The following is a 72089-nucleotide window of genomic DNA, read 5'->3' as shown; positions in this document are numbered from 1 at the left end:
CTATGTTTTCTCAAACAATATTAAACATGATATATGGTTTGGTATTCATATTGGCATGTAGCAAGGTTCAAAAGTATGGATAACCGATTTAATGCTTTTATAAGACAGGAGGGGTGCTAATGATTAAACCTATAGATCCCCTAAATCCCATGATTTAAAAAAAAAAAAAAAACTCAAAAATAGAATCGTTCTTGTCATGATTTTTTGGGTTGGTGGTTTGATCATTTTTTGTTGAACGGATCGACTGTTTGGATCAACGGGTCAACGATTTAATAGTTTTTTGCCAGGGATCAGGTTTGGGGTAAAATGAAACTGGTTCCCTAAACAATTCCCAGGTCGAACAGTTTGACCATTCAGGTCAATGGCAGTTCAAAAACCATACTAAATCCCTTTAAAATAGCATTTCTCGTGATTTTAAAAACCGATGTGCATTATATAATATGCACTGATTTGTTGTGATATATTGAACCTGGCAGTTTGGCATATAAAATAAAAATATGCATTTTATCTGCAAATTTACAGTGCAAAACCTGATATATGGTATTTCTGAATCTTATATTTGAATTATATGTATTTAGCTACCCCTACTTTGTGTAGCTCCTCCTGTTTATTACCAAAGAAAAAAAAAGAATTGTACATATTTGTATTTGTCCTCTTCCTAAATCAACTTTAAGCTATATTTTGTTATGGGCACAAGTGTACACACATTAAAATTTTTCTTAAAAAAATGGCAAGGAAAGTGTTTGGTTGGTTTCGAAAAACAAAAAAAAAAAAATTATGGGGCTCATAATAAAACTAAAAGACCACATTAGTGAAACAGATAAGAAGTAGCACAGGATATGTTTAGCAACAACAAGATGTTCCTCTATGGGTCTATTTAGATATTGGTAGACCTGATTGAGAGCAAAAGAGACATTTGGTCGTGTAAGGGTCATGTTTGAGCAGCTCCACAATATACTCACGCTGAGTGAATAAGAGACCATCACAAGGACTTCAAGACCTAGGAAAAAATGCAAGTGACCTAAGTCATGAAGAGAAAACTCACGACCCATGAGAGAGATGAGGTGGTGAACAGCTTCAAGGGTGCTACCAGTAAACAAAATATCATCTACATAGATGAACACAAATAATGAAAAGGAATTCTTGTGGTAAATAAAGAGAGAAGAGTTTGACCGAGAGCCTTGGAACCTAACAAGCATAAGAAACTAGAAGGTGTTGGAACCAAGCTCTAGGAGCTTGCTTCAGCCCATATAGGGCTTCTTCAATTTGCAAACATTATTGAGCATGGATTTGTCCAAAAAAACCCAAAGGATGCACCATGTAAGCATTAATTCTTATCAATATCACCATGCAAAAACACATTATGGATGTCCAATTGCCCTATAGGCCAGCCATGAAAAAGAACAAGTGCAAGAACACATCATATAGTAGTATGTTTCATAATAGTATTAAAAGTATGCTCGAAATCAATGTTAGGAACTTGAGAGAACCCTTTAACCACGAGATGAGATTTATGGCCCTATTCACTTTTCAGTAAGTTACTTACTCAGGTAAATGCACTTATCCGGGTAAGTGTTTCCTAGGAAAGACTTATCCAGGTAAGTGCATTTACCCATGTTCTTTTATTTCTTAGGTAAATAAGGCAATGACCATTTTAGCCATAAAAGCTCATTATTAAAAATGTTATTTTTGCCTCATTCAAGTGTTAGTGACTTTCCCCTAAGTGGAAAAGTTATTTACCCACCTAAAAGTGATACCCAGGAAAATAAACATTCCTTGGTCCCCACATATATCTAAAAAGAAAATGGATTTCTTAGTTAATGGGAATCAAAACTCCATTGATCAACTTCCCCCCCTCTCAAAATTCAAAGAAAGAATGCCCCCTCAAGGGAACTATTAGCATGTTTGTTGAACTTGAATATCCACTTGCAACCAACAATATTCATGGATGGTTATATGGTGGAGCCAAAAGCCACATGCCATACAAAGTAGAGCATCAAACTCGATGGCCATGGCATCATGCCACTCCTTTGACTTCAAGGCAGCAGAGGTGTAGGATTGGGTTCAGCTGAAGTAGCATCATGAATCAAGGCCTGAGGGAGTGGATAGCGTACGTTGAGCTTAAGATCCAACCTAGGATCTAGTGATTGTAGGATATGTCCTTGGGGAGGATCAATATGTGGGGCAGAACACATAATATCAATGATGACACTAAGCAAGAAGGTAGTTTTATAGATGTAGCGTCACAATGAGATGGGTTGATATTAGAAGAGCTGGATGGAATAAGAGAGTGCATTGGTGGTGATGGAGTTGAAGATGAAATCTGATGGTCCTATTATGGTGCTAAAGTTGTATGGGCCTATTGGGAGTCCAGTAATGGCACTGGAACTGGAGTGTAATATTGCACGTTGGCTACTATTGATGGGAACTACATGCTATAAATAAGTGTAACAGTGGTAGAGTTATGAGTAGATGGCTAAGAGGATGTAAATTGCTAAATGGTGAAAACCTGTTCATCAAACACTGCACCACAACAAATATAAGTTCACCCAGTGTTAGGTCCATGGTTAGAGTACGATATTCCTTTTCCTAAACATCCCTTTAAGTGGGCAAGAATCTTGTTAATTGCTTGCTTATGTAAAGTTTTGAATTTATACATATACTAACTCAACACCCTTATGACTTAGGATATATCAAGCCTGGTCATACAAAAGTAAAAAGGATGAATAAATAGTCTCTGATAGACACCATTTTCTAGAAGAATGTCTCCATCATCAACACTCAATGGGAGTTTCAATTAGCTTGCACCCCAACTTGCTTACCTATTGAAGAAAGTTAAGAACATACTTTTTCTAAGAAATAAAGATCCCTTCCTTTGACCTTGAAAACTCAGTTCGAAGAAAGTATTTGAGACTCTAGAGACCTTTGATCTCAAACTCACAAGCAATGAATGACTTCAACTAAACAATTCTAGAGTTATCATTTCTAGTGACAACAATAACATCAACATACACTATCAATACAGTCACTAGGACATTGACCCTTCTTATAAAAGGAGTATGCCTAGAGTTAACCCAATTTTAAAAACAACATTTCTAAATATATCAAACCAAGCTCTAAAAAACTGCTTAAATCCATAAAGGGACTTCTTTATATGGTAAACTTTACCCTTAGGGAAGCTTACTCCTGAAGGAACCATGTAGACCTCTTCTTGAAGATCTCCATTAAGAAAGGCATTCTTCACATCCATCTTGTATAAAGGCCATGAATAGCAAGCAGCAAGAGACATATAGCCACAAGTGCAAATGTCTCTTGATAATCAATCTCATATGTTTTGATATACCCTTTTCTCCACCAGCCTGACTTTGTATCTTTTAATTGAGCCATTATCCCAGTATTTAACTGTACACACCCACTTGCAACCCACTGGGCCTTTACCCTTAGGATGTAGAACATTCTCCCAACTTTAATTCTTTATGAGGGCTTCTATCTCCTAGTCCATAGCATCCTTCCACTATGGAGATTGTACTACATCTATAACATTACAAGGAATAGAAATAGTAAAAATAGCAAAAATATAGGCATAGTAAGAAGGTGATAAGGCATCAAAAGAAATATTTAAGTGATAGGATAGACAATGCACTTCATTTTTCCTTTCTGAACTATAAAGGAAAGGTCAAGATCAAATTATGAGATATCAAGCCTAGTAACAATAAGAATGGAAAGCTCAAAGTCAACAAGAGTATCAATTTCAATGTTACTTCTAAAATTAACTAGAGCAAGGTGATCAAATTATTGAGCCAATTCAGCCTTAAGAGCAACCCTCTTTCTACATTTGATGAACCACTACCCCAAGGACCTCTACTAAGGAATAGGGGTAGGAGGAGGAGAAGAATACTATCATTACAAGTAAGAAGAGATGAAGATAGACTAAGAATATCCATAGAAAAAACAACAACGAAACAAAATGGAGTCCGATCTTCACTAGCACTCTCCGCCACATATATAACATCGGCTAAAGTGGGGGCCAAAGCACTTGTACCCCTTTTGGATTGGAGAGTAACTTAGAAAAGCACACTTGATGAACTTAGAATCAAGTTTAAGGTGAAAAGGACTCGTGTTATAATCAAAACAACTACAACCAAAGACTCTAAGAAGAAAACAAAAATGGGATTAATAAGTAATAAAAGGTGATGAGGAGACTAAAGATGTAAAGTCCATGAAGGAAGTCTAGAAAAGTAGCATTTTGGTAACTTCAATCATATGTCTAATAAATTTCCCCCTTTTTTCAAGAAAGATTTGTATATTCTTTTCAAAGTACATACTCTACATTGTCAAACTTTATTATCTTGATTTTCTTCCAAAATTGTGTTTTTTTAAGTTCTAAACAATGAAGGAGTCTTTATGTCTACTCATCATCAGATATATCTAGGTGTATCAAGAGTAATCATCAATGAATAGGATAAAGTATTTATAACCACCCATACAAGGAACATAATATAGGCCCCAAACATTAGTATGTATCAAATTGAAAAAAAAACACTTTTTCTATTACTAACAAAATAGGCAGTTCTACATTGCTTTGAGATATGACAGACTTCTCCTTGAAAACTCAAATTGGACGTAGACTAACATAGGTTTCAAAATAGAAACTTAATGGACTTAAGAAACACATGACCAAGATGGAAACCCCACAATTTCAAAAGGCATAGATTTTTACTTTGACATGACTCTATCTAACATAGTAATCCTTGCTTAAGAACCTAATAAAAAAGATAAACTCTATCAACTTCATGTCCAATTCCAATCGTTCTCTCCATGCTCAAGTCTTAAAAACACAACATAAAAGATAAAAGCCAACTGAACAATTAGGGAATTTAGAAAGAGAATTGATAGATAAAATATTTTTGTGCAACCATGGAACATGAAGGAGATATCTCACGGAAAGATTATGAGCAAGCTTAACTTTAGTTAGACTAAAGATTAGAGTCTAAGACCCATCAACTACAATAATCTTACCTTTCCCTAAAGCCAATTTATAAGAGGAAAAGTGGGAAGGCCTTGTTATATGGACTGATTTAAGCCAAAAAAAGGTCAAACCTTTCTGAGTTATTTGGTGTATAATTCAAGTCTTAAATCAGTCCTAGAAGGATAAATCAAAATTTTCATAAAGAAATGATTTTCTCCTAGGATCAATATAGGATTTAATTAATCAAATTTCATGTCAGGATCAAAGTAGGGATGTTACTTTATGAATATATCACAATTGCAGCACCCTAAGTGGTGATATATACCCAAAATTCAAGTCCAAATCGAGTTGCAAACTGAAGATGGTGCAACCCAATAGTAAGAACTTGATCTAGTCTTTCTTTGTAAGTTGATGTGAATTCCAATAACTCTTGTTAAAATGCAACTGTTAATGACTTGAAAAATCCATGTTTTTTATGGAAAAACTTATAGAGAAAAGAGAAAAAAAAAACTTCTTTTTCAACCTTGGTCAAACTATGGTTTGGAGGTAGGAGAATTGATGGTAATCTCTACCTAGGTTCTCCATTCTCTATCATATATAGAGTTGGACTATTGTAGCCCTATTAAGAGTTTCCAGATCAGATTTCTAATTTAATTAGAAGTTTCTAATTAGGAAACCATGTTAATCATAAAAGTACAAAGAAAGAATCCATGCCCATCCCGATTCTCAAGCTATTTTAATTCACAACTTTAAATATTGTATGGCATGGAATCTACTAATTTTTCACATTAAACATGTGGATTGGCACATTTTGAGAAACACATGCGCCAATTTCATTAGTTGAACCTAGTAAGCCACCTACTCAATATTGGGCTTAGAATCAGCCCAACACTTAAACATAAGTGAGATCTAGGTTTCAACTATCCTATGAACCCAAATAATGGTCTAACCTAAGAAATAAGCCTATTAGGTTTTAGCCTAAAAGGACTTTTGCTCTTAACCTCCTAGCCCATAATATCTATACACTGCTTACTAGAAAAGACATCTTCCCTAAGTGTAAAATACAGTGCCACACTCTATTTAGATGGATCCCAACATTAAAATTGCAAACCATTTCATTAAATAAAGTATTTATAAGTATAAATGCATTTTGCAAATTGACTTCAAAACATGTTCAAATCCACTACTGGTAGTTTGAGGTTTCCGTCAAAGAAAGTGTAAACCAAAATATTCTCTTTGTTTGACAAAGTGGATGACCTTATCACAATGATCACACCACTCATGTGATATTCCAAATTACTCCAACATGCCCAAACATTTGACCCTTAGAGGATCTCACTGGTTGGCATATCAAAAGCAATCTAATTCAACACTAGAGGTGTAATGTAGGTCATGTTGGGTTATTTCATTTTCTTTCTTTCTTTTTTTGTTTTCACTACAAAAATAATAAAAAAAATTCAATGGTTAATAAAAATCATCTTAAACTTTTATTCCATGTGAATAATTAATTCATACAATAAAAATATAAAATTGAAAAATTACAATGAAATTGAAAAGATGCTATAATAAAATGATTAAATGATGCATGGGCCATGCCAACCTAGCCTATAGGCCAAAAACACTCGGCCCAGCCTAGCCCCAAGGGACGTTTCATACCCGGCACGACCTATCACTATAGTTAGTGGGCCATTCCAGCCCGCAAGGTGGCCTAACTCATTGTAGACCTCTATCCAACACTTAATGTAGTACTATTATCAAATTTGGGGTTAAGTGGAACTTTCCAATATTGCCCATTTGTCACCAAAGTCTAGGAAAAAAATGGAAATGGTCCATATTTGGCGTTTCAACAAACACTTACTCATTATACCTTAGGTCTAACCCTAGCAGTTAAGAGAAATTGCTCCACCAATTCAATAGTACAATAGTGTAAGCATTGGAAAAATAAACTCCCTAAGTTTATCAAATGGTTGAGAACATTATAAACTAAGCATGTCTCATAAATTTTCAATTTGAGGGGGTAAACATAGAAACATATCAAAACACATAAAATAATAATGTTCTAATATTATTCATAACTAAATGCTAAATTATATCAATTTGATTAGAGATAAGGGCATACATTGTTTAACCAGAATACCAATCATGTGCGCACTAGCTCCAAAGTCCACAATCTAGGAGCTAGGAGATAAACATGGACAATAAAGTGTAGTACTTATTTTAACAAAATCACTAGAAGGATTACTAAAACTAGTAGAGATAGAGGATCCAATAATCTCAAGCTGAATCAATAGGCTCTAAGCTTCTCCATCACATCAAAGGAATCATATGAAAGAGCTTGAACATAAGGAAATGAATAGTCAAGTCCTATAGTAGCAAGTTGAGCATTTCCTTTCTTTGTTTGTTTTCAAACTTATCAAGTTTCAAATGTAGATTCAGCTTTCCAGCACTAATCCTTAATCTGTTTTGGTTTCTTGTAGTATTTCTACACCATTTCATCAGTTTTTTCATTTATACATTATCTGTTTACACTTTTGGTATAGAGGAAATGTAAGCAGAATACTCAACAACTATATTCTACATCATGGCATCCCTCCTACTCTCTTCTCCCTACACCAAGGAGTATGTAGGAGCAACGAAAACAATATTTACACTCAATATGTGCTGCTAAGTAAAATGACACTCAACACTCAAACCTACCAAGAAATCAAACTATGTTCTTCCCAACATACTTTCGGTACTATTCACTGTCCTCAGGATTCTTCCATTCCAATAACTCTAGATGGTCCATTTCTTCCCAAAGAGATTGTAAGTAAGAGAAGTGCATGGCCATTGTCATCTCCCTTTGATGCATATTGTAGGCTTTCCTTTGAAGTCAGTATGCCCAAGCTATGTTTCTTGCCTTGGAATACATGGTAGTAACATGATCCCAAATACCTAGTAGTAGAGAGAAGCATGTAGTTGCAAGCAATATGTGGCTGCATTAAACAAACCAGCCATGACATAACAAGTGAAATATCCTATTCCCACTTATCAAACTTGGGGTCATCATATTTTGACTTCACTTCCTTGCTTGTATTAAATTCTAGCTTACCTCTTCCTCTAGTGATAAGCTTGGTTGATTAGGACTACTCTAGAAAGGTGGTTCCATTAAGTTTTATAATAGTTATCATACCATTAGAAGCATCAACATTGCTTAGGAGCACTCAAAAAATGGTATCTACTTCCTTAGGAAATTCTATCTATCTTGGAATAGATACTTGACAATCCTACAACACCCCATCAATCAACCGACACACACTATACCCAATAAAATAGGTCAACACTTAGTTCAGAGCCAATAGGAGGCCAAAACATAAGTTGATCACAATATGGGGGGAGAACAAAATCTCTCAAAAAAATAACTAGGGTTCAAAAAATATGAAACCATTTCCTATAACTCCAAAAAACCAAAATGACTTGAGGCTAAGGATAACAAGTCCCAAGCAAGAAACAATATTCGATGGGAACGAAAAAGCCCAAACATTGAACATGAATTTTCTATAAATTTTATTAAAAAATACAGGAAAATCAATGAAGCATAAAGCAGAGATTGATTTTTTTAGCCTATGGATCATTCAGAGTGTTTAGACAAAGGTCCCTTACCCTTTTAGGAGAGGTGGTATTTATAGATAAAGTAGGAGAAGTCATTTTTGCACACAAAAAGAAAGTTGCCAATCCTAATGCAACAAAGAAGCTCTCCTTAAAAATAGAAACCTTTTTCTTTGAGGTTTTTTTAATTGTTTTTAGTCTTTTGAGAGGTTTAGGGACCTCTCCTAGTCATAGATACAAGTTCCAGAAGGTTAGGATAAATGGGAGTCCAAATTGGTGGAGAAATCTCCAAAATTTTGGGGATTCAATAGTCAAATTGTTTAGTTTGCTTTAGATCAACTATGCTAAGTCAACATCTCTTGTAAAATAGTTATAACTTTGTATATTAAGTACAAATTGAGTTCCATTTATTGGGCTATAGAGTAGACTCAAAGAGCTTCCTATAAATATATAATATGTCATATAAAATTCTAGGTTGATCTAAGGTAAAAATATTCCAAATGGAGATTTTTTATTGGCTTAACCAACTAGTCTTAATTCAAAGGAACAATTTAATTTGGCTAGAATTTGGGCCGAAATGGTGCCAAAATACTCAGAATTTTAAGTACAACTCTAACAACTGGTTTGATCTAATTAATATATACTACTTTAAAAAGTACGAATAGCCTCAAGAATAATTCTATAATTTTTAGGACAAAATTTACCCCTCTATATTTAAATTTATTGATAAAAAATAAGGGCAAATAGGATAATTGGCTATTGATATTAAATGAGTTGAAAAGAGTAGTTTTAAGATATTCCATGCAGTCAATTCTCTCACATTAAATCCAACATTTAAAGTATTAATTTGCATTCACCTTCATTGAATCATATATTTAAGGCTTTTTTGTTTATTCTAATCATTAAATCCTATAATTAAATCCATACATAATAAATTAATAATTTCAATAACATAAAAACTTATACTTTTAAGATCTACCTGGAAAAAATAGTATTTTTATCTAGGTAGTGGTAAGAAATTAAACCATTTGGGTCAAATGAGCCAATCCATGTTGCCACAATTAAATAATAAAATTAAAAAATATACAAAATGCAAAAAATATAGAAATTAAAAAAAATTGGGAACATTTTTAACATCATATGTTTGAAATATTAAACAATAATAAGTATAATAAACTATGTTTTAAAAACAAACCCGAAGGTCAACCCATTTTTGCCTTTGGGTCATAGGTTACCAATTCGACTATCAAGGTCAAACGAGTCAAATCGCTCTATGTCAACGCTATATGTGTGTGTGTGTGTGTGTAAAAATATATATTTTATCAATAAATAGCATAATTATGTTATATATATATATATATTAATTACATATAATATATGTATTATTTACATTATTTTTGTTTTTTAACTCAGTTTTTAATTTTTTATTTATAAAAATATTAAAAATTGCAGTTTGGGGCCAAAAAATGGGTTTTTCACAAAAATATCAAGGCAATGCGCTTAAGGCCCTTGGGATGTATATATCCTTAAAAGTTACTCAAAAAAAAAAAAGATAACCCCAATTGGGATAATAAGTATTTAGAAAAAGATAGAACACAAAAAATAAAATAGTATGGAATTTTGTCAAAGATATTTCGGAATATTTCTAATGTTATATAGTCATCATATTAAATAAAAATTATTTTTATTTAAGACAAAAATGGAATACAAAATTTAGTAATAGTAGTTGCAATAGCAGCAGCAACAATAGTAGTAGTAGTAGTAATTGTTATTGTAATTTAAATTTTCTATAGGTGCACATTTGGTATAATTATTTAAGTTTATTTTTAATCATATTGTTACATTTATTAACTTTCAATTTCTATCTTAACTATGATATATCTAAAATTCTAGTAACTAATATGAAAACAAAAAAAAATTATATGTGCAACACACGTGCTTAATTACAAGTTTTAACTAAAAATACCAAAATACCATTTCTTGAAGAAGCAAATAGAACACCACAATTTAATCATGAAACACTTGTAGCAGAAAAACATAAAATTGTGCAAAAATGAGTTGTCTACAAATGTTTCATAGGGGAGGGAGGTTCATGGACTGTTGTTGGGTATATATGTTGATTCAAATTATGCTAGAGATTTAGACAAAAGAAGATCAATAATAGGTTACTTGTTTACCTTGGTAGGTGGTCCCATTAATTGGAAGTCATACCCTTCAGTCCAATATTGCCTTATCTTCTATGGAGGCAAAATATATGGTTGCAGTTGAAGCAACCAAAGAAACTTTGTGGTTATATGGATTAGTTAAAGATTTGGTGTTGAAACAAAAAGAAATTGCAATTGTACATTTTAATAATTAGAGTTTCATTCACTAGGCAAAGAATGAAGTTTTCCACATAAGGACCAAAGGTGAAGTATCATTGGATACATGAATTGACAATTGAAAGAAGACTAAAATTGGTGAAGATTCATACATCTCAAAATATTATTGACATTATGCCAAAGCTAGTTGCATTAAACAAGTTCAATCATTTATTTGACTTGGCAAGTCTTTCAAAAATTTCAGGCTTTCTTGTCCCATGAAGTGGGGTAGGCACCTACAAAAAAAAAAGGTGTAAGGCTACTATTAGGAGTGGCAATTGGGCAGACTTGGTTGGGTTGGGTTTGAGTTAAGCTTCAACCCAAAGTTAATTTGACATAGAAGTCCTTATACAAGGCAGTATGGTTTACGAAAGAGTTCTAAGTTTCACCATACGAGTCACTATAAATTCAATGGAACATATGATTAAGGTAGTAGGGTTTGAGTAATTGTCACCATACGAGTCACTATAAATTCACTGGAACATATGATTAAAGTAGTACGATTAAGGTGGTCATGACATACCACTAAGTGTCACTCATGATTAGTAGAAACCTTGTGAGCAATGGTTGATTATTCATAACTAAGGGAGAATTAAAAGAGTTTTAATTTAATACAACTGGAAGGATTTCAAACTAAAATAATAAATTAGTTTAGTATTAATTGCTACTACCTACCCAAGAGGCCACACACACTAGAGGTAGAGTGCAATCAAAGGTAAAAGGAAGGGGTGTATTCACTAAAAGAAGTTTTAATGGAAGGACCTAATTATAATTATGCAAAACTTAGGGATTAAGTTTTGCTGATTGCAATTAAGGTCAAGCTCTATATAAGCTATGCATGGGCGGCCCTAGGGGTATAAGAAACTCAAAAAAAAAAACCTAAGAGAGAAATGATTTCTAACATAATCAAAGAGGAGCCCCACCCACCCTTTCTTCTCTTCTTTCTCCTTCTTCAAGAAGTTCAAGAAAGGTGATAGGAGAACTTTTGATTTCTTTCTGCTTTATATGGACATTCTTGGAGGCTAAACATGTGCGAGTCTAGAGGGATATTGAATTAGAAAGATGTATGTTTTCTGAGAGGTATTTATATTATTTTATTGTTTTTATTTCTTACGGGTTTTGTGCAACACCATGGGCATGATCTTTGTAAATTCTAAAGAAACCACAGAATCTTTTCACCTCTATTAGAGTCCTACTCCAACTAGGATTCCTAAAAAGTGACTTGATTCAATTCCACTTCTGGGTAGTGGCACTTTGTCTAAGAGTGTAGATCTCTTATTGGACATTCCTAGAACCGTAAAATCATTTTCAACTACCCAGCATATAGTGTATGCTAAATGCAACCTCTAGTATCTTCACCCATAGTATATCAAAGTAATTGATCATAAACCTACAACCTGACAATGATAAAGATCCTTGAATGAATCAATTCAATTATATCATATCAATTTGCATCTTAATACACCTATATGGTAGTATAAAGTCTCTTCTTCGTTATTAAGATATCACCATACCATTTTATGGAAATCATTCATGTGCTAACTATATGAATGTTTCACTCATACATCCATTTTTTAACAAAGAATGTTAGGATTTTATTCTTTTTAGAAGCATGATTCAACTGAAGGAAATTCATTGACACTAGAGAATATGAAGAATGATTGATCTCTTTTGATACATAAAGGTAAAGTTACATAGTCAAGATTAAAAGAATCCTAGAAATGTAAAACCCAATAATATTCTACCTATAAAAGGTCATAAATGGTTAAAATGGTTAATGATTACAAAAGAGGTCTACTTGGTCTTACCCACTTTTTCTTGGTTATGGATGGAATTAAAGTCATCAAGTGCCAATGTTGTAGAAAATATTAAAGAACAATCAACCATCTTGACATACCTCAAAGCAGTTAGATAAATTCTCATAATGATAAATCATTTAATTCAATTCTCAACATGTGCCATTAGTCCAATATTCAATCCGACAAATAATCATCAAGGAAGGTCATCAAACTCAACTCTTAGCATGGTTCCATTAGTCTAATTTTTAATGTGACAAATCATTGTCAATGAAGGTCATCATAACAATTCTTAATGGGACAGGCCATCAGTCCTTAGCATGATACATCATTAGAACCATATTTTATCAAATGTCATGTACTTTACTTATTCAAGAAAGAATGAACTTCTTAAGTTTAAATTGCCAAAATATAAAAAAAAGAAAGAAAAGAAAAAAATAAAAAATTATATCCTCCTTAAATTATAGGATGTCCAACTAGGAGAAAAATATCCTATAGTGGCTCTTAAAAGAGAGGTCATCTTCAACCAATAGTTTACCCTACTAAGCTAACTATGATCATAATTTTTCCACATATGGTAACTAGTTTGAGACTTGGCTAACCTTTTTTATTTTACCTTAACTAAAACCCAAAAAAAAATCTAAAATTTTTCAAAAATATTAACAATAGAAGAAATCATATCAATTTGCATCTTAATACACCTATATGGTAGTCTAAAGTCTCTTCCCCATTATTAAGATATCACCATACAATTTTATGGAAATCATTCATGTGCTAACTATATGAATGTTTCACTCATACATCCATTTTTTTAACAAAGAAAATTATGATTTTATTCTCTTTAGAAGCATGATTCAAGTGAAGGAAATTCATTGACACCAAAGAATATGAAGAATGGGTAATCTCCTTTGATGCATAGAGGTAAAGTTACATAATCAAGATTAAAAGAATCCTAGAAATGTAAAACCCAATAATATTCTACCTATAAAAGGTCATAAATGTTTAAAATGGTTAATGATTACAAAAGAGGTCTACTTGGTCTTACCCACTTTTTCTTGGTTATGGATGGAATTAAAGTCATCAAGTGCCAATGTTGTAGAAAAGATTAAAGAACAATCAACCATCTTGGCATACCTCAAAGCAATTAGATCAATATTCAGTCTGACAAATAATCATCAAGGAAGGTCATCAAGCTCAACTCTTAGCATGGTGCCATTAGTCTAATTTTTAATGTGATAAATCATTGTCAATGAAGGTCATCATAACAATTCTTAATGGGACAGGCCATCAACCCTTAGCATGATACATCATTAGAACCATATTTTAGCAAATGCCATGTACTTCACTTATTCAAGAAAGAATGAACTTCTTAAGTTTAAATTGCCAAAATAAAGAAAAAAAGAAACAAGAAAAAGAAAGAAATAAAAAATTATATCCTCCTTAAATTATAGGATGTCCAACTGGGAGAAAAATAGCCTATAGTGGCTCTTAAAAGAGAGGTCATCTTCAACCAATAGTTTACCCTACTAAGCTAACTATGATCATAATTTTTCCGCATATGGTAACTAGTTTGAGACTTAGCTAAACTTTTTTTATTTTACCTTAAATAAAACCCCCAAAACCCAAAAAGATTCAAAATTTTTCAAAAATATTAACAATAGAAGAAGACTAAAAATCTCAATAAATATTCTTTTTTGGGTGCTAAGGAACGAAAACATACCTCCACTATAGTAGGGCATCCTATTCAAAAAAATGGAGTAAAAAGGAAAAGAAAGAAAGTGGGAAATCTTAGATTCTACCACTAGTATTATAGACACAAGGCAACAAAAGCATTAGAAGGCCCATAAAAAGGGAGGTCCTCCTGGGTTGATTCAATACTCTAAACTACCCAGTGTCATATTAAAATCCCTAGTCAACCATTTTGTACTAAGCCTTTTGTTTCCTTAAACCCATAAAAAACAATCCCAAAACAACAAAAATCCCTAAATAGTTTACCTTTCCTAAGGTTTTTTAAAGAATGAGTGAATACCTCCATCATCGAACCAAGAGCAACATGGTCCCCAAGAAAATGGTTAAAGAAGAGAAAATAAAAGGAAAACCATGACATAATTCATCAAATAAAAATGAAGAAGAAAAACATTATTTTCCAAAAGCCAATAGTTGAAAAAGGGACCAAAACCCCAACTATATAGTCCTTCTAGTGAGTTCGCATATTCATAACCCCTCAATTGATCCTAGATACTACTTTTAATTTATCTTGAGCCTATGTATCCCTTTCTTTTTATGCCCAAGTTTTAAGCCAAGTCCTAAGCCATTGCTAGTTGAGATGATGTATTACTCTTTTTATTGAGAACAAAATGAGAGATAAAAGTGAAATATAGAATCATAATCCCAAATACTTAGTCACTCTAGTTGAGATGATGATGTATTACTCTTCCTGCATCGAAGTCCCAATCCATGATTTGTTCTTAGATAAAGTGTTCTCCAATCACTAGAAAGATGTGGAGCTCTTATAAATAAGCTCATTCTTAGAAACTACATTGGGTTGATCCTTCACGGGTATGTATGCTATCTAAATATATCTCAAATACAACCACCGTATCAAGAAAAGATCTCCAAATTCACTAATTAAGTTGAAAACCCAATTGGGAGGCTCAAGTAAAAGATAGGGTGAAAAAGATTGACCAATCATGAGAGGACAAATAATCCAATCAAAGATTGATACAAGGAATAGGACCTAATTATGAGGCATATCTTAAGCCAAAGAAAAACCATGCATAGTTGGAAATTGCTAAGTGGTCATAAACTAGAAAGATCATGAATGGCTAGTCCTATGGGAAACCTTGGTATAAACAAATCTATGTGAAGATTGATCCTTGATAAAGTGGTTAAGATCTTAAACCAACAATTTGAACCAATTCTCTATGTGTTAAGTGTTAATGATTTTTCAACATTTCAAAGTAGTTTTTGAGAATCAAAACTGAATTCCCAACATAAATATTTTCACATCATTTTCATGCATAATGATTCCAAGAAATAAATCATTCATTTCATCATTCTCTTGACCATCATCTCAACCTATCTATCACTTTTAACAACTCTCTTTTCCATCCATATTTCACCTTTCCTCGTTCTCATCACCCAATGGTGAACTAAGTTACAATTATAGTTGTCAATACCAACCATAATGCCCAATTGAGGTAAGTAATCACCAACTTAGGTCCTGTTTGATGATTAAGTACTTGTTTCACAAATACTTCTTAGAAGTACTTATTTTAACAATCACTTAAGGTTGTTTGGTAACCCACTTTTCTTTTCAAATCACTTATTATGTTTTTAAGGACTTATTGGGGTGTAATGTTTGGTAAGCTACTTTCCCCATAAGTGCTTATATTGACACAAATGGCAATTTTAGCCCTCTCTTCACTCATACATATATACAATGGTTTTCATATGTTATAATATACATTTCAATTGACAGCCCACATGGACCCCCATGTGAGATACCATGTGGATCCAATTAATAATAATAATAATAATAATAATAATAATAATAATAATAATAACTACTATTAATAACAACAACAACAACAACAACAATAATAATAATAAATAATTAATCATAATAGCGGAAGATGACAAAGAATTGTTCTCTAATGTCTAAGGCTTTCCTCCAATGAGCTTGTCGCCCTTCCAAATGACGCCTAAGAAGTGAAAAACATCCAAGAAAATCAAATCAAGATTAACAAAACTAGAATGTTCGTCTAAGGAATTTGTAAGTAGTGAAAACCGAAAAATTGAAAATTTGAGCGATTAATGGTTGTTTCGAAATTCTAATCATCGCAATCGAAGAGAAAAGCTTCAACAGAGTCTAGCAGAGCTTTGACGCTACCAGGGAAGAGTGCCCCTGACTGCCAGTTGCATTCCATTATTACAGTGAGAGGTCGTCTTTATTCACTGCGACCAGGTCTTTGTTTATGTAGCACAAAAACCAAGCCCTGATTGAAACCATTGTTGGGAGCAGTTATAGTTCTTCCTTGGAAGCTCTGATGAAAACCGAGGTAGATGAAGGGACAAAGCAAGGAAGGGAGGAGTGGAAGGGAGATGACGAAGCTAAAGTCTGTGAAGTATCAAATTCGGGAATGGGGACAAGTCAGGGAAGAAGATGATGAACAGTGCTTTTTGGGTGTGGGGGTATTTTAGGCAATATAAAAAATTATTAGGGGACTAATTTATCCTTTTTTTTTTTGAGAACTACTTAAAAAAAAGCCAACTTGAAGTCACTTTTTCAAAAAAGTACTTCTTTAAAAAAAACTATTTCTTTCCAACTTTTTTACCAAACACCCATAAGTACTTAAAAACCATTTAATGTGTGGTCCCACGTCTTAAAAGAAGTACTTCTTTTAAGTATTCTCAAACAGGGCCTTAAGGATCACTGCTTTTTCATATCATTGACCAACATAATCCCAACTTCAATGTATCATTTTGATTTTTCTCAAACCTAAAGGTTTCAAGGGCTTATATATTGACCTTTCTCTTTCATATCTACCACTCCTAACCATTGAAACACACCAAAGTTTCTTTATAAGACTGCTTTTCAAAGCAATCTAATTGAGTTATTTCCCTTAAATTACAATTTTTCTACAAAAAATATATATTTTTCATTGACTAAAGCATTTTCTACAATAGGTTTTTACTTACTTGTTTCATCAATCAATCACCAACATTGGAAAACCTCGAGGAATTGGTTTCTAAGGAAGGTTTTGCAATTCCCTTGTTGTAGAGTCGACCATAGATCTAGATGACCTCCAAGCTTAAGGTCTAAGGATGAAGGATTTTGCCTCTTCTTTTCAAAAGCATGTTCAAAATCTTTTATAAAATTTTGAGGAGTGGATCTGTGAGAAAGGTTTTGTAATTCCTTTATTACATGATTAACTAAAAAACTAGATGATCTCCAACTAAAAGTAAAGGTTAGAAAATCCATGGAATTCAAAATTTTCAAATCATGTATTTAGAACAACAAATTTTGGAACTCATTTTTGTCATTGAAGAAAAACTACTGACATTGCATTTTGTAAATAAGGGGAATTATTCCATTGGGTTTCCTACAACAATGAGTTGTCTTATCTATTGACCCTATATGTTTTGATGAATGCAAATTCATTGTAAGTACTAATGTTTTTGAAATATAAGTGTGCATACATATAATTTATTCCCTTAAATGGATTGATGACTCTCAAAGGAATGCAAGTCTACTTTCATGAACAAGAAGAAGAAGAAGCCAAGTTTTAGAGTCTAGAAGTTTATTACATTTGTAATGACTTGATGTAATTAGAGTACAAGAAGAATTACAATGGGTTAAACTCACACCTACCCCAGTTCTACCAAAATCTTAGAGATCAATTGTTAATAATTAGAAAAAGTACTTAGGCTTTTCCCAAACTCTATCCTGGACAAAAATATAAGTTTATAAGACGAAGGATTTAGCTCCCAAACCATAGGAGTTGCCAACTTAAGTGATTTATTGTTGGGTTACACTCAACAGTTGATTGCCCAAAAGGTAGTAGTAAACTAGCTATGACAGGTAAGCCTAATGTGACCCCGTAGTCGATAGACCTATTCATGGGTTGGGCTCAAGCTTCACTTTTGCCAGAATTCTAATGGGTTTGATCCTGAAGCTCAAGCCCGAGATAATGTAAGTTGAGCCCGAAGCCCAACCCATGAACAAGCCTAGTAATCAACTATCAAGAAGGTAGTAGTCAACTAAAGGCTTGTTCATTTGCTCTGAAGTATGACATTTGAATGTGTAATAATTACATAAAGAGGTATATTGGTATTGGTGAACTTTTCTTTCCTCTAAACTTTAAATGGAAAGAGTGTTGTTCTGAATTATGAATTCTGAAAATTATCAAATATCCATTTTGACCCCATATATGAGAGTTTTTGTTTGTCTTTTTGGGGGTATCATTGAAAAATAAAAAAGTGTATGATTGCACTTTAAAAAATAAGAGATAAGAGGAAAAGAAAAACCTTTTTTCTCTTAAAGTTAAAAGATTCATCTTAAAAGATAAGAGTTAAGAGGAAATAAACAAGCCCTAAGTGTATTGTCGAGGCTGAGCTTCACCTAGTAGTCAACTACTAGAAATAAAATATTCTCTCCTATGAGTAGTAGTCAACTACTTGGTTCTAATAATTGACTGTTCACCTCTAACAAGATGAAGTAGTTGACCACTTAGTCATAATAGTCGACTACTTTATAAAGAAATATCAATATGTTTATAATTAAAAGTCCAATTTCTCTTTCCTTTTCTAGTAAGCTTTCAACATCATTAGGAATGATCTCTGAATGTTTCCTAAAGTGGATTAATCCACTCCCAATGGTTATAAGCTTTCAAGCCTTAATTCATGCTATCTATGTATGAGTTAGAGCTAAAAATGTAAGGAAATACATTGAGTAGAAAAGTTCTAACTAAGAAACTTGAATAGCAATTAGTATTCAAGCATTGTTTCATCTTTGTTAGAAAAGTTGAATGGCAATAAGTATTAAATTGCTTCTCACTAAGAAACTTGAATCTCTTCAAGTGTTGTAGCCCATATTTTCTTGTCCATTCCCTTGCATCTAAATAATTTACTTTGTATTTTCATATCAGCCTTGTAAAGGCATTTCATTTCTTATCATTTGTATTCATCATTGAACATTATAAAGTCTTGTTGGCACTCATAAGTTCTATCAATGAAAGGTCTTGTTGGCACCTATGAGTCCAACTAATGTAAAGGTTTTGTTGGCACATGGTAGTCCAATTGGTATAGTGAAATTCTCAAGAGGTTGTTTGAGAAGAGGATGTAGGCCGAGTTTGGTTGAATTTGTATTAATTTGTGTGTGCCTTTTTGTTATTCTTCTTATTTATAATTATTGCTGATTTTCATATTCAATCCTATAGTTCTTGGATATACAATTTCATGTCATTACTCTTAATCACTTTCATCTTGCACTCATTTTGATAAGGTAATGGTTGGGGAAGAAACTTGTATAACCCAATTCACTCCCTCCCTCCCTCCCTCCTCTTAGATTAGGCTACTTGGGTAATACTATCAAGCTTCGATTTTTAAAATACAACCTTTGACAAAGAGGGACAATCTATGAACACCACATATTTGCACCTTTTATGTCTTATACCAGGTCTTTTGTAGAACCTTTGAAAACTTCATCTTTGTATCAATTGAAAATCACCAACATATAGGGAAATTTTTGTCTTTTCATACATTGAATAATAATTTGATTGAATTAGAGTTTTGGGATGTATAAAGGATAGAATCAAAAGTCTATGCATATCCTTTTTGCCTAAACTTGAGCTTAATTGACCATATAATTCAAGGTTAGTTGACTGAGTCAATCATAGACATCCATTTTGGAATGTTTTCATCCCTACCCAATATTAGACTTAATTGAAATATCAAAGCATATTAGAACATAAATCAAATCATTTTAGAGTATAGTTTGCAAGATCATACAAATCAAACAATATGCTAGTGGTTGTTCATACTCGATTGAATCTTATACCATCCAATCAAAATCCTAACTAGATTAGAGGCATTAATCATTTGAATAAACTTGGCCATCATAAAATTTGGAGCCCTAGATCATCACAATCAAGGGTGTGCATTAGTTGATTAATTAAATGTTTCAATTTGGGATTATTTATCCAATTATTTAATATAGGGAATGCCCAAAAAAGTTTGAATTTCCTATCACTTGCAAAGACTAAGAGTTAAAATTTCAAGACCTAACAGTCCAAAACTAGTTATGAAACTTTTATAGGTGGACTCTCCCCTTGAATAGGAAGAAGAGAGTCCATGATGAGAAGAATTCACTAAGAGTGACCTTTAAAATCCAGTTATAGTAAAACCAACTTTGTGAAAACCAACTACTTGATATTCAATAACTTTAGATAAATATGATCTTATCCTGCTATTATATAACTCTAATTGGTCAAAAGTGCCTTCAAACTAAAAATGAACATAAACTACTTCCTAGACCTTAGAGATATTTAAGCAACCCAAGGAGTTAGGATTGCCATTCTAATATATTCGTTGGGTATTGATTGGATTGAACCCACTCCAATCTATTGCTTTGGCATTTAAAAGAATCCTCCCTCATTGCCTAAAAATAAGGGTTGACCTTTTAATCTCAAAGACCTTTGTCTAGACTTTATAAGACCCCCTATAAGTTAAGAAACCTACATAAGCTCGTGCAACAAGAAGATTCCCTAGTAATGTAAGACTGAAGTAAATGAAAAAACCTTAAAAGACCAAAGGAAAGACTTCTAAACTTGGGCAATGGTGAAGCTACATCTATCTTGAGGTAGGGCTATTATTCCAATAATATATATGGTTAATTAAATTGTTTGAATGACATAGGGGCTAGGGCATGCATTAAACATTTAGGATAGAACAAGTAATAGATGTTCTTTTTATTGGTTAAGTTTAGTAGTTTCTTTTATCTTACTTTGAATTTTATAGCATTGAGAGGAAATGGTATAATGAAAATTGAAATAAAATAATATATTTTTGAAAATTTTACTTCTTAAAAAGTAATGGAAATTTGAACAAACGCAGCATTAGGGTGATATCAGCAGCTAGGGTTCTAAAGATATAAAATGGGTTATGCCTCCCTCCCAAAGGATATTTTGGGGGGTCGGCCCGACACAGCCCGAGCCCATGCCATGCCATGCCACGAGCTGGGCGGGTCCATGGGTCGAGCCTTTGGCCAAACCGGGCCAAAGCTATTTATTTAAAAAAATGAAAAAAATCTTAAAATTTTTATTTTATATGAATTTTGATGCATACAATTATTTAGTTTATTAATATATTATATACTAGATACTATTATATAATTATAATTTATATAATATATTATATAAATATAGATAAATATATATGGGTTGTGCTAGCCCGTAGGCCACAGGCGGCACAACCTACACTGTCGGGTCATGTTAGCCTAGCCCGCAGACTTGAAACCCCAAGCCCAACAAGGCTCATGAACCATCGGGCTTGGTCGGCTCAAAATTGTGTTGGGCCACGGGCGGCACAACCCAATTTACACCTCTATAAGGTTCCTATAGGGAATTCCTCTTAGGCATGCTCCCTCCTCCCTCATTTACTTCCTTGTTGAAACCTTCATCGATTCTCACTCCCATTGTTCTCCCAATGATCGACATACTTATTAAGTCTCCTATGTTGAAATGAGGTGAACTTGTAGAAATCAACGAGTTATCAAGGGGACCTTCAAGACCCAACACTACCATAGTAGTGTCCGTTGACAACCACCACATTTTGATTAGGTTCAAAGATGAAAATGAATTCCTTCATGTTTGGCTAAAGGGGGAGATTATTGTCAAGGATTATATGGTTTGTTTCTTCAAGTGATTTCCTTCTTTTGATCTAGGTGAGAACCATCAATCATGGCTATGTAGATTCATTTTTGTCGCCTCCCTATAAATCTTTACAATGAACAATATATCCAATCTATTGTATAGGTGGCTAGGGGAGTATTGAAAGTCGACCAATCTATTGCTACTCTTACTTAAACTTCAACAGCTAGGGTTTGTTTAGAGATTAGTCCTTTATAGGAGAATCCTAAGAGGTTGTGGATTAATTAAGGGAAGGAGGGTTTCTGGTAGCCAATTATCTATGAAATCATGCTTCATATTGTTGTTATTTCTACAAACAAGGCCACAGGGAAGAAAACTATCATTAAAAGATGAAGGCAGATGACAAGGATAAGGAAAGTGTTGAGAAGGATAACAAAGTCGGTGCTAGTGGTGACAATCAAAGAACATCCTCCACTAAAATGTTGCATGAGTGAAGGATACTCCTATAACAAAGATGAAACACTAGATTTAGGGCTAATCATAGGAAATACGATATCCAAGTTTTTTTGCCCAATGGGGAAAATGACTAATGTTGTTGATTATGACATCAAGGGTTGACACATTTGACACAAAGGATTGAATTATTGAATTACCACCAAATAGGAAAAGAACTCCATTTTTGGGTTGGTCTTAATTAAAAATAAAAGCAATTATTCTTTGTCACAACATTTTTCTTTAATATAAAATATTAGAGATATGCTCAAATGTTTTTTACATAATTTATATATTTTTGTTTTTTTTTTTGTTTTATATTTTAATTTTTATTATTTAATTATGACTTCGCAGGTTGGCCCATTTAACTCAAAAGGTTGAGTTTTTGAGCCACCAACACAAAAAAAAAATAATTGTTATTATTGGATTGGTTTTAAATTTATATTTCATTCCAACATAAATAATAATTATTATTATTTAATTAAACTTATTTTTCTTTAATATGATTAGTATATATGTATAACATCAGAGATGAGCCCAATTTTTCTATATTTTTATTCGTTTCTATTTTAAAATGATTTTATTTAATTATGACATCATGGATTAGCCACTTGACCCAAATGGTTGAATTGCTTACTCGCCACCATGATAGAAAATTGTTCCATTTTTTGGGCAAATTTAAAAAAGCACATATTTTTTTATCATTAAAAGTATTTGATGTAGATATAATTGATATATTATATTTTTTGGGGGGTGAAAACAATATCTTAAATATAGCATTCAATGAAAGAATAGGAGTTAAATACCCTAAATATAAGACTTAATGAAAATGAATTGAATGAAGAGAAATGTAGTAATTCAAAGTACATTTTATGCCCTCACAATGAGGGGGAGATCAAATTCAAAAGTATGAGGATGCTAGTCAAGAATAGGATTCATTGATTGTTAATGAGAGTTAATACCTTGAATATAAGACAATGAGAATGATTTGAATAAAGACAAAAGTGGTTGTTCAAATTACATTTCTATCTGTACAATTAAACATGGACCAAATTCCAAAATGAGGGTATTTTAGTCAAAAAAAAGTTCCACACTTTTAATGGTAGTATAGATAGGTCTTTAGATTTTTAATAATTGAGCATACTAATTTAAGGAGTTGTATTGTTTAGTAATTAGTGGCATTGGTTGTTATCTCTATATAGTCTATTTAATTATTCACTTTCTCCTTAGTTCTATGCATTAGATTAATAGATTTGTATCTTTAAATTCATTTTAAACTCACCATTCTTTCAGTTAAAGTGATTTAGTATTAAAACAAAGAGGATAAGGCATAACTAGAAGATAATTAGTTTGAATCATTACTAGTTAGACCTTGTTTACTTTATTTTTCAATCATCTTACTTCAAGTTATTGTTCATTTAGCAGCAAAATGGTCATACATATTTAAGATTTCTTTTTTTTTTTCACTTAACTCTATTAATTCATCCTCTATTTTTGTTTATTAGTTTTTTTTTTTTTCTTGAGATAGGATTATTCTTTTGAAACCCAGTTTCCATGTTAGATTAATAGGTTGTTTGTTATTTTTTGACTATATTTGGTTTCATTAATTCAGTGTTAATTTCTTTCCTCGTCTTTAATTTATCCAATTATTTACTTGATTATTTGTTAGTTTGTTAATCTCTCATTTAAAGCAAACCCAAAATTATTTAAATTTTTAACATGAGATTTAATGAAGAAGATGTCAATTGTGAAATTGGGCATGTTAGGGGGTGCTAATACCTTCCCATAACATATCCCGGCACTCGGATTTGAATTTTTTTGTTCACATTGGCCATTGGGTAAGTCACCAAGCAACGCTTTCTATTGTTAAACCATATTATTCTAAGCTCCCATTTCCTAAAAACTTATGTGGCAACTCCAAAATCATTACAATTCCCCTTTCATCTTTGAGAAACCTAACTACTTAGCCCGACCCTAGTCCCTTGAAGCATTAAGGTGTGTGTTGGTGCATGTCCCATCATGACTAGCTAGGGTTTTGGGTCTGTTTAGCCCTTAAATTGTTTGCTAGCAAAAAAAAAATGTCGACTTTAGTCAATGATTTGATGTTCCATTTTGTTTGATCTAATAGCAAGTCATGACTTTGATATTAATTCTCTCTTTCTTTTTTGTTTTCTTGTTTTGTATTTTTAGCCATTTCCAACATTAATAACAATAATTCTCATCTATTATCATACTTATCTATCCTATATTACTTCTTATGGAAAAAATCCATCATTTATTACTAAAATGCAATTGTCCATGTTAGCATCCCCTTTACATTCTTTTAAGTATTTTTTGTATTTTTAAACATAATCTCTATCATATCACATCCCATTTACCTATAAATGTTCCATTTCCTAAAATTTCTCTTAAACTATCTTCACATTTTCAATTACTTTTGTCTTACTCCTAAATTTTCCCTTAAACTATTTCAAATTTCCACACTATTTAACATTACCTTTTAAAAGTCTCACTTTATCTCTATCTTTCTCCACCTTCCAAATACATGCATTTAATTTTCCATCAAGCATATTAAAATATTAATATTTAAATAATGATTAAGAATACGTTTTTTTTCTGGTATATATCATACTTAAAACCTGAAATGAGATAAATAAAAAAAGATCTAAAAAAACTAATAAGAGAAAGACGGTAGATAATAAATTAAGACAATTAACAATCGTAAAACTATAATTAACTATTAAATTTTATTATAATTATATTTATAATAATTACTAATTGTTATTGTTAATACAAATTATAATTTTAAATCCATTTAATTTCCTTTTAAAAGTTATAAAAGTGAATACAAATCTATTAATAAAATAAAATTAATAAAAACATTAGATTTATAACTTTTTATTACTTGAAAATCCATTTAAAAATAATCAAAATTATTAATAAAATTCCACTTAGCAATTATTAAAATTAATAAAAATATTATTAAATTAGTGTTACTAGCAATTGCATTTAAGGTACGTACAATATATTGTTACTAATTTAAAGTCCACATAAATTCCATTTATATAACAAACATTTGGCCACTCAACTTAGTTGAGAATGTAATAATGCTATTTCTACTTCAATTTCTCTTAATGAAGTCCATACATTGTACATGTCTGAAGTAGTTTTCATTTAATAGGATGAATAGATAATTTTATAGACATGTTCAACTTTCTCTCTCTCTCTCTCTCTCTCTCTCTCTCTCTCTCTCTCTCTCTCTCTCTCTCTCTCTCTATCTATCTATCTATCTATCTATCTATCTATCTATCTATCTATCTATCTATCTATCTATCTCTCTCTCTCTCTCTCTATCTATCTATCTATCTATCTATCTATCTCTCTCTCTCTCTCTCTCTCTATCTCTCTATCTATCTATCTATCTCTCTCTCTCTCTCTCTCTCTCTATCTATCTATCTATCTATCTCTCTCTCTCTCTCTCTCTCTCTCTATCTATCTATCTATCTATCTCTCTCTCTCTCTCTCTCTATATATATATATATATAGATAGATATATATTATTTGATTTACAAAGTCATAAATCAACCCATTTTACTTGGATGATTACCATGTTGACCTACCACTTGGAGGGAAATGTGGTTTCATTTTCAAGTTGTTTTTCAAAACATTGCTCCAAACAATGGCCCTAGCTACTTCCATTTTCTTAATCATTTAGTACTATATGTTGAAGTCTTCTTTATCTTTTCCCCCTCTTAACTTCTATACAACATGTCCATACTAAAAAATATGTTTATTTACATAGACAATGTAAGAAAAATGAATTAATTATCATCAATGTATTACCTTTGAACTTGTAAATTAATCCTATCATGTAGGTTGTGAATTACATAATGGACTATTCTAGTAATTATTATTATATTTTTAAATCTAATTGTTTAAATTGCTAATTCCATACCAAATTATTGTAGTAATTTTTACAATACCCATCAAAAAACTCAAATAAAAAAATATTGTAGTAATTTTTACCATACCAAATTATTCAAAATCAAATCTAAAAAACTCATATTTAATAACAGAATATTGAAAATGAAGCAATTTTTACAATACTCATCAACCATCATAATAATTCCTTTACGAAAAAAGTCATAATATTTCAAATTTAGTGACAAATAATCTTGGTGTTTTCATTGATTTTAAATTATTTTTATATTTATCCGTATTCCATAAAGAGGCAAAGGCCAATGTGGACCATTGGGAGGAACTTTCCTAAAACATTTTTCTAGCGTACGTGTGATTGTGTGTTTGTTTGGGGTGGTGGTGATGTATAGGCTGATTTGTCTCCTCTAAAAAAGGATATAAGAGATCTTCTTGTTAATAGGAATTCCAATTCTGGAGGTATTTGCTTGATGCCTGACTCAAGATCACATATGCGTTCCACGGGGCCCATATGCACATCTAAGCATGCATTGGGAACATCTTTTATACTTGCATCTCATGGGGAGATGTTCCCAGTGAACGGTAGGGATGTCCTATGGGGAGCTGATGTGAATTTGCCTGACCGCACCACACTAAAGTCCAGATCAGCCTAAGATAAATACTAGAGATGTCAGTAAATTGGGTTAATTTGGTAAACCTGCATTGGCCCGACCCTATTATGAGTTAGGGTCAATGGATGGGGTTTGATAGGATTTGGTTTTAACTCAAACCCAACCCAAAATCAACTTTGCTCTTGACCTGATTCAACTGAACAAGGGTTTAGTATGGATCGGATCTGGTTCAGCCCAAATCCAACCACAAAAACAACCTGGTTCCTCACCTGATTTGAGTGAATACATCTGATTCAACCTAAGTCTATTTATATTGAACCCATTGCAGATTTACCATTTAACTCTACCCACATCCCTATTCATAATGGGGTCACTCTTGGTCTCGGGTTGAGGTAAGTCTAGGGGTGTCAATTGGACTGGATTTGGTCCAATCCAATCCAGTATAAATGGATCAGGTCCAGTTCAATCCAATGAATGTTTTGTACTAATTTGGGATTGACCTAATTCAATGTTTCAATCTATTCAAATTCATTTTAATTTAAATTGGTTTCAACCCAAACCCGATCCATTGACACATATATTATTGTCTTATATCAATGGATCAGGTATTAGCTTAATTCAATCTAATCCAATATAAATTTGTTACAGACGGACCAGGTTCAATCCAATCTAATAAATATTTTAAACCGAATTGGTCCAATTTAATATATCTTTTTGGTCCATCCAATCCGTCCAAATTGATTTTGGATTAAACGGGGTTCAATCCAAAACCGGTCCATTGACACCCTTGGAGGCAACCTGTTCTAATCCCATTGACATTGGAACATTATAATACTTGTGTACCATAGACTTTTTCTTATATAGGTGATATTTCTTTTGGTTAAAAAAGAATTTAGCAAAGAAATCTGTATATGTGGCCTTGACTGAGTGTAGTGCACTACATATGATATGGACCAATTGGTTCGATATCCCATCTTTATTCGTTCTTTTGACTTTATAAGGTGGGCCCCACATTAAGGCCTAAAGGCTATGCTTTAATGAAAGAAAAAGCCTATAGGCTATCGTTCAATTAAAAAATCGACTTTTTGATGAATCCAATAGCTCATTTGGGAGGGTTTTTGCGTTGATTGATTAGGAGAATGAACCAGTCAGGGGTCCGGTTTTTGGGTTGAACGGTCCAACTGTTTTGGCAAAAAATTAAAAAATATATATATAAAAAATGGTCAAAACTGTTCAAACAGTTAATCGTCTGAATCAACAGTTTGCTGACCAAAATCAACGATTTTTAAGAAAAATCCGATTTGAAGAAAAAATGGACCGGTTCCTGACTTTTTCGATCCGGTTTTAAAAACCATAGTGTTGACTAAACCTTTAAGCTAGTGAATTTGACACTTGCGGTCTTACCCCAAAGGTCCAAGGAATATGGCGATTCAGGTCGGGGAAAAATAGGGAGGAGAAAGAAAGAACCAACTAAAGGGACTGCCTGGTGAGAGATCATGACGTTATAGTTCCTTAGTTGTGTAATAATAGTGAGCTGGTGATTTTTGAGGAAGAGAGAGAATGGCTGTGATTTGGGAAATGAGGGTAAAATGTACGTTTCTCCCCTTTACAATGTGTCTCTTGGATGAGATCACATCGCCCCACAACGCCCTACATCACATCTCGACCTTATAGGGAGCATCTCGTGATGACAAATATGGAAGAGATGTGACATCATCGGAAGAAGTTCCGAAGGTAAGGCCGAGATGTGTTGTGGGGCGCTGATATGAATGCCTCTTGGATATATCGTTAATTGGGTCCCATATGGATTTTGGGGCCCCTATTTATAATGATTTTGGGCTTCCTGAATCCTCTTCTTGTATTCTGATTTTGTCAATTTTGCCCTTTAGTTAATATTTTAGAAAGTTCCAAAATTGATGCAATAGCTTTGTTTAAATGAATAATTGGTTTGAACCAATTCGGTCTGACTCGAGTTTGTGTCATTCAATCCAGATTAATGTACTTACATAAATCCATTGTCTTATAAAACCATTTCAAAGAAGCTACCTAAGATGACTTTACTGGAAAATTGACTTTACGGATCATATTTTCGGCATTTTGGTTTTTTTATCCAACATGGTTTTACGGCATTTTGGGTTTCTTAGTTCATGTAATGCCATAAGCCACTACGTGAAAGCCCTCCCACACTAAGAGCTCATTTGGGAGGGCTTTTGTGTTGGTTGAGCTGTTTTGAAAAGCTACATGAGATAGCTTCACCAAAAAGTGGATTTATGACTTTTATAAATGTTGATACACAACTCGCTCACTCCCTCATGTTTGGTGAGGTGGTTCGAACCAAGTTTAGACCTATCAATGGCGAGCTATGATGCCAAATTGGGAGTCCAAGCTGAGGGATTCTATAAAGAGAGATAGGTTAGAGATTGGGTGTGTTTTACCTAGAAAAACACTATGATGCTTAAGTCATAGAGGAGGTTTGATGGGAATTTTTGAGAGAGTTCAAGAGCTTTAGTGCATATACCTTTTAGAGTGTCCTTGGGTTTTTTTTATAGTTATTAGGTGTTCAAGTGCCATTGACCAATGTCTTTGAGTTTTGTGTGGAGTTGTTTCCGTAGTTTGAGGGGATGTTGGGCCGTTAGTTGCTAAATTCGTGCAGCGGTTATAAGTTGCCCATGGGTCTTGTGTCACATGGTTTGCGTGAGATGGTCCTGTAGTTGCGTTAACAGTGTTGGAAAGGACATGGTGCGCGGGACGTTTTCAGGGTGAGATGTCGTTGTTAGTGGGCCGAGCTCGCCTCAGCTCGGCCGTGCACTTGTTATAAACTGCCATGTGTTGACCTCACGAACTGTTTTGTTGAGTCGGACGTTGTATTGCTGACAACATCCACGTGTCCCCAATTAAGTGGATTGACCAAAATACCCTTCATCAATAGTGTATAGGTTTATCATCTCATGGAATGCTAGAAGCCATTGCATGAAAGCTCTCGTTTAAGAAGGCTTTCATGATGTGGCTTCTCAAGTTGCAAGGTAGGCCCCACATTGAAAAGTTACAAAGTCATATTTGGTGAAAAAACCATAAAGTTAATTAGTGCCCATTTGGAAGGGCTTTCATGACATGGCCTCTCACATTACAAGGTAAGCCCCACATTGAGAGCCACGAAGCCATGTTTGGTGAAAAACTTGGACAATTGAACATATGCTTACATGAGTCATGAAAATTGACTTTTCCAACTAAGCTTTTGTTAGTAATATTTCTAAAGCCGCTCAATCAATGCTAAAAGCCCTCTCAGAACAGGGTTTTAATATTTTCTTTAAAGCAACTCAACCAAAACTGTTCAATCAAAGATTAGAATCCTTTAAGAAGGCTTTCATGATGTGGCTTCTCAAGTTGCAAGGTAGGCCCCACATTGAAAAGTTACAAAGTCATATTTGGTGAAAAAACCATAAAGTTAATTAGTGCTCATTTAGAAGGGCTTTCATGACATGGCCTCTCACATTACAAGGTAAGCCCCAAATTGAGAGCCACGAAGCCATGTTTGGTGAAAAACTTGGACAATTGAACATATGCTTACATGAGTCGTGAAAATTGACTTTTCCAACTAAGCTTTTGTTAGTAATATTTCTAAAGCCGCTCAATCAATGCTAAAAGCCCTCTCAGAACAGGGTTTTAATATTTTCTTTAAAGCAACTCAACCAAAGCAGTTCAATCAAAGATTAGAATCCTTTAAAAGGCTTTCATGATGTGGCTTCTCAAGTTGCAAGGTAGGCCCCACATTGAAAAGTCACAAAGTCATATTTGGTGAAAAAACCATAAAGTTAATTAGTGCCCATTTGGAAGGGCTTTCATGACATGGCCTCTCACATTACAAGGTAAGCCCCACATTGAGAGCCACGAAGCCATGTTTGGTGAAAAACTTGGACAATTGAACATATGCTTACATGAGTCGTGAAAATTGATTTTTCCAACTAAGCTTTTGTTAGTAATATTTCTAAAGCCGCTCAATCAATGCTAAAAGCCCTCCCAGAACAGGGTTTTAATATTTTCTTTAAAGCAACTCAACCAAAGCAGTTCAAACAAAGATTAGAATCCTTTCAAATAGATCCTTAGGTGTTTCTTTTGGTTTAAAAGTTTGATGTTTGAAAAGCAAAAAAGTACTTTGAGAAAAAGGGTAATCCAATGCACAAGCCTCCCACCAATGTGAGGTCTAGGGGAGGGACAAACGTACACAAACCTTACCTTTGGACATACTAATGGTTGTTTCTAAGATTTTAACCCTAGTACCTTGACTGCAATGGAGAAACCCAACCATTGCACCAAGGCCCCCCCTTTGAATTGGTGTTATTTATTTATTTATTTATTTTTGCTCTATATGATATTTGAATGCAAAGCTCTAAATGTTGAATGTTGAATATGGTTAGCTTACAATTTTGCCCCCATTGTTGATAATGATAAGGAATATTTACATTAATTATAATTAACATTAATAAACTGATATTAATCATTTTTAGAAAAAAGTTATGTTAAAAACAAAAAATAATAAAATAATTATAATTAAATATAGAATAATAAATATAATGAATTAAATAATTACATATTTAAATAAAATTATTAAATAACCACATAATATTATAATAAGTAAACAAATAATAATAAAACTAATAAAACAATAAAAATATTAAAAGTATTAATAATATTAAACAATTAAATTAAGTATACAATATAATAATAAAAATCATTAAATAAATAATATACAATATAATAATACAATTAAACAATTAAAAATAATAAAAATCATTAAATAAATAATAACATAAATAATAAAATCATAAGAATAATAATTAATTATAATAAAATAGTAAATAACAATAAATATTTAAATAAGAAAAATAATTAAAATAATAATTGAAAATAATAACACTAATACTAATAATAATAAAGTAATAAAAATATTCAATAAGTAAATAACAAAGTAAAAATAAAAATATAAAATAATTAAATAATTAAAAATAATAAAAATATGACATAAATAACAATAAAAATAATAATTTGTCATTTAATAATTAAATTATTAATAAAAATAAAATTATAAAATAATTAAAGAATAAAAACTATTAGTATTTCATAATATTTTAATATTATTATTATTTATAAAGTTTTATATAGTAAGAATGTGTTACTAAATAATGAAAGGGAATTTTGGATACATATAAAAAGAATATTGTCAGGTTTGAAAAATAAGAGGTATTAAAAAAAAACACGATGTCTATAAAATTTTGATTTTTTAAGATAGTAGAAGTAGAGATTGAAAATAGACCCAAAGAAAAAGGCACTAGCCTTAGGGGTGTTAATGGTATTCAAAAATCTGATTTCGAATTCGAGATTCAACATAATCGAATTAAATTCAGATAATTCGAATATCTAACCGGTCGAATACGAATATCCTATTCATACCAAATAACTAATCCGATTCAAATTCGGATATAATCTGATTCGATTGGATAAGTATCTGAATTTAATCGATTATTTAATTTTTATATATAATATATAAAATTTTGAAATGTTTTATATAATTTATATATAATAATTAAATTATATAAATAATTTATATATTTATATACTTTATATAAATAAAATATTTATTTTATATATCTATTAATTACCTAAAATAATTAATTAGTCAAATTTAAATGAAATCGAATATTCGAATATTTAATCGAATTCAAAGCTGGTAGGTTGGAGTCATTAATCGGGTAGAAAATTAATCCGACCCGTTTAAAGGTTCGCGAGCAGGTATGATTAACATAATTAGCTGGCATGATATTTCTGTGTTCAGAGCAGAATTAGAGGTGTTTCCAGCAACATCTTACAGCTAATAAGAAATTATAAAAAGGTCCAAAATGTCGCGAAAAATATAAATTGGAACGATAATTTGGTGCCGATAAATTGTGAAACGATCGCTCGACACGATAACTTGGATAATATTTTGACAATTTCGCATTAAATGCCATTGGCTCATACCTTTCCATCCCAATCTGTCCACCAACACCTCTCTCTCTCTATCTCTCTTGAAGAACCCTAGAATTTTTCCTGTTTTCTAGCGTTTTTTTTTTCGAAAATTTTGATTTAGGGTTTCGTTTCAGACGAAAGGAGAAGGGAAGAAGATCAAGGTACGAAGTTGCAGGCTCTGCCGGGAATGCACATTTTATTTGTTTTTGATTGTTGTTTGATCTGTTGATCTTTGTATTTCTACTTCTAGAGCTCGAAAATATTGGGTTTGATCTTGTTCTTGTCTTTGCTTCCAAATGTGACTTTTTTCTTAGTTTTTTTGTTGATTCGGGGTTCGATTAATTTCTTCGAAAAAGAACTTTTATTTCCTTTTTTCCTTTGAATTTATCTTTCTTTTTCTTATCGTCACTTTTATGTTTTTGATTATTTTACTTGTTCAAGATTCTAAACAAAAATCCCTTTCTTCTGTTTCTTTTCACCCCTAAAATCTCTTGATTTTGTTACCTGCGTTTTAGATAGTTTTTGATGACGTTGTTTTTAATCTTTCCGCTTCACTGCGTTTCTCGATGAGTTTTCGATCGGCTTCAATTGCATTATCATCGTGTTGCTTCTTTGGGTTTCTATTTTTCCTTCTTTCGCTCATTTAGTGTTTTATTGCAAATTGCACTACATTGTTTCTACTTTAATGATGTAGTATGTTTATAGGTCTAGATTGTTGTATTGTTCATTTCCTTCCCTTTCCTTTAGCAGAGGAATGGAATGGTCTCATGAGAAAAATATCCTAGATGAAACAGGAATTTCCCTCTGAAATTGCAATGCTACTAAGTAATTTTGGTCTGATGTAGTTGCATATTGGAAGATTTGTTAGCTAAGTAGCTATTACTGTATAACTCATTAAAATGGAAGTGTTATTACTAGTGAATGCCAACGTTTAGGAATTTATAAGTGGTGACAGGAGTTACCAACCAAACAATTTTAAGTATACTTATGTATACCTGAATTATTGTAGGGCCACCAGGCCTGGGGCTGATGCTGTAGTGAGTTAGTTGTTTAAGTTGTATTTGGTTATAGTCAGATTGTGGCTGGTTTTGTTTCTGTCTCCTACATTGCAAGTCTAGAATATTTTGTGATTACTTTATAAATTAAAGTTTTTGTCATTGATGATAAAAGAAGTATGCACCCATGGAACATTTCTCCTTTTGGATAATTAGTTTAGGGCTATGGTATCAATATACGTCTGAATAATGTTCTTATTGTATTGGATCTTTTCATTATTCAATTTGTGACTGTTTTGCATGCCTATCCTAGCTAAGGATGTCATGCCTTGCTACTCTGCTTCTGCTCCAAGCCTTTCTTGGCTTCATGATTTCATTGTTCCATCATCTTCCACTGGAATCCTGGTGCATTTTTTTAGAAGAGTCTGGAACATCCAAGATCCAAAATTAACCCTATTCAGATCTCCTGTTCTCTGTTGGATGAGTCCTACTTAATTTTTTTCCTCTTAGTGGTATTTTTGTTTCTTTTGAGCAAGTATCACCATATTAATAAATAGACTATGCACATTTTAAGGCATGCACCTTGCTTGAACCCAGGATTTCTGGGCTTCAAGGCAATCCAGGCACATGCCTTTTATAACTTTGCCCTTTTGCTTATTTTTCATACATCCTTGTGTGTTTTACACCTTTGTTATTGCTTATTAACTTATAAATTACCTTTTACTGGTGATTGGACTAGCATTGATCCACTGGCTTTAAAAAACAAAATAAAAGACCTTTTAAATTCCAGAAGTCCTAGTTATTGTAGATAAGATCTCAGATAGCAAAATTTCCACTAAAGAAGCAACAAAAGTACAATAGATCTCTGATCCCTGACCTTAACATAGAATTAACTGCAACCAAAATCACAAAACCATCTCCCTTACATATATGGGCAAAAAATTTGCATTGGGGCCTACAAGCCCTTTGTCTCTCCGTAGAGGTCCTAACCTCTTAGGATTAGGGATGTAATACATCTAATATCATACTATCTACTGAGTTAATGCAGTTAGAAGATAGGCAAACACATCGAGAGCTTGCCATGCTTGAATTGTTGAGTGCTTGAAGCACTTGGCTAGAATCCACATATGTTTGTGCCTTGCCTTGTTGAGTGTTTGAATTATTAAGTGCATGAAGAACTTTGACACCATTTTACTTTATAATTCTTGGTCTTTCCATCATTTCACACTTCTCTTTTGTACAGGCACTGGTGTATTTATGCTATGGCAAATTCTAAAGCTCCAAATTTAAGAAGTTTAACAAACACGGGGAAACAGTCATTACTACCCCCCAAAAGTCCCTTTCCCAGCATTTCTCCAACCTACGCTGATTATGTCTCTTCTCCTGCAATGGGATCAAAAGGTATTCCAAAGCCAAGAGAGGGGCATAAACTCCACCAACGAACTTCATCTGAGAGCCTTCTCATAGAGGAACAACCTTCATGGCTTGAGGAACTCCTTAATGAACCAGAGACACCTGTGCGGAGAGGAGGTCATCGACGCTCATCAAGTGACTCTTTTGCATACTTGGATGTAACTGATGCTTCTAACATAGAAAATTTAGTTCAAGAATACAAATTTAAAAATGTTAATGCCATACCTTCATGGGGATCTCAAGATTTTGATCGTTACAAAGATATGCGACATGCTTCTTTCTATATGGAGCCAAATTCTTTTGGAAGACAGCAGAACAGGGCATGGGAATCATCCTTGAATCCTATGACTCACCCTAGTAGCTTTCCATCTGCAAGGGATAATGTTAGACTTCAAAATGCAGGATCTTTGTGTGCTCCACAGGAACCAGATGGTGTCCCATCTACGGCCACTGAAAAGCAAGATCAGGAGGAGTCTGGTCCACCGGATCTAAGAATCTCTTCTGAAAGAAGGGATGTTTCTTACACTAAGCATTCTGCATCAGAAACAGATCCAAAACGTGCTAAACAGTAAGCCTTCTTACTTTTCTTTTTAAATTTTTTTCCATTTTCTACATTGTGATTGTTGTTTAAAATTACCTCCCATTTTATGTAGAGTTGTACGCTTGTAGCATTTTTTGGGGCTTTTGATTCCAACTAATACCTGAATTACTGAGAAGTTTATGCTCTCGTTGATGGTTCAATTTTATGAGTTGCTTTTACTATTCTCATCATGCATGGGCATGGAAACTATACTTTTGAAATGTCTGGTCTTTTGCACTGCTAGAATTTTTTTCCTTTAATTATGTTATTTGTCTATTATGGGCATTTAATGCATAAAAATCAGGATAATGTAGCCAAATTACCAAAATGAACTGAAAGCAAAGATATATAAAGAAACAAAGATTGAATGCTTTTTTTTTTTTTAATTTTGATAAGCAACAAAGATTGAATGTTCATGAGGGCTCATGTCTTTTGTACACTTTTATTTATTTTATAGAAGGACAAAACTGGATGAGAATGTGGGTCTAATAACCCTTTAAAGTAATATGCATAAATATCATATGACCAGAAAAAATCTCCTATTATGTTTCAAGATGCTTCTGCATGTAAGTAAAAGGTTTAGGTATACAACCCCTTCATGCTAAAGCACTTAACAGGCTTGACTTGGGTTGGAGAAACTAAATTTGGTGGAACTACCTGCCACCATATCTTCAAGAACAGGTACAATTACGATAGGGCATTAATGTAAGCTGGAATGTACCTTATTAGCATGTGAAGAATTTAAGACCCAGGGATGAACTCAAGTTTCAGGGAATTCTATAGAAGGGGAGTAATCAATCCAGGGATGAACTCAACTTTCTTAGCTTTGATCCCAAGGAAGCAAGGTGCCACTCAGCCAGGAGACTTCAGACCTATAAGCTTAGTAACCAACATTTATTAGGTAATTGCCAAGGTCCTTTCTCTGAGGCTTAAAACGGTGCTCCCCTCTCATTTCCCAGCACCAAGGGGCCTTCATCCTAGATAGACAAATTATTGGTCAAATTCTAATTGCAAGTGAGTGTGCGGAGGCTCAAAAAAGGTTAAAGAGGAAGGGAGTGGCAATCGAGTTGGACTTGGAAAAAGCCTATGACCTTGTGGACTGGGATTTTTTGATCACTATAATGAGGTGTGGCTTTAGGGACTTATGGTGTAAGTGGATCAAAGGATGCTTGCAAACAAGTCACTATTTTGTTCTAGTGAATGGCACTGCAGTTGATTTCATTGAAGGGACTAGAGGCTTTAGACAAGGAGACCCACTCTCTCCCTTTCTTCTTACTTTGGTAGCTGAGGTATTGAGTAAACTGATTTCAAAGGCTAACTCTACGCAATTGATCAAAGGTTGGTCAGTTGGGAGAGATAGAGTTTTGGTCTCACATTTGTGGTTTGCAGATGATACATTGATTTTCTGTGAAGGGGAGAGCAGTGAAGATGTGGAAAACCTAAAATTAGTTGTGAACTTGTTTGAAAGGATCTCCAACTTGAGAATTAACTGGTCTTTCTAGTGGTTGGCATCACTTTGGAAGAGAGTGAGTTGAGAGATTTGGCTGCATTGTTGGGGTGTGAGACTGGAGATTGGCCTGTGTTATGACCCTTGGTAGAAACCTTCGATCAGTCAGTTTTTGGAACCTAGTAGTTGAAAGGTTTGAAAAAAGATTGACAAGTTGGAAGAGGAATTGTATCTCTTTGGGAGGGAGAATTACTTTGATCAAGTCCACCTTGGCAAATCTTCTAATCTACTACAATGTTGGTCTTTAGAATGCCCCAAGCTGTGATAAGAAGAATCGAGAAAATTATGAGGGATTTTTTTTTTTTTTGTGGGAGCTTGGGAAGGGAAAAATAACCATTTGATTAGGTGGGAGAAGGTGAAGCATTTGAAAGGAGGAGGTTTGGGAATTGGAAATGTAAAACTGAAGAATGTGGCTCTGTTGAGTAATTGGCTTTGGAGGTTCCCCAAAGAAAATGAGAAATTGTGGACTAGAGTTATTTCAGGTATCCATGGGCAATCAAACAATGGTTGATTGCTTGATTGTACCTTGGAAGGCCATCCACGACATTCTTCTTTTGTTTCTTCCCATTATAAGGTATGATTTGGCTTTGGGTCAGAAAACCAGATTCTGGGAGGAAATCTGGGTTGGGGACTCCCCTTGTCAGAGGTTTTCCCTTCGTCTCTGCTCTCTCCAGACTCAAGGGTAAACCTATTAGTGATTTTATCATCTCTTCTTCTTCCTCTTCAAACTTGAGTTGGAATTTGGGTTTTATTAGAAATCTAAGAGAATCTGAAATCTCTAGTTTCTCTACCTTGTTAACCTGTTGAATTCAGTAGTTTTGGGGGATAGTGTTTCAGATTCTAGAGTCTGGGCCCTCAATCAGTCAGGTTCTTTTTCTTGTAAATCTTTCTTGAACTCGCTTGTTGCCACCGCCTCCTCTCCTTCCTTGTTAAGGAGATTTGGTTTCAGCCCATTCCTCCTAAATTCAGTACTTTCTGTTGGGAAGTATTCCATGGTTCCATCAACACTTGTGAGTTGTGACTTGCTTCAGAGAAAAAGACCAAAGTGGTGCCTGTCCCCAAACTGGTGCTCCTTATGTAAGCTGAATGGTGAGACTTCTCTCCACCTCTTTATCTCCTGCCCTTTTGCTAATTCTATATGGGAGTGGGTTTCCTCTTTGTTTGGTTGCAGCTGGAATCCTCTTGCTAATCTAGAAGATCTTTTTAGCTCCAACATTTTCAGGTGCTCTAAAAGGAGAGGAAAAGTGATGGAAAAATGCACTAGAGCAGTAGTGGTCTGGACAATCTGGGAGGAAAGAAATCTGAGGATATTTGGTGATAAAGAAAGAGGTAGAGATGCTATGATTGAAGTGATAACTATAAGGGTGGCACATTGGGTGAAAACTTTGAAAATATTTGCAGATTTTAAGACAGAAGATTTCTTCAGATCATGGGGAACAATTGCAAATATAGCTTCTAGAAGACCTATTGTAACTGAATTTTTGTCCCCTCCGGATGTTGGGTGGAAGAAACTAAACTTTGATGGGAGCTGCTTGGGAAACCCTTGTCCATCGGGCATTGATGGGGTAATAAGCGAGGAGAATGTAAATATCATTTCCATGCTCTCAGGCCCAACCCAGCATGGTAATGTGGAGAATTCAGAATTGAAGGCATCGGTGTTTGGTGTTGAGAAAGCTGAAGAGTTGGGGATTAACAGGTTGATTATTGAAGGGGACTCAAAAGTTGTTGTAAACTGGCTGAAAAAAGAGGAAGGAGCAATCTGGAGATTAAGAAATGAGTTCAGGCGCTTTAAGCAGGCTTATAAAGATACTGGAATTCACAATAGATGGATTAGGAGGTCAGCTAATAGCATAGCTGATGGTCTTGCTAAGCAAGGAGTCCAAAGGCAATCTATGTTCTGGGCTATGTTGTAGCTAGTGGGATATCCCTTGGGTCCTTTTGGGGCTTGTTTGTAACTAATGAATTTCTTTGTTGGGTTAAGCTTGGGTCTGTATTGTAATTAGTGGGGCTTAGGTGGACTTTATGTCTACCCACAACTTCTTGTTGTACACATTCTGATGATCTAATGAATCATTTTGTGTTGCTGATAAAAAAAAGATATTGTAGACCCAATTAGGGGATTTTCTAGACCAAAAGACAGCTTAATTGGATTCCTCTAACAATTAAATAATCAGATTGTTTTCCAAAGGATACAATTCTTATTTTTTGACTGTTCAAAAAATGAATCGATCCTATATATTGGATTGATTTTTTGGTGTAAAAATAAACTAAACACATTGGATTAGTGAAAGTGTTCACAGGTTTTACATTATTGCAAGTGGTGTCTGAATTATAGTGGAAGTTAAATAAACCTACTGCAACCAGGATTTTTGCGAGTTAAACCTAGTGTCCCCAATTCCCAAGAAAACAGAAAAATTCCATTTCTTTGATTGCTACTTATTAGTATTAATATATAGTAATCTTTATGATGGATAACAATAAAATTTTATTGATTATAAAAAATGATGTACAAGAATGTGTGCCTAGTACCTCATGGAATGTAGGCTAACCCCTGCTGCCCACCCTGTTGTCCCCCTCTTTACATCAGTTCGGCTTCTCCATGTTTGGTTATGTCTTGTACATGACAAGGTTGAATATTTACCCAAAACAGCTTCTCCCTTTGTGCTCCTTGGTGGCTAGCTCATTAGTTAACCTGTTTGCTATTTGTTGAACCCATAAGAAGCTTGTTCTTGATTGCCTAGTCAAGTGCCTTCTCTTATCATATGTCAGTATTGCCAAAGCTCTGGGGTATTGTTTTACAACCATCCAAACACTACTTTTGAGTCCTTCCACTATTAGATTATCATATTTGAGTGTTCTTCTTGGTATCAAATCTTAGAGTTTTGCTGATTTTCTGTTAGTTCAGCCCTTGTAGAGTCATCCACTCCTATGGCTCCAAACTCCAAAGTATATTGCAATTATGCACCCATTGCAGTCTCTAAGTACTCCTTCAATACTTGGGCTCTTGGATTCCTCAAGCTAGGGCTGTTCACAAAGAGAACCAAACCAACCAAACTGGCCCAACTTGACCCAATATGGTTTGTTTCCAAAGGCTGTTGGTTGGTTTTGGTTCAGTAAAATACACAAACTTGACTGCCTGGGTCAGTTTTAGTTTATAAGTTTGCAAACCAAAAATTTCCTGACCTAATCGATTATAGATTAATATTAGACTATTAGATTAACATGGCAGTAGTTTTATGGACTATTGGACTTTATGGATTGGTTAACTCTATAGTCTCTATTCTTGTGCCAATGTCACTTAAGATTTAGTTCATTTAAGAATAAAGAATAACTGGAGGCTCTCCCACTACCTTTTTTGCCTTCATTGTGAAGTTTGAAGATCATAACCAAAATGGACAATTGGAGACTGTCCAACTACCTTTCTTGTCTTCATTTTGAAGTTTAAACCTTATACAATAAAAGTTCTAATGCTAAAGAAACACAGAACCTACAACTACCTTTTTTGGCTTCAAAATGGTATGTTGGACAACTGGAGACTCTCCAATTGCCTTTTTCTTTTCCCTTCATTGAAGTTCAAACCTCATACACAAAGAGTGGAAGTTCTAATGTCAAAGAAACACAAAGCCTTTAGCTACAATGTTCAATGGTTGTCAAACATAGAGCCTATAGCGTACAAAGCCTATGGTGATCGAAGTGATTGGATTCAGTTTGGAGAACATATCCGAGATATTGCAATGTTGAAGAAGCCAAAGATCGATGCTTCGCTCCTCTTTGCAATTGATCTATTGTGTTGTAGCAGAGTGATTGGATTCAGTTGAAATGTTTAAACTTGGTTGTAGAAAGAAGATAATGGAGGGAAGAAGTTTGATTCCGAGAATCATGTTTTGGAGTAAACCACGACTTAGAATCGTGTTTGATTCCAAGTGGACAATCATTTTGTGGGGGTGGGAAAATCTACCAAAACTGACTTAATTACGTGGATTAAACATGGCTCTTGGAAAGCCATCTGATGTGGCCAAGAATGATCTTCCCATTCATCAGAGACCAAAAAACATGTATTAAAAAAATAAAAAAAATTAAAAAAGGAGAAAATTTGTAGACGATATGGTGGAATGCACGGGTTAAGAGTAAGTACCTCGTTTAACCCAAGGAAAAACGAGAACAGTCATCCACAAATAGTAGGAAATATCTGTACCCTCCATTGTAGTAATGTGATATGGTCCCTAAACATAATGCATTGCAAGTCCCCAAATAGTAGGAAATATCTGTACTCTCCATTGATCTATAATGCTTTGCAAGTCCACAACTCTCACACCTTAAACTGTTTGGATCGACTCAAGGTAGGAAAAAGACTCTTCAAAGACCCAAAAGATAAGTGACCCAATCGATTATGCCAAAGCATAATTTGACTCACAGGTTGAGACACAAAAGAACTCCCAATCTCTTTCCTCCTCTCAAGTGGATCTCAAGCAAGTTGTAGGTATATACTGCTCATTTAGTCCCTTAGAGCACATTAAACACTATATTGATACCACATGGATGCCTATGATCAGCCTGCAGTCAATTGTCCCTTTGTGATGAACCCGCGGTGCACCACAGGCCTGTGATGAACCCATAGCGCGCATTGTAGAACCGCAATAAACCCACGGTTCATCCAGTGTTTTAAAAGCATAAGGGCCAATTTGTGCCTGAGGTGCAAGGTGCAAGGCAAGGTGTGCGCCTTTTTAAGAAAAGCGTAGAATTACAAAAAAAAGCAAAAAAATAAAAAAAGTCAAAAAATTCCAAAAAGATGTTAATAAAAATATAAACTTAAATTTTAAAATAAATGATTTAAAAAACCTATTATCTAAAACTAAAATACATAAACACAACATGTAAACTGTATTTAAATGAAAATTTAAAAATAAAAGCAAACATATAAAGCATTTTCAAGCATGTAAAACCCGTAATCTCTTTTTTTCCTTAATTGCATTGCATCAAGTAGTTAATGTGATGTAAAACATATTGCATTCTTGATTCTATGAGTCGCCTTTGTAGCACACCCCTCGAGGCAAGCCCAAACAAGTCTATGTTAGGATTTGCCTCGAGATGCGTGGTCGGGGGTCCAGGGGCGGAGCCCCCCACCCAGTCGTTAGACTCAAAAAACAGCAAGAAGAGCAAAATTTTAAATCACTAGGTTCATCGCATGCTCTTGATGAGCCAACTTGTAGCCCGAGCCAAGGCAAACCTAGGCTGAACCTGCGATGAGATCTGCACACACTTAGACCTGCGATAAACCCTCAATCGCCGCGATGCCATGGCCCGCTAAGGAACCGTGTTCAGATGCCACCTATGTGCGCAACGTTGAGGGGACAAACGTGGTGGGGTGCCACGTAAGGCTAACAAGACGTCACCCGCCAGAAGGTGACATCACTAGTGCCATGTCAATTAAGGCACGCAAGAGGTAGTAGCACACATGAGTAATGAGGGCTCCTAAGTGAAAGGAAAGCCGATCCTCATAAAGATCCCCATGAGACATGTGGTGAAAATCTAGTGGTGCACTTAATGATTGACAACAAGCACAATATCCCCTTCCGAATAGGAGACGAGCACCTTTATCTCCTACCTTTTAGGATCTCAGGATCTCCCTAAATAGAGATCCTCGTATTGAAAGTCATTCAACAACCAAGTACCTTTGCTATCAACTCCTAGGCTCTACCACCCGAGCTCGAGACCCTAGCCGGAGAACCAATCCCCTCTAACCCTTGGTCTTTCTCTGTCTTTCAAAGAGACCACTTCCCCAACCTAGCCTTTACCCTACCTACACAAGTAGATTCCATTTGTTTCACATCCACTCTCAATCACCTTGTCACCAGATCCTGGAATTGGAAGACACAATGGTCGAGGAGAAAAGTTATTGAGCGGTTCTGATTTTTAGTAATGCTTCTCCTTGAAACCAGATAAGTGCTAGGTTTGGGGACATGTAGGCTAGAGGACAAGGAAATGGCATTAGACACACTGATCTCCCTTGTAAGAAATAGGTACAGGGGAGCCATCAACAAAAGAAACCTTGTCTCTGCCAGAAAATAAGAAGTAGGAAGTAAACATAGAAGATAAACTAGTTATATGATCAGAAGCACCAGAATCAACAACCCAAAAAAGACTAGTATTACTTGTGGATGAAGCATGATAGGCAGTATCTCTTGTACCTGAGTGAGCAAAAGCTGAAGTTGGAGTAGTCAGTAGTAGTAGATTCAGTAGTTGATTACTAAGATGATCCTGAGGCTCCAACTTCACACTCTAATTGAGTTACGACAGCTTTGGCTGCAGCTAAGACATCTAAGGATGTGGATTTTGTAGTAGAAGAAGATGCACAATCAGTAGTAATAGCTGCATTGGCATTCCCCTTCTTATTCTTGAGTCTTGCTGGAATAAGATGGGAATACAACTTCCAACATGTGACTCTAGTGTGCGTTGACTTCTTACAATAATCACAAACTATCTCCCTCTTGTCTTCCCTTTTTATTTCCCTTGTTACCAATAGGCTTTGGTTTCATTGCTGTCAAGGTTGATTCCATGGGTGGGATTTGTAGCATAACATTCCTTCTACTCTTTTCACCGTGTACTAGTGAATAAGCCTGAGACAGAGTGACGTTGACCCTAGCAAGTAATTGTTGCCTCATAATATCATATTCTAAATTCAGTCCAATAAGAAATTCAAACATCCTATTTGTTTCAACCAACTTCTTATATGTTGTTGCATCATTTTGGCTTTTCCATTCAATGGTTTCCAAGTGATCAATCTCATGCTACAGAGATTTCAAGGTGGAGAAGTAAACAGATACAGGTTTCTCCCCGGGTTTAGGGTTATTCACTCCACTTTTCAGATCATAGTCCCTAGCAACATTTAGGGGCTGGGAGTAGGTTTCCTTCATATTCTCCCAGATTTCCTTCGCAGTTTTCACCCATTAGTAATTTCTATTGATGTGAGGCTGCATAGACTTGCACAGTCAAGTCATCACTAGCTGGTTTTCCTGAACCCGTTTAGCATAAGTTGGGTTTTCCTTTGTTGGTTGCTTTGTGTCTCTAGTTACATATCCAAGCTTCCCCTTTCTCAAATAGCCATCATGGTCGATTGGGCCCATTCTAGGTAATTTGTGCCATCAAATTTAACAGTATTAATCTGAAAAGTGTTGTCTGATATACTTCCAAGCCCCATAGATCCTTCCCAAGTGTTTTTGGTTCCTTCCCAACTGTCTCCATGCTAAGCAGACCACCAAGGGCTCTCAGATATTCAAGAAAGAGGCTGAAGTACAGCATGTATAGCAATCCAACACAAAAAACAGTTCTGAAATACCTAGAGCTCTAGAACTGATCAGTTCTCAGTAAAACAACCTAGAACCAGCCCTAGAGATAATAAAAAAGAATTCAGCCACTTCTTCCAGAAGAGCCCAATCTTCTTCAAGTTGTCGATCTCAAAAAAGAATTGTTTTCTACTCAGAGAACCCTAGGCGTCAGTACCAATTGAAGCTTTAACCTCTACACCTTATTCCGATCCAAAGAACTCCGATCCTTCCTGGTTATTGGTGATCTCTAAGACTGCATATCTTGGGCAGCACAAATTCCTCCAACAAACCTCCAAGAATCAGGCAAATCTGACTGAAAAATCCACCCTAGATTATCCTCATGTAGCCGGCTGGAACAAGACTACATGGGAACCCTAGCAAGCCTTAACCTTGCTCTGGTACCAAGATGGCTGGTGGTGTTCACAGTCGGCTAGTGCTCTGGTACAAGTTCTGCAAGAAAATAAAGAAAGAAAAGAAAGTAACAGAATAAAGAAGAGAGGAAGAGAAGAGATGAAGAATGAGAAAAGAAGGGAGCAGTTCTAATTTGATTTTACCACCCCTTTGTTATTTATATGCTTCTATTAAAAAGAGAACTACATTGACATAAATACCCGTCGCCCAAAACAATATATAACAGGTAATAACATCAACTAAAAAAAACCAAAACAGTAGTGATAACACTAATAAAACAGAACCTAATAAGGTAAGGACCACAATAATCTACTGGACTGTTTCTCCACATAAACAAAAAAAGGCAGTAGGGGGGTCTCCTGCCTTAGACTTTGGAATTCTTGAAGTAGCTCCTTAGAGCCCCATTTATAAGAATAGCAAAAGTTGGGGTAGAAACATCAGTCTTAATCCAGCTTCTCCATTTACTGCCAAAATCATTTTCTCAAAAAGATGCTTTAAGAAAATTCCAGATACCATGATCGAATGCCTTCTCGAAATCCAGCTTACAAAGAACCCACAACTAATCCACTAGGATGCCATCAAGAAGTTGTTTGCCCAAAACCCCTTGCCTAGATGCACAGGTGAGGTGCATTTTAGGGTACGCACTTTGCCCAGGTCCTAGGCGCAGCCCTTTCAAAAGGCACATGCCTGGTGCGTCTGATGCGCCTTGCACCTCAGCCTAGGCGTGTGCTTTTTCAAAATTTTGTTCTTTTTTGTTTTATTTTTTGAACCTAGTGGCTGGGCTAGGGGCTCCGCCCCCGGACCCTCGACCACACCGCTCAAGGCAAGCCCGAACAAGTCCATGTTAGGGTCTTAAATTCTTAATTCTCACAAAAAAAGGATTTTATAATTTTAATTGCCTTTTACGAAGATATTTTAATAGGATGAATGAATGGACAACATTAGCAAATAGGGGGTTATCGGAGCTTTGGTTTAAGACCCTAACATGGACTTGTTCAGGCTTGCCTCAAGGGGCTTGGTATAAAGGTGACTCCTAGAATCAAGAATGCGAAATGTTTTACATCACATTAGCTACTTGAAGTAATGCAATTGTGGAAAAAAGAGATTGTGGGTTTTACATGCTTGAAAATGCTTTATATGTTATTCATAAAAAAATCTTTATATGTTTGATTTAATTTTTAAAATTTCATTTGAATACGCTTTACATGTTATGTTTATGTATTTTAATTTTAGATAATAGGTTTTTTAAAACATTTATTTTTAAATTTAAGTTCATATTTTTTATTGATATTATGCTTTTTTTTTGTTTTTGCATTTTGTTTGAATTCTCTGACATTTTTTTTTTAAATTTGTTAGCATTTTTTTGGTACTTTTGCACCTTGCTTCAAAAAGGTGCACGCCTCGCCTTGCGCCTCAGGCGCAAATTGGCCATTGCACTTTTTTTGTGTCTTGCTCTTTTAAAACACTGGGAAAAAGACATCTGAGCCTGGTAGCAAGAACCTTGGGTAGGATCTTATAGGTATTGCCCATGAGGCTGATGGTCCTAAAATCTTTGATGTCCTCTGCCCTGCCTTTCTTTGGGACTAGAGCTATGAAAGTATTATTCAAACATCTTTAAAGGAGCCATTATTGTGGAAGTTTATTGGTGCATGAAGCAAATCAGCTTTGATAATATCCCAGAAGCTGTAAAAAAATTTATGTTGAAACCATTATAGCCAAGTTTATCTACATCAAGACTCTTTATAGCCTCCTCCTAGACCCCTTCCTCTGTAAAGGTTGCCTCAAGGAGAGCTTGTTGGCTATCAGAAATCTTGGACAATTGCAACCCATCGAGTGTGGATCTTTTTTTGCATATTTGTCTTTGTATAGGTTTTTGTAAAAGTCCACTACATTATTTATTTTTCTTTTCTAGCATCTGGATCTTCCACAATATTGTTAATTTGTTATTGGTTCTGATTCTTGTAGTCAAGTTTGATTAGGCCTTGGCATTTGTTGACCTATGGAAAAAATCTGTATTGTGATCTCCCTCTCTCAAGCATTTTTTTAATGCCAAGTTCATTTGAGGTGGAGAGTGGTTATCTTAAATTGTATTTTTTGAGAAAAAACAAAGTAAAGATAACTATATTTATATTACTAACAAAACCATGTACAGCTAGAAGATGTACAAAGGGAAACCAAAACCTTCCTAAAACACCCAGAAAAATCCAAAACCTTGATAGTTTACAAAGATACTAACCTTTGACTGTTTACAAAAAAGACTCTCAAGCCCTAAAAGGTACTATAATTTCTTCCTTTAAATCCTCTATGAACAGTCGACCATGAATTTCCAACTATTCGAAGAATTGTATCTAAAGAATTATGCTGATTATGGAATATTTTTCCATTCCTTTCTTTCCAAAATCAAATCACCCAGAAGATTGCTTTTGGAATTACAGTCCAGATGATTTTCCCTCTCTAAGTTAAGCCTTCTAAATTCCAACCCTTTAAGAAAGTCTCCATTGAACTTGGACAACTTCTCACCTCAAATCTGGCCATAATTCTATTCTTGATTAAAGAGGAAAAGGTGCAAATGCAGTAGGTGATCAGTATCAGTTAACTCCTCGGAAACATTACAAAAGACACACTTTGTCTCATCTAAACTCACCCCCTTCTCAACAAATTGCCCTTCATTAGGATTTTAGCTAAAAATGTATTAATTATTAGATAACAATGAAATTAAACTTTGTTGGAGAAGAGTAAACATTGCCCTGACTCCTGTGTACAATTTTTTGATTCAATCTATAGAAATCCCATTATAATCTCAGTAACTATAACAAAATCATGCCCAAAAATTTCCTGACAAAAATAACCAATAAATGAATAAATAATCCCCTGAAGATGGAAACTTGAAATTTCCCACCAAACCCAGTTATCACTTCTCAGAACAAAACCATCCCCAACAGCCCACCCTTCAAGTTTGTAGCGCTGCTTGTCGGAGTCACAGCGGGTCCCTCAATTTCTGCCGGAGAAAAGCTAATGAACTCACTTCTTGGAGAAAGCACAACCACAATCAGTTTCTGCCCCTTCTTGCAGTGTCCATTGGCTCCACTGATGAAATAGAATGGCTCTGATTGGCCCAGTGCAATCTTGCTGTTGCCATCCTTGCACTCAGCAATGGTGCTCAATACGTTGCAGCTGGAGTAAGACTCCTTTGTCACTCACAGTACAGAATCCTTGTTGGCATTGTACTTCCAAACCAGTATGTTGTTGATTTGGAGACGAGCTGCTTCAGCCCATCGGTGCAGAGAGTCGGACTCAGAGGATGAGATCTTCCATGCATCAGTTTTGCCACCAACCAAGATTTCTCTGGCTTCTGAGAAGCTGAAAAGGAAATACCAGCACAAGAGCTGAAGCTAGCAATCTAGAGAAAGCCATTTTCGATTATCTCTATCTGGGCAATGCAGCAGCTAATAGCTTCTAACTACAACTTAGTTCTCTCAGAGATTGGATTAGTGAGAGTGAACTCAGTGCAGTGACCCCTATGTACAATTATAGTTGCTAAAATTGTGGGTAATTTTCTAGGCAACAGTGGATTTAGTAACCTAGTTGCATAGGTGGTGCTAGGTGTCGCCTAGGCAATAGAATTTTATAAAATAGAAGAGACTAAATTCTAGGTTGGTTCCTTACTTTTATCACCCGTGAGCATGCATATTAATTAAAAATGTTGCAATGCACTTTACTAATATCATTAATTTTCTCTGAAAATATCACAAATGATCATATCTGACACTTATAAAAAAAAGATTAGCATTCTTTTGAGTAGTAAAGAGATTTGAAGTTAAACATGTTAAATTTCAATGTTTCAAAGATATATAGTATAACAAGTACTTGTAGAAAATACTGTAGTATAATAGAGCAATATTATGCCGAATTAGCAACATGGAAGTATGCAGTTTTGTACCAATAAATCTTTCAAGATAAGTGTAACTATGTAACTAAAAGAGAAAAAGAACAAGGGCTGGAGCCCCTGTTCTGTTTAATGTAAGGAAGGGAGAATAGTTGTAGAGAAGAAAAATCCTCTTTTATCCTTCATTCCTTCTTTCTTTTCACTTCTGAAAATCCTTGGATCTTTTATATTTCAAAAGTAAAACCATGAAACAAAGTGAAGTAACATATAATATAGGGGTTTTATTGATTCCTCCACTTTATAATTTTTTATGAGTTTGTACAGTTGGGAACAGTGACAGGTGGGGGAATTTATCACAATATAATAGGGTACTGTAGCATAGGTGGGGTTTTGAGACAATGCATTCAGGAAGCCAACAAAAAATTATGATTGGAGTCAAACCATAAATTTCCCTATAATATATTATATATCAACACATGCTAATAAAATGCAAGCTTGGTGCCTGCCCACAGACAATTTTTTGATACAAGCATAGGCTAGGAGACCCACAAAGAGCATGACGGCCAGTCACTTCTAGAATTCACTTAAAAAGTTACAATTCTCATTATCTAAATGTTATATTTGATAAATTGGACTGAAAAATATTATGTGAATAATGTACTTGGTTTGAAGAGGAAAAAACTAAGCATAAATCATGGTTTCTTCATATTAAATGTGATCATTGTACTTCTGTATGCGTTTGGATATTAAGAAATGGAGATCATGGCCCTGGTTCCTGTGTCGATGTCCATGCCCTTACTCATATCTATGCATTCCAGTTTACTTAAATTGCTGGAATATGCTCTATGGTGAAGCATTTTTACTATGAACCATTATATGAATGACTTGAACAGTTAAATTAATGGCTATATTTTTTAGAATGAAGTTAATGAACTAAAGCTGAAATCATAAGCTACAATATAGTACAAGATAGGCCGTATTTATGGGTGCTTCTCCAATGGGCTTTTTGTGCTTTTCACGTTGGGGAAGCCAAAAGCCAGTCAATAAATCATTTGGTGAAAAGCTCAAAACATATATATATATATATATATATATATATATTTTTTTTTTACATAAAAAATGTCCATTTGAAAAAAGCAGAAAAAACTCCATTTGACTTGTCACGTTTGCGAGAAGCTATTTTGAACAAAAAAGCTGGTGACCAGCCAAACTTTTTGTCAAGAAGTCCCTTTAGGCCAAAAAGCACTCTCAAACACAACCTTAATGTTTTCAACCCATTGCTGACCTGGCTGGTTAGACTGGTGACTTGGTGTCTGCTCATAATTCCAGTTTGGGTCAAACCTCTAATCTGTCATATTACAATGTACTCGACTTGGTCAATGGTCTAGTGACCTGGATGGTTCATGGTTGAACCATTGACCTTGTTTGACCATATAAAGGGATATAGTGTTTTTTATTATTTTATTTTATTTATCACTTTTATTGTTACTAGCAAATGTGCATGTGCTTAAATCCTATTATATTAAATATAGGATTTAATGAGTAATCGTGGAAGTTAGTAGTACCTTAAATATAGGACTTGATGAGGAAGAATTGAATGAGGTGAAAAGTAATGATTCAAATTACAATTTTTGCCCCCAGTAGGTGTATTTGAGTCAGAAAGAAAGTTCAAGAAGCTCATTCATAATTCATATTTTTAATAGTAGTGAGACAAAAATACCTTATAGGATTTAATGGGGAGGGCTTTACCAAAAAAAGGAGTTAATAATCTTGAGTATAAAACTTAATGAGAGGGAATTGAATGAGGTTAAAAGTAGTAGTTCAAATTACATTTTCTGCCCTCACGATTAGAGTGGGACCAAATTAAAAAATAAGGAAATTTTATTCCAAAAGAAAAAGTTCCACAAGCTCATTAGTATTTTTAATAGTATAGAATTATACATATAGATATGAATATAGATGACATCACAAGTTGACCCATTGACCTAGACGTTAAAACTGAACTTCTGACCTGTTGACTCGAAGGGGAAATTGGTTCAACTTCTGGTCTGGGTTTTAAAACATTGGTACAAAGATCTGATTTGCTATTGATTATACATTGCTTATTTGATCACTTTTTGCTTTCTGTTACATATTACAAAATCCATGTAATTATTCCCATCTCTTTTGGCTTTTTCTGAGATGTTTAAAAACTGAGCTTGAAGTATAGTATACGTTCTTTCCCTTTTCCAAACCTAATTGATACAAGTTGGATCTCTGTAATAGAAATATAGAAGTTGGCCTTTTCTATACATGTTTTCAAGTTGGATCTTTGTAAAGAACCTTAAGCATAGAATATTAGAGTTTGCAGTTTGAAAGCTTCTAGAATGCTAAGAAATAGAGTGCTATGGTATGGAAAAGTTTGCTACTAGTACATGTCAAAGTACTGTAACCTGAGAAGCAATTTATTGCCAGGCAATTTGCTCAACGGTCACGGGTCCGAAAACTTCAGTACATAGCCGAACTTGAAAGGAATGTCCAAGCTTTACAGGCAAGTCCTAATAGAAGTTAGTGGAGACAGATAGGTTTTTTTTTTTTTTCAATTTTTTTTATATGACGCAGATGGAGTTATTTACCCTAACCCTTCAAGTTTTTACAATATTATCTTTCTATTCTAAATTTATAGGCAGAAGGGTCTGAAGTTTCAGCTGAGATCGAATTTCTTGACCGGCAGAATCTTATACTGAGCATGGAGAACAAAGCCCTGAAACAACGGCTAGAGAGTTTGGCACAGGAACAACTCATCAAGTACTGTAAGTATTATGTTTTCCTGACTGCTTAGATTTGTACTCTTTTATTGGATCTGTTTCTTGTGTTTGACAGCAAACATTTATAGGAACTTGAAATGGTAAAGAAATAGACATCTTATTTGTTACAACCAGTGTTTAAGTCTCAGCCTTGGACCAGATGGTTGGACCATGGATATTGGGAACTGGTGGCCTTTCCAGGTCCTGGTTAAATGACGGTTTTGGTGGGTTGGATGGGCAAGCCACCTGGTTTAACAGTAAAACTGGGACCTGTAGAACATTCTGGTTTTTAGTCTGGTCTGAGTCTTAAAACACTGGTTACAACTACTTGTATAGTCATTCCAAATTTTCAATAAAAAATTCTAGGACTGGTTAGTATATTCGGTAAGTTTCATGCAGATGTTAACTGGATGTAGGTTACAACTACTGTTTAGGGAAATGACTGACCTTTTCTGGTTCTGGTGATGGTTCAGTAGAGCAGGAGATGCTGGAGAGGGAGATCGCAAGGCTTCGAACCTTGTATCAGCAACAGCAACTGCAACCGCAGCAGCCACCTTCTACTCATCGTCGTGCCAACAGCCGAGACCTGGATTCCCAATTTGCAAACCTGTCCCTAAAACACAAGGATGCTAGTTCTGGTCGGGATCCAGTCAGTGGGTCGCTTCGCATTTAAGATGAAAGAGCTGTGCTATTGTGCACCTAATCCTCTATAATGTTGATTGAAAGCATGCTTTCATGAATGGGGCCAAGCGTGGTCTTGAGATTCTTGGCATCCAACGTTACCACGCCCTCACCCATTCACCCAATCATGTTTTGATAATTTCCATGCGCACCTGGTGGTCGTTGCCTGAAAATCTTGACTTTCTGGTAGGCGATTCATCGGAGGTGATAACAGCTTTGATGTTTCCTTGCCTTATTGTATGCTTACAAGTGATTCTAATTTGAAAGTTTTATAACACCCATTTTTCTGTCCTTACAACTTTATGATGCCCTGCGATTCCATCCCAGTGTATCTTAGAATCTGTGTGCGTTTTAACAGATTGTCATGTTAGAGATGTAAATAGGAGGAAAGGAAAAGCAAACATATCAAGTTGCAGTATTGTATTTTGCTTCAGGCTCTAGCCTTCGGCTTTGGTGCCTGCTGTGATGGTTCTCTCAGCCGCATGAAATGGTAGATCTGGATTGCTTATTTTCTCCATCTGATAATAAAGCGTTGCTTTTTCTTCAAATCCCATTCCTACGTACCGGACATGCATTTTAATTTTCTGCAGCCCACATTTTCCCTGGAGTTCTTGTTAGGTCGTAGAAACTAGTGGAGTAATACTAGTAGGTTTGCTATTGGAAAACGAACATATCAAAATGCAGGCCAGCAAAGATGTTCCCTACTTCTCTCCCTCTAGCTTTATCATCCTAGATTCGATGCATCAAGTTGCTAGTTAAAACATGATCAAATACACTGGGAACTCAATTTTATTCGAATGCCTGAGCTTCTAATGGCCCAGGATTCTTTCCTTTCAGACGCCATTGATCTCCGATGAGTAACTTGTAAGATACCCACTCGGTAACTCAATTGGGTTATTCTGTTCTCTTTCTTAAAGGTAACTTGAAATACTCAAGAATGTGGTAATGCATTTAAAGAAAATCTCTACGCCAAGCAGATGTAATGGATTCATAAACCCAGTCGATGGAATATTTTGATTTATGGACAGCCTGATAGGATTATAAATTTTAATGTTGAAAGTAATCATTATTGTAAGAGCATGGAGGTAGGTCCACAAACATTTTTACCATAAAATATAAGAAATCTAGTAGAATCATTATCATAGAATATCAAAATCCATACATTGTATTAATCATAGATAAAAGGACGTACAATTGTGTTTGTTATTTTCTAACGACATTATATCAATTGATGAAATTAATGAAAGACTAAATGCAAAGTTAAGTTTACGGAGGAGAAAATCTTTGAAAACAAGAGGTTCTTAAAATAAGTAGGACTAAAACATGATATATGCTATGTAAATTTATAACAGTAGTATGGATGCAGCAAATAGGAAGAGTTCACTAGTGATGAAGGAAGATTTGGCCCGACCTCATAACTATTCAACACGTGGAAAGGCAACAGCTCGGCATAATAGTACGCCCAAGGTGCGAGTTTCGAAAAGAGGAACTTGCGGTTCGAACTCCCCACAAGGAGACCGAGCTCTACTTTAGACCCCGAGCCTTACGAACACAAAGGGCAACGACTCGAACTGGCCCGCCCCATGGCAGTTCGGGCCACACCTCTATCCGAACTCAAGACTTCACCTCGCACACCAATCCAGTACTTCGCCTCCAGGACGCCGAACTGAACAACCGTACCGTACCTGACACCGAAGGAGTCCGTATCCTGAGGTGGTGCACTTGACTGACTTGGGATCTGATGCTTGACAGCCGCACTTCAACGACCACCTACCACCGCCACCTGCCACCGCCATCTCCAGTTACAGAGACGGCTCTGACAAAGAGAGCAGTGGCAGTTTTGCCCCAGCAGAGGTGATGACACCCGAACTGGCAGAAGCGTAGAGGTAATCATACCCGACCTGACAGAAGCTTAGGAGTGAGTGCGCGAAGTGGTTATAAAAGGCTCTCTTCCCCCCAAGAACGAGGTATGTGATAACTTTGGGCCATCTGGTTTTATCTTGCCTTTGAGGAAATACAAACTTGTGCTTTGGATCATTCTCACCGGGTTCTTCCCCGGAGATTACTCGCTTTCTCCTCCGTTTCAGGCACCTTCTGTTCCAGCCTGAGGCAAGATCGTTGACAGGTAGGACCAGCCGGATTGCGCACCATCAATTGGCGCCGTCTGTGGGAAACGCTTCTAAAAGCCTCCATCTAAAACTCTCATAACCCCTTTTTTCTAAAAAAAAAAGACCCAACACTCATGGATTCTTCCAGCAATGCCGGACATGGCACGGAGATGAACACCACCGGGAACAACTTCAAGTCCCTGTGGTGTGCATCGAACAGTTCATCATCCCCCTTTCGGTGGATGGGATCCCCAACCTGAATGTGCCACGAATAGTGGCGCCCGTAAACCTTCCCGCCATGAACGTCCCCTTTCCTCTCCCTGTCGAAACAACCTTTACCGAACCAGCTACTGTCCCCCTGGCGACCAGCTAGAACCAGTTTGATGACTTGATGCAATGCATGCGGGCAATGCAAACCCAAATGCAACGGTTCTAGCAGCATCAGCTCCAGCAGCACCAAGTACTGTACCACATCTCTCAGTATCACTATCAACAGTAGTTCCCCCAACTGCCTCTGAACCAACCACAACTTCCACCTCGGCACCCTGCTCCAAAGCCGGTTAAGCCCTCCCCTCAGGGTGGACGCCATCACCAAGGAGAAGCCTCCCAACTTCGGAACCCCCCCAAGAGCCAGGCCTCATCCCCAGGCCGAGGGGAAAGAAAAATCACCCCCGCCTCGCAGCTCGCCGGCGGGTCGGGAACCTCGCCGCCAAGTCAGTACCTCGGCACTCCAAGTCTGAGCTCCCACTAACAGAAAACCGATTCAGCGTCCTAGCGGTGGACTACCATCAGTCTGGGCCCATTGAGCTCGGCAACATAGAGGCCATCAGTGCCAGTACCAGGCCCACTCAGCAACGAAGATGCCGACGAAGTTGCCGAACTACCACCCGTGTATTGCCCAACCTCAGAGGTAAAGAAGAGACAAGCTCGGACGAAGTAAAAGATGCCCCTATTCTCTTAGTTCCTTCCCCCCTCTCATCAGTACTCCTTGCAGTCCCCATGCTCAGAGACTTCAAGCTGCCATCTTTAGACAAGTATGATGGGTCCTTCGACCCCAACGACCACGTCGATGCCTCCCAGTCCCAAATGCACCTAGCTAGGGCCAGTGAATCGTGCATGTGCGTGGCCTTCACCACCACCTTCAGGGGGGTGGCCCGCACCTGGTACAGGAACCTGGCCCCCGGGTCAATAAGAAGCTGGACCCAGTTCGTGTAGGTCTTCACCACACACTTTGTTACTAGCAAGCGGTGCCCTAGAACCGAGGAAAGCATCTTCGGAGTAGTCTAGAGGGAAGGAGAGTCCATTAGGGGCTACATCAAGCGGTTCAATGACGCGTGCTTGCAGATACCATGACTGGACCCAGCGGTGCAGCTCGCTGCGGCCAAGAGATGAGTAACACACAAGGAGTTCAAATGGCACATGGTAGCTAGCCAACCCTGTTAGACAGTTTTGTATGCCCTTAGCTTCAATCCAATTTGATACTTTTGACATTTAGTGTAAATAAATAAAGTGCATGTTTGATTCATGTTGTTTGGTATAGTTCTGTGTAAGACCCTAAAACTGGACACTTATAGAGACTCGTGTTAGTTTTAAATGTTCACAGCCATTGGATAAGTCTGGGGAGATTTATCCTGCCAAGGCTGACATTGGTGTGCCACCAAGTGTTGGGATGGCCTGTCTTGGCCACCAGGGTAAGACCCAAGGCACATGCAGTATGGGATTATTCGAATCCTTGAACCGGACCAGATTTCCAGTATTGCCCTGGACCTTGGAGACAGATGGGCAAAACTGGAAAGTTACACCTGACCCCTAGACTCAATTATGATACTTCACTAGGTATCAGATCAGACTGTCTTTGATATGCTAATTAGTGAGATCCTTAGCGGGGATCAAAATCTGGGTATGTTGGGACAATATGAGAATTCACCTGAGTGGGTGATCATAGTGATAGGATCAGCCCCTTTGTCGAACAAGGGTAATGATCGGGAAATGCACTCTCTCTGATGGAAACCAAACTGCCGGCAATTGATTTCAATCGTTGGAATTTTGTTTGCAAAATTAATATATATATATATATATATATTAATTTTGAAAATGGTTTTAATTCCCAGGATCCATGTGAGTGGAGAGTGTGGCACTGTTCCTTGTAGCCGAGGGAGAGGTCCTCTCTTGTCAAGTAGTGCTTGATCATTAAGGGCTGAGAGGTTAAGTGTAAGACCATTTAGGATAATACCTGATGGGCTAATCTTGCACCTGCCCACAATCCCTGGGTTTTTATAAGATGGCTTGGCCCAGGGACCACTTAATGTAAGTGTTGGGCCCATAGGGTCCATGTGATGGGCTCAGGGGTTTATTGAGCTTTTCAGTGAATTCGGCTGGGCCTTGTAATAAAGGCTGGGCCAAACCCATGTGGCCGGTGTGTAGATCAATGCTTGGGTCCCACACCATACAAAGAAGCCCAACTGGGCAACTGAATGGAAACTAGTTAAGCACTGAACACTTAATGGGCCAAAAGCCCATTTCGAGTTGGGCTGATATGATCACCCATTTATGGGGCAAATCTAAGATTAATGTTAGTAAAAGGATTGAGCCTTTAACCTTATCCACTCTAGGAGACCAAATTCAAATCAGATTTGAATCTGGTAACCTCCTGATAAGATCAGGAGTAAGCTAACTTAATCTGCAGATAGGATTAAGATAATCCCCTATCCAAATACTGATTTGGATTGGGATAACTCCTAATTAGGAGGTTTCTTAATCAAGAAGAAAAGAGGAGAAACCCTAAGAGAAAAATATCAGATTTTGACCAAGGGTTTTTTGAGAAAGAAAGAAAGCTTCCTGTGAATTGAGATAGGATCTCATACACACTCCAGAGAGAAGAGAAGCAATTCATCCATCTTCGTCCCAGGAGTTCTCCTCCAGCCGCCGCCATTCCTTCTTGTAAGATTTGATCTTTGAAGAAGAAAGAAGTCAAGAAATCAGTTCTTGACATCAGTCTTGTAGAAAAGACTGAAAAATGTTCGGTGTTCAGAGTTTCCAGAGGATTCTTGCAAAGGATCTAGTGTGTAGGACGCACTCTGCTGGTTTCGTTCCACCCACAACTGTGTCATTTTCAGCAGGAGCGGATCTTGGTGTCTTCTTTGGGCGTGAACACCAACTTTGGGAGATACTGCTTCTCCGGATCAGGTATATTCCTCCCTTTTTCCTTTTGGTTCAGATTTGGTTCGATTATGGTTCAAGTAAGATCATTGAATATTGTATTCTAAATTTAGGGAATATGATTCCCAGTTGGGAGAAGGTAGGAAAATTTTTGAAATTCGCCCACCCATTCCGCAACCTTTTTGGCATCCATTAGATGGATCCTACCATTCTTTCAAGCCCGTGACCGTAGCCGAATTCCTCAAGCTTGCGGATAAGTTCATGAGAACAGAGGAAGAGATCAACCAAAGGACCGAAAGCGGGATCGAGAAAAGGAAGAGGGAAGGCGAGCCCTCCAACCCAATTGATAGAGAAAAAACCCAGCCTGGGAGACGAAGCTGTGCCAGCCGTTCTGAGCTCCCTTAGCAGCTTGGACAGACTACACACCCTTAAACGCGAGGCGGACCGAGATCTTGATGACAATCAAAGATGCCCCATACGTAAAATGGGACTCATCCGTCGCGGGTACTTGAGAAATTTTGTACAGTATAATAATAACAACAACAACAACAACAACAACAACAACAACAATAATAATAATAATAATAATAATAATAATAATAATAATAATAATAATAATAATAATAATAATAATAATAATAATAATAATAATAATAATAAAATAATAACAATAATAATAATAATAATAATAATAATAATAATAAGAATAATAATAATAATAATAATAATAATAATAATAATAAGACAGGTCGACAAGGGGAGCATGGAAGGGATGCCCCCGAATCCAGCAGTAGGCCAGCCGAATCGTTGCAAAGATAGCATCCGGAAGAGAGGCCAGTTCGAGGAATCATCCACATAATAGTGGGAGGTTTGGTGGTAGCAAGTTGTACTTTGGTAGCGGCCTGGACGTCAGTTCGCGAAGCTGCCCGAGAAGAACAGAACCCTCCGAAGAGGTCAAAGACAGAAGAACCGATTTTCTTCATGGAAGATGATGTGCGTGGGGTCCACTACCCCCACGATGATGCGCTTGTCATAAAACTAAGGATCAGCGACTTCGAAGTCAGGCGCGTACTTGTGGATTTAGGCAGCTCGACGGACATTCTCTTCAAGTCGACGTTTGACCAGCTTCAGTTGCAGAGAAGCGAGTTGAAGCCCGCGAACACTCCTCTGGTGGGCTTCAGCGAAGAGGAAGTCAGGCCCCTCAGGAAAATAATAGTACCTGTGGAAGTCGGCACATGGCCTTGTGCGGTCAAACTCAACCACGATTTCTTGGTGGTCGCGACCCCCTCCCCATACAATGCCATAATAGGGCGGCCAATCACGCATGTCCTACGGGCAGTGGTCTCCACCTACTATTTGGCAATGAAGTTCCCTACAGACTTCGGTGTGGGGGTAGCGCGGGGCGACCAACTTGAGTCCCGCAAGTGTTATGTTGCCGCCTTGAAGGAAAAAACCAAGGCGGCCGACGACCTCGAATTGGAGCGGCCTACAAAGCAAGGCAAGGAACGAGCTTCGCCCATAGAGGAAACGGTCATAATCCCAACTTCAGCTACGGACCTGGCTCGAACGCTACAGATCGGTGCTTCCGTCAAGGAACCTCTACGAACCGAACTGGTGAGTTTCTTACTTCAAAATTTAGATGTTTTTGCATGGTCCGCGGCTGATATGCCCGGTATTGACCCCAGCCTTATAGCTCACAAACTTAATACTGACCTTGTAGTCAAACCCATTAGATAGAAGAAACGCAACTTAGCCCCAGAGCGCTAGAGGGCGGTCGACGAGGAGGTCGAAAAGCTCCTCGCAGCAGACTTCGTAAGGGAAGTTCATTACCCGAGCTGGGTAGCCAACCCAATGCTAGTGAAAAAGGCAAATGACAAGTGGCGCATGTGCGTCGACTACACTGACCTGAACCGAGCTTGCCCAAAAGATTGCTTCCCCCTCATCAGAATTGACCGCCTAGTGGGTGCGACCTCGGGACATGAGTTGCTAAGCTTCTTGGACGCCTACTCGGGCTACAACCAAATCGGGATGGACTAGTCTGATGAGGAAAAATCCACCTTCATAACCGAGTTCGGCCTGTACTACTACAAGGTCATGCCCTTTGGACTGAAGAATGCAGGGGCGACCTTCCAAAGACTTGTGAATAAGCTGTTTCGTCCCTTAATTGGCACGAAAATAGAATGTTATGTAGATGACATGGTCTTCAAGACATAGTTTTCACAGGAATTAATGCAAGACTTAGATTCTGTCTTCCAAATTCTGCATCAATTTAGCATGAAACTGAACCCAAACAAGTGTGTCTTCGGTGTCACCTCAGGTAAGTTCCTAGGGTACATCATCAACAGGCGCGATATTGAGGCCAACCCGGACAAGATAAAGGCCATCCTAGATATGAGACCACCCCGAAAAGTAAAAGAGGTTCAGAGGCTAAACGGCTGCATAGCCGCTCTGAGCCGCTTCATATCCAAGTCGGTAGACCGCTGTCTACCTTTCTTTAAAGCAATCAAAGGCAAAGGGTTCGAATGGACCCGAGACTGCTAGCTCGTGTTCGATGAGCTAAAAAACTACATCGCTAGTGGGCTGATCTTAACCAGGCCCGAGGAGGGAGAGGTCTTAGAACTGTACCTCTTGGCAAGTGACGAGGTGGTCAGTTCGGTACTAATAAAAGAAGTAGATCGGGTCCAACGACCCATCTATTATGTTAGTAAAATTCTACAGGGAGTAGAGATGAGATACCCGCAGATAGAAAAACTGGCATACACACTGGTAATTGCAGCTCGGAAACTTTGCCCATATTTCCAGGTTCACACTGTCATCGTCTTGACTGACAAACCTCTGAGGCAAGTCTTACTCAAGCCAGAGGTTTTCGGTTGGCTGACGAAGTGGGCCATTGAGCTCAGCAAGTACGACCTCCAGTATAAGCCACAAACTTCTATTAAGGCCCAATCCTTAGTAGATTTTATCACAGAGTGCACATTTTGCCTCGAAGTCCCTAGGTCGGTTGAGCCCAAGATCCCCAGTTCGGGTGAGCCCAGAGCTCCCAAGCCAATAGAGTTTGAACCCCGTGAAGTAGTAGGCAGGGTGGCATCTCTCCTAGTTAGGCCAAATGCGAACTGGGATGAGGAACCCTGGATCCTTCACGTAGATGACTCCTCGAACCAATAGGGCAGTGGGGCTGGAATAGTCCTGCACGGCCTGGGTGGCACGAAATTGGAATATGCACTACGCTTTGAGTTCGCGGCATCCAACAACGAGGCGGAGTATAAGGCATTGATAGCCAGTCTGAACCTAGCGCAAAAGGTAAGAGGAAAACATATAGTTATCTGCAGCGATTCCCAGCTTGTGGTCAACCAGGTTACAGGTGAATACGAAGCACGCGAGCTGACTATGATCACCTACTTGGCAAAAGTAAAGGAGGCTCTACTCAACTTTCAGTCACACTTCATCAAGCAAATCTCTAGGTCAGAGAACACTGAGGCCGATGACCTGTCCCAGTTAGCCAGCATGAGTCACAATGCCATGAGAACCGTGTACATAGAGGACTTACCTCGGCCTAGCATTCTCGGTGGGGAAGAGGAGGTCACTCTCGTCCTTGAAGCAGAGCCGAGCTGGATTGACCCACTCGCGAGTTTCTTGCTAGATTGAACCCTCCTTGCCGACTGCAATGCAGCCAGGAGGGTGTAGTGCCAGACAGCCAAATACGTCATAATAGACGAATGGCTGTACCGACGGTCCTACACGCTCCCTTACCTACGTTGCTTGCGACCTACCGAAGCCAAGCTCGTACTCTGCGACACTCATGAAGGTCTGTGCAGCGGACACTTGGGGGGCAGAGCCCTCGCCCAAAAGGCACTTCGACAAGGGTACTACTGGCCAACGATGAAGGCAGAGGTCATTGAGCTCGTCAGAAAATGCGACAAATGTCAGAAGCATGCCAATATCCACCATTAGCCTACCGCCGACCTTAAGTATCTCACCAGCCCATGGCCCTTTTCACAATGGGGCATCGACCTCCTGGGGCCAATCCCGCCAGCAACAGGTGGGAGGAAGTTCGTAGTGGTGGTGGTAGATTACTTCATAAAGTGGATAGAAGCTGAACCTCTTGCAACAGTTACAACCCGAAACGTACAGAACTTCTTTTGGAAGAACATAGTATGTTGCTTCGGGTTACCTCGGGTACTGATCTCCGACAATGGCAAGCAGTTCGAGGATATCAAGTTTTAGGAATGGTGCCAAGATATGGGAATTCGATAGAACTTCACATCGGTCGCACACCTGCAGGCAAACGGTCAGACAGAAGTAATGAACAGAGCTATCCTCCGTGGACTGAAAGCGCGACTAGACCGAGCTAAAGGGTTTTGAGCGGACGAGCTACCAAGTGTTCTATGGGCTCACCGAATCACGAAAAAAACTACCACAGGAGAAACCCCCTTTAACCTCACCTACGACACTGAAGCGGTAATCCCAGCAGAGATCGAAATGCCTACATTATGAATAGAAGCATATGACAATCAGACAAACGGAGGCGAGTTACGTACCAACCTTGACCTTGACCTACTGAAAGAGGTAAGAGACCCCGCGTACATCCGGACGACAACTTACCAGCAAAGAGTAGCTTGGTACTACAATGCCAATGTAAAGAAGCGGAACTTCCACTTCGGCGACCTGGTTCTCTGTAAGATCATGGCACCCGAGCCTGGCGTGGGCAAACTTGGACCAAATTGGGAAGGGCCCTACCGAGTAAAGAGAGCGCTCAGGGGGCATATGAGCTCGAAACTTTAGAGGGCAAACAAGTACCCCGAGCGTGGAACATCATTAACTTGAGACGATACTATCTATAGATCACCAAGCGAAGTGGACTAAGTCGTTACCAGAGCCTTAAGGCTAAAATGTCGAGCTAACAAGGACCTCAGCATAGGCAAGCAAAGGCAAAACAGGCCACACGAGTGCAATAACTCGGGCAAAACATATTAGGCATATGGTCAGTTCGGCAAATACGGTCAGTTCGGGAGAGAGAGTGACCAACACTTAACCAAAAGAAAGTTATATATATATATATATATATATATATATATATATATCATATCGATCTCACAGGCCCGGAGGTACTTCCTCACCATCAGAAGGCACTTCAATGATACCCGAAGGTCCTGCCTCATCCTCAGAGTCTAGTTCACCGTCTGCAACGTTGGCCATCTCCTGAGTAAAGCACGAAGTGGTTATAGTGCTAATATCGAGCTCGGGGTACGTATTCCGGATCATCCACCAGCTTAGTTTAAAGCCCCCTCTGTACGAGCCCACCATCAGGTCATCAAAGCGCGACAAGGTGATATATTCATCGATAGCCTTCTTCTTGGCATCCTCGATGCCTTGAGAAAAGATCTTTGTCCTTTCCCTAATATCCTCTTGAAGGTATTCAACCTAATGCTACAAATCCAGCCTCAGGTCCGCCATATGCTTCACCACAACTCCCATGGCCTCGGTATCTCTCTGAGACCTCGCCAGCCTGGCCTGTGCAGCGCGAGAAGCCACCTCAGCAGCTCGAGAAGCCGCCTCGACAGCACGGGAAGCCTCTTCGGCAGCTCACGCCCGCCTCGAGCTCCTTTCCACTTGGGCCGCCAAGGCATGGATCGAAGAATTCACCTACCAAAAGGAAAAATAACAAATGATCAAAAGAATGATAGCAAGAAAGATAATAGCAAAGAGCCCGACAAGAAATCGCTGACTTACCACCATGGCATGAGTGGTAGCACGACAAGCTACCTGGTTCAAAGGAAGCTCGGTCCATGCCATGACCTCCTCAGGGTAAATGGCCTCCCTACTCTTCTGAAGAGCATGGTTCAGCGACAACACGCTCCTGAACTCGCCTTGGGCTCTCGAGCCTGAAGGCCCAGCTCGCGTATAAGCTGACTTAGAGTAAGCGGGAGCCCCCGTGTAAGTAGTCTCGGCGTAAGGGGCCCCTACCGCTTCTTGTAGGGGCAGCTCGGCACGAGTTCGTTTGGCGACTCGCTTCCTCCTCTTCATGGCGTGAAATAGGTTCCCACCACGAGTCTTCTTTGCGTCCATCTCACCTACAAAAAGAGCTCGGCATCAGGAAAACGAAAGAACATAGCAAAACAAAAAGTAAGCCTCTGAGTAAGGAACCTACCCGAACTCAGACCGGCCTCGATGAGCTTGGCCTCCATCAGATAATGGTGGCATTTTAGCCCAAGCCGTGCCCATTCCCAGAGGCCCTTCGCCGTCACCCTATCAAGCGTAACATCGGCATCAGGGGCAGCCATCCCCCACCCGGTTTGGAACGGCCACCCCAATGCACTTCGCACCCTAAAGTAGTCCCGTTTCCACGCCGGGACCTTGTTGGGAAGATCATGTAAAAGCTTAAACCCCGATCAAGGAGACAGGTAATACACCCACCTACGCCCGGGAAGGGGACCCACTTGCTTCTTAAGCATTAGAATGGAAGAAAAGATCTCTAGGTCTAAAGACAAGATCTATTCGCAAAATAAGGAGATTGTCCCCACCAAGTTACGAATAGAATTTGGGTGAAGCTGGCCGACATTAATGCCGAAGTGGTTCATAACCTCAACAATGAGGGGGTGGAAAGGCAGGCGCAACCCAGCAACGAGCTGCTCCCGGAATATCACGATCTCATCAGGACCGTGCTCCGAAGGGAAACTGCCCGAGGGTATAAAATAGGTGTACTCCCTAGGAAAGTTGAACTGGGTAATAAGGGAGTGAAGCCCCTCAGGCGTCATGGTCGAGGGCCCAAACTTGTCTAACGTCCGACCTCGATGGGAGGAGGACGCCAAACTACCCGAGGCAACTCGGCCTATGGGTTCGAACTCTTCCTTGAGCTCCACCTCGGGTTCACTAGGGCTGTTGGGGGATGCAGCTCGGTTCGTAGAACCTGCATCTGACCCCCTCAAAGAACTATTTGAGCTATCCGAGCTAGACATCGGGAGGAGAAGTATTCCAAGAAAGTACTCACCTGGAAAAAGCAAACGGACTACGGGAACTTGAACGCAAGCTAAAGACTTGGACGTGAGCTCAAGAAGCAAAACACAGGAGAATGAAAAAGCGACTGGGGTCCCCCACTATTTATACCCACAGTAACTGAAAATCAATGGTTCTGATAAAAGAAAATCCAATGACCCATAGTCACACTGACCGCACGTCTCCTGAGACCGAGACGTGACTGGCCGCACGTCTTTTGAAACTGAAAGAGCGCCATCGCATGTCTCCCCGCGTTAAAGGCGGTAGCGGTGCGCTTTTTCAAAATTGAAAAGATGACCGTTGTCACGTCTCCCAGTGGCGCGTTTTTTAAAATTTGAATTAAACGCGCGTTGTCACATCTGTCAGCATTTATAGATGGCTTGGTGTGTTTCCCGACATTTTGGCGCTCGAGAAAACTGAAAAAATCCTGACGAACGCGCACTTCACGCTATCAGTCAAACCAATTTGAAGTACGGGTCAAATCCACCCGCCACCTCGCGAACTCCCTGTGCCAGGGCAAGTCCCTTTGCGCGAGGAGTGGGGGGCAATTGATGAAGGAAGATTTGGCCCGACCTCGTAACCACTTAACACGTGGAAAGGCAACAACTCGGCACAACAGTACGCCCAAGGCGCGAGCTCCAAAAGGAGGAACCCGCGGTCCGAACTCCCCACAAGGAGCCCGAGCTCTTCCTTAGACCCCGAGCCTTATGAACACAAAGGGCAACAACCCGAACTGGCCCGCCCCATGGCAGTTCGGGCCACACCTCTATCTGAACTCAAGAATTCACCTCGCACACCACTCCAGCACTTCGCCTCCAGGACGTCGAACTGAACAACCGTATCGTACTTGACACCGAAGGAGTTTGTATCCTGAGGCGGCGCACCTGACTGACTTGGGATCTGACGCTTGACAACCGCACTTCAACGGCCACCTGCCACCGCCACCTGCCACCGCCATCTCCAGTTATAGAGACGGCTCCGACAAAGAGAGTAGTGGCGGTTCTGCCCCAGTAGAGGTGATGACACCTGAACTGGCAGAAGCGCATAGGTAATCATACCCGACCTGACAAAAGCTTAGGAGTGAGTGAGTGAAGTGGTTATAAAAGGCTCTCTTCCCCCCAAGAACGAGGTATGTGATAATTTTGCGCCATCTGGTTTTATCTTGCCTTTGAGGAAATACTAACTTGAGCTTCGGAGCATTCTCACTGGGTTCTTCCCCGGAGATTATTCGCTTTCTTCTCCGTTTCAGGCACCTTCTGCTCCAGCTAGAGGCAAAATCGTTGACAGATAGGACTGGCCGGATTACACACCATGAACTAGAATTGGAGACCAAAAATAAATCAATTTGACTTCTATTATCTTGGTTCTACTTTGACATAACAAGGGGGAGAGATGGGCAAAATGGAGGGGGTTTACTTGGTGAATACCACTTTGATTAAAAAGGAAAATATTATAAAGTAGTTACAAGGCCAATAACGCAAAATGGACTAGGGTGTTTGGCGATCAAGAAACAATGCATATGGTTAGATGGATGAGTGAAAAAAATTAGAAAGGATAGAGTTATAAATGAAGTAATATGAAAAAAATCTAAGAGTAGCTTCAATAGATGATAAAAATGAGAACTAGGGCAACGAAGGGAAATGTAAATATTTCCCTACATTTCCCTTCCTTTTTCTTCAAACCAAACATAACTCAAGGGAGTGCAAATTCTTAATGGGCGTCTGGAATCAAAAAAATAAAATTAAAATACTTTTAATCCCACCTCGAGATGTACTTTTAAAGAGTTCACGGAAATAAGTTACTGCAAGGGGCTTTTGGTGATTATAACTTATGTTTTTAAATCCTATTCTATTTATGTAATCAAGCAAAATATCCATTGGATCTTATTGTTCGATTTCGAAATTCTGTTTTATTTATCTTCTATTTGTCAGATCTTGAAAATCCGCTTTATTTATTTTCTTGCCTATTTTGCTTATTGATATTTAAATTACGGTCCAAGGTCCAATATCGTTATTTGCTGATATTTAGTGTTTCAATATTTGCCCAAAGTTAGTGACTCTATGCCATTACCCGCTTATGGCTATAATGAGTGGGTATAACCCAAACCCGACTTTGACCAATCCAAAATTCAAACGATTAATTTAATTAATCGGGTTAGTATAGTTTATTGTTATTTAATTAATATATGTTCTTATTTACTTTATTCTTTTTTTTCAGTGAACGAAAATTATTGTTATTTTCATTTATTGTGATTATTAATAGAAATTATCAACTTTGTTTTGTTAAATTAAAGTATCGAACATGTTTGCATCTTAGCATTTTTTAAGAGGATTTATACGAGGACGAAAACTGTTGTGAGATTTTACACTAGGATCGCTGTCACTTGGAAAGTTCACTTTAGGTGAATTGTTACATTGGAGAATTTTCTCTCTTAGAACTTGTTTTCCAGATTTCCGATTTATTTTCTTTTCTCTTTCTCTCGCTTATGAAAATGGTCAGCAGCAGGTTTTAGTAGATTTCACCAAACCATAAAAAAAATCTAGTTTTATCGCTGACTTGCTTGGTATAAAATGTCAATGAATCATTCCTTGTAACCCCGGCTTCAAACATTCATTGTAATCAAATCAAAATTAACAAGATAGCACAACTGCATAATTTAGGCTTTACTAAAATTGCCCTTACGATTTCTAACAAAAAGAATTGTTTTCTGAATAAACCTTCAAAGCACGCTATTTGAAAAATGATATTTCAAGTCAAACATTTATTTTCAAAACACACTTTTAGCACAATCTCTTATAATATGTCATCATCTGGTTGCAAAATTACATTCCACTATTATTTTCAAAAACATTGGTCTTCTTTACTTCGCAGGATCCCAAATTCATCTAGCATTTTCAAAATTAGTTTTTTTTTTTTTAAATAAATAAATATTTATGCATTCATCACATATCTCACAACTCGCTAACATGTTTCTTGCAGCATCACAGGGAAGTCTTAAGCAACAAGCACTAATCAGCAACACAACCCACTAATTATAGCCCTGGTTTTCTAGGCCCGGGCACTGCTTCCGGGATGACACCTTGGTTTTAATAAGTCTTGGCAACCCCAGGAGCTCGTCATACTTACCCTGGCTGGTCCCAGGATGTCGTGGCCGGTTCCATGATGCTGCATACTCCATGCAAAGGCCTTGGCAAACCTAGATGCACACATACTTACCCTAGTCGGTTCTAGGATGCTGTGGCTGGTCCCACGGTGCCACACTCTCCATGCAAAGGCTCTAGAAACCCTAGGCGCACACATACTTACCCTGGCCAGTTCTAGGATGCCATGGTCGATTCCACGATGCCACATGCTCCATGCAAAGGCCCTGGCAACTCCAGACGCACACATACTTACCCTGTCTGGTTCTAGGATGCCGTGGATGGTTCCACGATGCTGCATGCTCCATGCGAAGGCCCTAGCAACCCCAAGCACACACATACTTACCCTGGCCAGTTTTAGGATGTTGTGGCCAGTTCCACGATGCCGCATTCTCCATGCGAAGGCCCTAGCAAACATAGGCGCATACATACTTACCCTGGCCAGTTCCAAGATGTTGTGGCTAGTGCCACGATGCCACATGCTCCATGCGAAGGCCTTGGAAAACCCAGGCGCATATTGATTCCACGATGCTACATGCTCCATGTAAAGGCCTTGGAAAACCCAGGTGCACACATACTTACTTACCCTGGCCGGTTCCACGATGCCGCATGCTCCATGCAAAGGCCCTAGCAAACCCAGACGCACACATACTTACCGTGGCCGATTCCAAGATGTCGTGGCCGATTCCACGATGCCACATGCTCCATGCAAAGGCCCTAGCAGCCCCAGGTGCACACATACTTACCCTGACCGATTCCAGGATGTCGTGGCTGGTTCCACGATGCCGCATGCTCCATGTGAAGGCCCTAGCAACCCAGACGTGTACATACTTACCCTAGCCGGTTCCACGATGCCGTATGCTCCATGCAAAGGCCTTGACAACCCCAGGCATGATGACTCCTTCACACATGGTGACGCTTTACACTTGTATGATAGTACTTAATCCCTTAATTATGATTAGCCCTACCTTTTATATGCAGTGCAATCTTACTCTTCTTATGTGATGAAATTTAATTTTCTTTTTTGCAATGATATTTACCTCTCATATGTGATGACATTTAGTTTTTTCAAATGCGATGACACTTAATTGTCTTGATTGCATTGAAACTTTTTGGCAAATACCAAAGACCTTGGAAACCTTGAGGATGATGGAAGACATCGGTAAATAGACAAGATAATAGACATTACAATTAATCTCAGTACTTAGCATAATCAAGTGCGATGATATGTCCTAGCTGGATTAGGAAAGATTTGACAATCCCAGCCACACTAGCGGACCTTGAAAAAAGAAAACCCTCGACAAACCTAAGGGAGATGGAATACCACAAACACTTAGTACTTCGAGGCGTGATGACATAACCAAGTCAAGCTTCAATAGTAAAAAATGACTTAGTATGTGATAACACACCCCATATCACTACATGTTCAAATAAAAGATCCCTTATATTATCACAAGATCATAAGTATGCTGCAACAAAGCAATCACAACAAATGCTCAAACCACATCAACGTTAGCATGTTGCAAAATCTTGCACAAAAATGGGGGGGGGGGGTTCTCCCTACCCGATGCTTTACTATCAATGCCTTCTATTAAAGTGAAAGGGGGCTGGGTACTCTACCTGCAAAACACCCATGCAACACCCCCCAAAACCTCATTTAAGTGTTAAAAAAACACTCCTGGTTCCCATCCAAGGACATTAAAGATAGAGGGGGGCTGAACATTAAAGTATCCAACTATTCATTTCACTTATTTCTTGATACAATGACTTCTGTCAAGAAACAAGGGGGCTAAAATACAGGAAGCATTGAGCTATACCTTACAAAATGATCCTATGATTATTACCATCACTTGCATATTCAAAGCACTTCATACACAACTCAAATGATCTAGAAAACAAGTACAAGTCAACATGACAAATAACACCCTGTCAAAAGACAGGGGGCTGAATCACAAAATAAATGAAAGTTAGCTAAAAAAAACACTCCTGGTTCCCATCTAAGGACATTACTAAGTTGAATGCCAGAATGCTTATTGACAAGTTCACACTTGTCGATAAGTAGGGGGGCTATCAACATACCCAATTAAATTTTTCTGTACACAAAGTTCGTAGAGCATCTCATCAAGAATAGAAACGATCATCAGACCTAACGCGAAAAGACCAGGATACCGAAACATCTACAATCTTGTTCCTCATCGCCCCATCACAAAACCCTAAAGCAAACTCAATGACAAAAATGCTTATTAGTAAGTTCCCACTTATTGATAAGCAGGGGGATAACGTAGGCACATAGTGATCGTTTAGACCATCAGAGTGTAGAGGATATCAAATTAATATCACAGACACTTGCGATAAGTTCTTAACTCATTGGATGTCTGCGATAAACTCGTACTAGAAATGAGTTGCGATGAACTTTAGACACACAGATTTGTGATGAGCTTTAGACACACACGTAGTTGCAATGAATTCAAAGCCAATGTAGAATTGTGACAAACGTAGAATCACTGTAGATTGAGAATAAATGTTAGTTACACATGCATATCTAAATTACGTGCGTGATAGGATGCCCCATGGACTCAGTAAAGGCACGCCAACTAAATGATGACATCACTCATACCACTTTGGTTAAATGAGTCACGAAAAGAAGTAGAACATGTTGATTATGAGAATCCTTGGATGAAAGGAAAGTTTGCTCTAGAGATATCTCTTAAGACATGTGGCAAAACCCTAGCAGTGTTCCCTAACAACCGACAACAAATCTGATATTCCCTTTTCTAGTGGGAATCAAATGCCTTTGGCTCCTTCTTTTTGGAACCTCAGGATCTCTCCCTATAAATAGGGGTCCGTCTCATAATGATAGGACCATCTTATCATTCACATTTTCCCTAGTCTTTTAGCCTACCTCTTGCATCTAGTCTTCCTTTGTCCTTCAAGGAGACCCTCGTGCATAGCCTCACCACCATAGTACTTACATAGGGCAATGGTTGGAGAGAAATGATGTCGAGGGTCAAGGAGGGGGAGACTAGGAGAGAAAGATGGGAGAGGGGAAATGGGAAACTTGAGGGAGAGGCGGGATTAAAAGTATTTGGGTAAATTTCTTAAGCTACCCTTGTGGTTTAGCTAATTGACTAAGTGTATCCTTACTGTTTGAAAATTAACTAATGCTATCCCTACTGTTTCTGACAATTGACTAATACTTCCCTTACCGTTAGTGCCACTTAATATTCGTTAACAAAAATACTAAAAAGACTATTTTATCCTTTGTTCTTATTCAAAATTTCAAAATAAGAGGGAAAATGGGAGAGAGAGAACATGTCGAGATACCGCCTTCTACCTCTCTGGTTTTTACAGTATGAAATCATGCTATGGTTCCACCGTTGCTTTCTTCTTCCCAGCTGCAACTACCGGAGACCAACCATGTGAAAATTTGGAAGAGAAATTAGGAAGTTTTCCTAGCTATTGAACCACTCTCTCAAACTTCTTTGTATTCAAAGAGAAGTATTTGCAGTGGGGGAGAGCAGAAACAACAGTGATCTTCAAAAAATCATTTGGGAAAAAGATGATATAATAGAGGATCATTACTAGGGAGTACGATTATAAACCAAAAGAATCATCACGATCGGCCTTGAATGCAACTCTCACAAACCCACTTGGTGTCACCAGCTGCAGCGCTTGATGCTGGTGCTACGTTCAAAGAATGTTGGGGAGATTTCTCCAAACGTCAATGAAGAAGAACTGGGTTCCACTTCTAGCATCGGATCCTCACTTCGTCGAGAGAAAATTTCAGGGCGGGGGGGGGAGGGGAATAGTGGCAAGACGAGTGATCTTTCATAGAGGGAAAATGAGCGGTGGTGGTTTGACCAGAGCTCATGGCCACCTATCTTTTTTGCGATCTCTCTCTTTCTCTCTCCCCTTCTCATTCAGTTCCTCCATTCCGCCACGGACGGATTTGGTACTTCTCTCTCCGCCACCTCTCTTT

At 37.4% G+C, this 72089-nt stretch overlaps 1 protein-coding gene and 1 pseudogene across 1 annotated transcript; one reads left to right on the top strand and one right to left on the bottom strand.

The window, feature by feature from the left end:
• The first annotated feature begins 33088 nt into the window (after nt 1-33088).
• Nucleotides 33089-53258, top strand: LOC148852620 (uncharacterized protein At4g06598-like). The gene is made up of 5 exons (XM_088946134.1): nt 33089-33287; nt 35365-36102; nt 51698-51777; nt 51913-52035; nt 52503-53258. The coding sequence occupies exons 2-5, from the start codon at nt 35384-35386 to the stop codon at nt 52700-52702; spliced, it is 1122 nt and encodes a 373-aa protein (XP_088802260.1). The 5' UTR covers nt 33089-33287; nt 35365-35383; the 3' UTR covers nt 52703-53258.
• LOC148852621 (early nodulin-like protein 14 pseudogene) lies at nt 48276-48771 on the bottom strand (annotated as a pseudogene).
• Nucleotides 53259-72089: the final 18831 nt, after the last annotated feature.

The sequence above is a fragment of the Nelumbo lutea genome, chromosome 5, assembly GCF_056320005.1.
Source record: "Nelumbo lutea isolate HS-2025 chromosome 5, American lotus-T2T, whole genome shotgun sequence".
Lineage (NCBI taxonomy): Eukaryota > Viridiplantae > Streptophyta > Magnoliopsida > Proteales > Nelumbonaceae > Nelumbo > Nelumbo lutea.
This window is presented reverse-complemented; position numbering and strand designations above follow the sequence as displayed.

Bases quoted from the DNA above. Each gene is read 5' to 3' on its own strand.
- LOC148852620 (XM_088946134.1), top strand. From the start codon at position 35,384: ATGGCAAATTCTAAAGCTCCAAATTTAAGAAGTTTAACAAACACGGGG. The intron at 51,778-51,912 runs GTCCTAATAGAA...ATTTATAGGCAG, and splicing joins TGTCCAAGCTTTACAGGCAA to AAGGGTCTGAAGTTTCAGCT. The intron at 52,036-52,502 runs GTAAGTATTATG...GTGATGGTTCAG, and splicing joins GGAACAACTCATCAAGTACT to TAGAGCAGGAGATGCTGGAG.